The sequence below is a fragment of the Parus major genome, chromosome Z, assembly GCF_001522545.3.
Source record: "Parus major isolate Abel chromosome Z, Parus_major1.1, whole genome shotgun sequence".
In the NCBI taxonomy this organism is placed as follows: domain Eukaryota; kingdom Metazoa; phylum Chordata; class Aves; order Passeriformes; family Paridae; genus Parus; species Parus major.
Genome location: NC_031799.1, coordinates 1,554,742 through 1,617,775, shown reverse-complemented (window position 1 = coordinate 1,617,775; position 63,034 = coordinate 1,554,742). Strand labels below are relative to the sequence as shown.

The 63,034-nt window shown below is 42.3% G+C and overlaps 2 protein-coding genes across 15 annotated transcripts in view; one reads left to right on the top strand and one right to left on the bottom strand.

Annotated features, from left to right (window-relative positions):
• Window positions 1-7,216: 7,216 nt before the first annotated feature.
• PIAS2 (protein inhibitor of activated STAT 2) lies at window positions 7,217-38,070 on the bottom strand. Of its 11 annotated transcripts, none has more exons than XR_002001221.2 (15): window positions 37,863-38,070; window positions 25,639-26,113; window positions 23,297-23,381; window positions 22,633-22,683; window positions 22,448-22,538; window positions 18,996-19,130; window positions 16,981-17,086; window positions 16,342-16,415; window positions 15,340-15,500; window positions 14,610-14,743; window positions 14,050-14,221; window positions 11,711-11,850; window positions 10,231-10,392; window positions 9,860-9,897; window positions 7,217-9,190 (listed from the first exon to the last, which is right to left on the bottom strand). XR_002001221.2 is itself a non-coding variant. In XM_019005251.2 (14 exons), the coding sequence occupies exons 1-14, from the start codon at window positions 38,058-38,060 to the stop codon at window positions 9,005-9,007; spliced, it is 2,049 nt and encodes a 682-aa protein (XP_018860796.2). In that variant the 5' UTR covers window positions 38,061-38,070; the 3' UTR covers window positions 7,217-9,004. The 11 variants fall into 11 exon arrangements, 6 of the variants coding, with proteins under 6 accessions (XP_018860796.2, XP_018860798.2, XP_018860797.2 ...); XR_002001224.2 differs by lacking the exon at window positions 10,231-10,392 and adding an exon at window positions 11,161-11,219 and having other exon boundaries at window positions 9,102-9,164; window positions 37,863-38,069; XR_002001223.2 differs by lacking the exon at window positions 10,231-10,392 and adding an exon at window positions 11,161-11,219 and having other exon boundaries at window positions 9,114-9,190; window positions 37,863-38,069.
• A 3,414-nt stretch (window positions 38,071-41,484) lies between these two features.
• KATNAL2 (katanin catalytic subunit A1 like 2) overlaps window positions 41,485-63,034 on the top strand; it is a 29,043-nt gene continuing 7,493 nt past the window's right edge. Inside the window, exons 1-13 of one of the 4 annotated variants that reach the window (XM_015652909.2) lie at window positions 41,485-41,649; window positions 48,006-48,076; window positions 48,473-48,639; window positions 50,671-50,707; window positions 51,110-51,233; window positions 52,186-52,281; window positions 52,837-52,935; window positions 53,717-53,794; window positions 56,921-57,019; window positions 57,611-57,674; window positions 58,919-59,037; window positions 61,122-61,213; window positions 62,778-62,888. In XM_015652909.2, coding sequence (XP_015508395.1) covers window positions 41,599-41,649; window positions 48,006-48,076; window positions 48,473-48,639; window positions 50,671-50,707; window positions 51,110-51,233; window positions 52,186-52,281; window positions 52,837-52,935; window positions 53,717-53,794; window positions 56,921-57,019; window positions 57,611-57,674; window positions 58,919-59,037; window positions 61,122-61,213; window positions 62,778-62,888 — 1,208 coding nt within the window. In that variant the 5' untranslated portion in view covers window positions 41,485-41,598. Of the gene's footprint in view, window positions 41,650-48,005; window positions 48,077-48,472; window positions 48,640-50,667; window positions 50,708-51,109; window positions 51,234-52,185; window positions 52,282-52,836; window positions 52,936-53,716; window positions 53,795-56,920; window positions 57,020-57,610; window positions 57,675-58,918; window positions 59,038-61,121; window positions 61,214-62,777; window positions 62,889-63,034 lie in introns of all 4 variants that reach the window. The other 3 variants (XM_015652908.2, XM_015652911.2, XM_033511378.1) reach the window with 3 other exon arrangements.

Here is a 63,034-nt window from a genome sequence, read left to right as displayed (position 1 = left end):
TCTCCTGGAGCCCCTTTAGGCCCTGCCAGGGGCTCTCAGCTCTCCCTGGAGCCTTCTCTTGTGCAGGGGAGCAGCCCCAGCTCTCCCAGCCTGGCTCCAGAGCAGAGGGGCTCCAGCCCTGGCAGCAGCTGCGTGGCCTCCTCTGGACTCGTTCCAACAGGTCCAGGTCTTATTTTGGGTGCCAGAGAGGTGCACACAGGACTCCAGGTGGGAATACAGAGTCCAGCCTTTCTCCAGCTCTGCATCACTGATCTAAAAAACATTAGAACAGAGCTATTGTGGTTTCCTGGAAGCGAATGTGTAAACACATTTAGGTGCCTATCTGTTGCATCTCTGGTTTTGTCACAGTTAGGTTTACAGCTGGGTTTGATGATCTTAAGGGTCTTTTTGTCCCCCAGGGTGCCCAGAGCAGCTGGGGCTGTCCCTGGATCCCTGCAGTGTCCAAGGCCAGGCTGGACAGGGCTTGGAGAAATCTGGGACAGTGGAAGGTGTCCCTGCCCATGGCAGGGGTGGCACTGGATGGACTTGAAGGTTCTTTCCAACCCAAACCATCCTCATTTTGTGACTCTAGGAGGCTTTTCATTCCAAAGTTATGAAAAGGTTAAATGGAAATGGCAAAATGTAGGTGAGTAGGTAAATTGTTCTTTGCAAATTACCTTTCCTCAGGGGAAGTTACTATTTGGAGATAACTTCTCTCCTTTCTTTCTGTCACTAAACCTTTGGGATAACAAGCAATGGGTATCCTAAATAACCAGAAAAAAACCCAGAAAAAATTGGTTTTTTAAAATAAACTCTTTTTGAACTGTTTTAACATTAACTTCTGTCCTTTGAATAACTGGATCTTCTTAGTAAATTAAATTTTTCCACAAAAGGCCTGGAAAATACATACCAACCTAAAAGTATTTGTTTATCACTACGCCCAGCATCTCACATACCAATTTGTCTTAACTATCTTGAAAGAAATCAGAAGATTTAAAGCCTGCTTTAAAAACTAATTCCAGAACACAGTGCTGGGTGGTGGGCAGGAAATGTGCCAGCCCAACTGCTTAAAAAATGTCTTGGCCATCAGGGCTGAAGGATGTGAGTGTAAGGACAAAAGAGCAAAATGGAGAATTTTTTCCACCTCTATGACTTGTGAGACCTATCCTGGCAAAATAGGATAGAGCAGTTTTGCAGCTGTAGTGATTCTAAGCCAAATTTATGGGTTTTTTAGATACAGTATTTACCAGACTGCCTGTCAGCCTGTTGTCCTGTACATCTTCAGTTCAGAACACCTCCAGTCCAGATAATTTACTCCCTTTTTCCTGGCAGCCAGCTTCTCCAGCCTTGGTGCCAGCAGAGGGTGCCAGAAGGATGTGGCAGCTCCTGCACACTCAGACTTTTCCTTTTCAGGCTGGATTTCCATCATTTTAAGTAAAGATTTTCCTTTGCAGGAAGCCTGCGAGGGAGAACTGGTCACCAGCAGAAGCAGGGTAGAAAATTTAGTGCAAATTTGAAGCTTTGAAAGGAGGACACCGTGCCAGCCCAAGGAGCTTCCATGACAGGACACTCTCTTTCCACTGCTTAGGTTGCCTTTAAAATAATGTGATTTTTCTTATGCTGCCCCTGAAACTTCACAGTGTGGAACAGAGACCTTCCTCTGGTACTGTGGTTTGTTTGTGTGCCCCATTTCACTCCTCACTTTTTAAAAATGCATTTTAGGAGTATCCTGTGACATCAAGAGGTTTCACGGGGTGCATTCGGAACTCCTCACATGGAAAAACTGCAAGAAATGCCATGTTTTATTCTGGAGATGTCTCCTTTCAAAGCATCAGTGTGGTACCTGCTTAAGTAATCAGTGATGAAGTAAGAGAGGGTCAGCTTTTAAAGTCTAAACTGGCAATCTAACTTCTTAAAATAATAATTTACATACTTGTGTGGCTGGGTTTGAGTGTTTAGGAGGTTTTTTTCCCCATGTTTAATTTTTAGCCCTCTGTATCTGTCCTACTGCACTGCTGCCTTTCCCACGCTGGAGGGCCCGAGCTGGCTGGATGTGTTCAGGCCTTTGTTCGTGTTCCCCTTCTGGAACCTTCTCTACAGTAATTGCTTCGATAATAATAGAGCCACACTGCACAGGTTCATGATAAAGGACAGGCTGTCACTGCACATATTGTTTTGTGTCCTGTTCCTTTCCTAACACAGGTGCAAGCACTCCATTTCTCACCTTGGCTGCTTCTGAATGCTGAATTAACACTTCTGAGTGCTTGTAATAGCCCAAGGAGCTCAAGTTGACCAGGTCAGTTCCTGTGACATGAGAAACACCTTTTTCTCCATATCCCTTTCTGTCTGTCTGAATTGAATTTTGCCTTTTTATTGCCAATTAACTTGGTCACGTGAGATCTTTCTGCAAGTGGCAGCTGGCTTCACTTTTATCTGCTTTAAAGAATTAATCAGGTAGTTTCCTAGCTACCATTAGGGTGTTATAGGTTTTTGTCTGTGCAGAAGCTCACAATAAGCCAGTTCTATTTTCTCCTGTAGCTGGCTCATCCCTTTTTATTTATTTTTTTTTTCCTTCCCACTAGGTTTTACTGCCAATTTGAGATCCAACACTGGCAGCCAGGTTTTTCCAGTGCATCTTTGGTCCTTGGCAGATTCTGCCTGGAGATCCTTGGTAAGTTGTGCCTGAAACAAGTAAAGGTAAAGGCTTCAAGGAGTCTGTTCCACCTTTGAATATCTTCCTAGGAAAGCTGTAATTACTTCAGTTTCATGGTATGTGATGCACTGCCCAGTTTTGTCCTGACAGTTTCTTCTTAAAAACAGGAAAGAAATGGAAATTTTTTTAGAGCGCCACATTGAATGCACATAGTGTTAAAGTGTGGTGATGACATGATCACCTAATTAAAAAAAAATTAAAATTACATCCTAATTTGACTTTTGTGGTTTTTGTTGCCTGTATGCTTTCTGTGACCATTCCTGCCTGTGTCAAAACCCACTTTAAAAAAATCCACCTAGGGCCAATGGTATTCTTTACAGTTTGCCTAGACCACAATTATTTTTAACCTGGAAAGTGCCTCCCTTCACTGTTGGTCTGGCAGGAATTCTTGCTGAAATGTCAAGCTTTGTCCTTTCAGAGAGAAGACACGTTCTTTGATTTCCTAAAAGGAATCCTCTGTGCTCTGGGAGTTGGATGGCAAAAGGCTGGCAGTTCAGAACCACAGGAACAATTGGACTGGGAAAGATCTCTGAGGTCATTGAGTCCAAACCTGTGACCCCAGCGCCACCTTGTCACCCAGGCCATGGCACTGAGGGCCACATCCAGTCACTGAAAACCTCCATGGATGGTGACACCACCACCACCTCCCTGGGCAGCCCATCCCAAGGCCAAATCACCCTCTCTGAAGAAATTCCACCTGATGTCCAACCCAAGCCTCCCCTGGCCCAGCCTGAGGCCGTTCCCTCTCCTCCTGTCCCTGTTCCCTGGCAGCACAGCCCGACCCCCCCCAGCTGTCCCCTCCTGGCTGTCCCCTCCCTGTTGTGCAGAGCCACAAGGGCCCCCTGAGCCTCCTTTTCTCCAGGCTGAGCCCCTTTCCCAGCTCCCTCAGCCTCCCCTCAGTTGTGTTCCACACCTCTCACCAGCCTTGCTGCCCTTCTCTGGACACACTCCAGCCCCTCCATGTCCTTCCTAAATTGGGGGACCCAGAACTGGACACAGCACTTGAGGTGTGGCCTCACCATTGCCGAGCACGAGGAAAGGATCCCTGCCCTGCTCCTGCTGGCCACACCATTCCTGATCCAGGCCAGGTGCCATTGGCCTCCTTGGCCACCTGGGCACACTGCTGGCTCATGTCCAGCCTGCTGTCCATCAGTGCCCCAGCTCCCTTTCTGCCTGGCTGCTGTCCAGCCACTCTGTCCCCAGCCTGTAACACTGCAGGGTTGTTGTGGCCAAAGTGCAGGACCTGGCACCGGGACTTGTTAAACCTCACCTTGTTGGGTTTGGGCCCTGGATCCAGCCTGTCCACATCTCTCTGCAGAGCCCTCCCACCCTCCAGGACATCCACACTCAAACCCAGTTCAGTGTCACCTGAAAATTTGCTGATGGTGCACTCAATCCCCTCACCCAGATCATCAATGAAGATATTAAACAGGAGTGGGCCCAGCACTGATCTCTGGGGACACCACCAGGGACTGGACACACTGGATGTGGCACCATCCCCACCACTCTCTGGGCCCAGGCCTCCAGCCAGTTCTGAACCCAGAGAGGACTGAAGCTGTCCAGGCCCTGGGCTGCAGCTTTTCCAGATGTCATGGGAGATGGTATCCAAGGCCTTGCTGAAGTCCAGCTAGACACATCCAGAGCCTTTCCCGCACCCACCAGGAGGGTCTGCTCCAGGTTGGTCAGGCAGGACCTGCCCCTCCTAAAGCCATGCTGGCTGGGTCTGACCCCTGGGCCATCCTGGAGGTGCTGTGTGATGGCACTCAAGGGGATCTGTTCCAAAACCTCACCAGGCACCGAGCTCAGGCTGACAGGCCTGCAGTTCCCCAGAGCCTCCTGCCAGCCCTTCTTGGGGATGGGCTCACACTGGCACCTCCCCAGTGAGCCAGGACTGATGAGAAACGATGGGGAATGGCTGGATGAGCTCCCTGCTCAGCTCCCTCATCCTCCTAGGATGGATCTCATCAGATCCCATACACCTGGGAGCATCTCAGTGGCTCAGCAGTCACCAGCAGCTTCATCCTGGATTACAGCAGAGGAATTCTGCTCCCTGACCCCATCTACCAGCCCAGAAAGCCACTTGCCCTGAGGACAATGTCTTGTTGAAAACTGAGGCAAAGGAGGTGTTAAACACCTCAGCCTTTTCCTCATCTTTGGTTACTGTATTTCTCCATCATCCAATAAAGAATGGAGGTTGTCCTTGCCCCTCTCTTTGCCATTAATGTATTTATAAAAACATTTTTTATTATTCCTTCATAGAAGTGTCCAGATTGAGTTCTAACTGGGCTTTTACCTCTCCATTTTTCAGGATGACCCAGCAACATCCTTGAACACTTCTTGTCTTCCCCTTTCCAAAGGTGATACACCCTGCTTTTTTTTCCCTAAGCTCCTTGTCTCCTACAAGAGGCTTTACCGACAATTCTCCTACAAATTAGTCTCCTACAACAAACTTTACCTAGGCCTACAAGTTCTAGGTAAGCTTTCCAGCACCCACCACCTAGATTTAAAAGAGATACAGAAAATCCCTGCTAGCACTAGAATCACAGACTCTCAGAATTATTTTGATTGGAAAAGACCTCCAAATCCAAGATCATCAAATCCAGTTTGTGACCAATCCTCACCTCGGCACCAGCCCAGAGCACTGAAGTGCCACATCCAGTCACTCCTTGGACACCTCCAGGAACAGAAACTCCACCACCTCCCTGGGTAGCCCCTTCCAGTGTTCAACAGCGTTTCTGTGAAGAATTTTTCCATACTTTTCAGTCTAAACTTCCTCTGGCACAACTTGAGGCCATTTGTCCTTGTGTAGTTAGCAGTTTAGGAATGGAATTCACTAATCTCTCCCCCCACACCATCCCCACCACTGTGGTGGCTGGAGAGGAGGACTGGAGGCACAAAAGGCAAAGATCGGGGGTTGAGATAAGAACATTTTACTGGGAACAGCAATGAGATAACAAAAGGAACAGTAAAAGCAACAGGACTAATAAAAGTGTAAAAAAGAGAGAGATTCACATGCAAAGTGGTTACCATGGAGCACAACCAACTGCAAATGCTCCACCTCTTTGCGAGGCTCCCTTCCTCCCACCACTGTCCCACCACTGGCAATGTGAGGTGGTACAGAACAACCCCCAGGTCCTGGCCATGCCCATCCCAGCTACTGTGAGAAGGAAACCTGTCCTGGCTGGAACCAGGACATCCTGTCCCTGTTCCCTGGCAGCACAGCTCGACCCCCCCGGCTGTCCCCTCCTGGCAGGGAGTTGTGCAGAGCCACAAGGGCCCCCTGAGCCTCCTTTTCTCCAGGCTGAGCCCCTTTCCCAGCTCCCTCAGCCGCTCCTGGGGCTCCAGCCCCTTCCCCTTCCCTTCTCAGTCCTAGCCCAGGGCACTGGCACGGCCCTGGGGCTGTGTCACCGTTTTCCTATTCAGGAAATGCCTGTTCCTGCTGCTGCACAGCTGCACAATCTCCTGGAGCAGGTGTGGTGGCATTGGGCAGCAAAGTCCTGCTTCCCTGGCTCTCCAAGAGCTTTATCTGATGGCAAGTACAATAATCAGAACCCAGCTCAGGCTGAGAGCCTTGAATCAAGCACAGTCTTTCTGTCACAAGAAATTTCAGCAGCTAGCTCACTTCCAGAAACTGCAGGAAAAAAGAGCAAATGAATGGGTGATGGGAAAAAGGCCAGTTTGTGCAGCAAGGCTTTCATAGCATGCTGTTATCTGTGCAGGGGGGTGGACTTTGTGTGTTAAACTCATCAGCTTTGCTGCCCTTCTGCAGCTGGCTCGAAGGTATATTTGATGCAGTCCACTGAGAGCAGCAACCATAAACTCCCACAGTGGAAAGAAAGAGGCAAGAAGTTATCTAACCTCTTATCCAAGCTTCTTTTTGTTAAAGTTAGTTTGGACAGACATTCTGATGTATTTTAGGATTTGTTGAAAGGAAAATAAACCAAAGCCACATCTAGCCACACTGGCTGAGCAGGATGGGAGTGGTGCAAGCCCCACCTCAGCTGTCCCCTTCCCCACCCATCCCATAACTTGCTCTCTTATGGAAGCAAGAGGGTGGAAGGGGGCAGTGCACTGCTCTGACCCCTTGGTACACCCTCATCCTCAGCAGAGTTAAAGGATTCAGGGGTTGCACAAGCCTTGCACTTACTGGCACTGCAGGAAAAGCACTTACACCGCAGCCTGTGACAATCCAGGCTCAAATGTCTTCAGCTTGCACTGCTGCTGTCATGGCTCTGGAAGGTTTGAAGTTAAATGCAGGCTCTGCCCACAACAGCTGAAGAACAGAATCCTACCTTAGCCCCAATTACTGCCTGGAACATGGGACACTGTAATTTACAAAATTACAGCTGTATTTTACAAAATTGCAGCTGTATTTTATTACACTGAGTGGATTAGAGCACATCCTACGGACACTTGTCCTTACTTCACTTTTCTGATGTACATGTGAGGTGTTCACATCCCCTCAGCCCAGTTCAGCCACACTCAAGTTTGACGTTAAGAGCACAAACAGCATCTTCAGCAGAGACCAGTTTTAAATGCTTTATTCAGAATTACTCTTGGAACCTCTTTCCACACTCTACTTATAAGTCGACGTGCAATGGTGATGCAGAAAGCACTGATCTGCCGCAGGGCATCAGGAAAAACTTCATGAAAAGCATGGTTTTATTGGAAATAAATCATGCTAACAACTGATACTTAACAGGTACAAAATATTAAACAGATAAGAAAAAAGAAAAGAAAGATTGGGTGCACTATTAAGACCAACATGTGAACTCGAGACTGCAGTGAAAAATCATACAAAAAAGGCAATAGAGAACAGTAATGCAGCATTAAAGATAGGGGTACAGGGCAGACAAAAGTTACAAAACATCCTGTTTCAATATTTCTCATCCATGTACTTGGTTCAAATACTGTAACAGTACTGGAAGGCAAAAAGCACCAGACATCCAACTAAAGAGGTAAGAAAAAAGGAAGATGAAATTAGCAAAAAAAGTAAGATCTGGTCATTAGGGAAGGAATAATCTCAAATACAGTTACTTAACAGAAACACAACACTTGAAAAAGCTGTTATTTCAGCATACATAGACAATACCATTATTCCAGCTCCATGGAAATGACTTGGTTTTCCTAGTCTGTAACCTCTTCCACATACAGTACTGCTGAGGTTATCCCCAGGTGTGTGGGCAGACACTGCATACACACAAACAAAGCAGCACAGTCATTAGAGGAGTAAAACAGGGAGAAGTTGTTCCCTTTGAAGTAGAAAAGCAACAATCGGGAGGCCAGGAAATGCGGGGCAAAGCATCATTAAGCCCTAAACACACAATTCAAAATTATGTGGGGACACTGCGAAGCTATGGCTTCTATCTCCTAAAAAGCCAAGCCTCCCTCACAGTCCACGTGGAATACAGCAGCTGCTGAAGAGAAAGAAACTGTAATAAGGAAATCCTAGAAAATACTCCTGCACTGGAGAAAAGTCATTCCTATTTCAACTTCTTATAGCTGCCACAGAAAGCAGCTGTACACTTAACTGTATACTGGGAGTTTTTGGTGGTGGCAAGGTGTCCCAATTAAAACATGGTAGCACAGAGACTGTGTGATGAAGGGTTTGCATAGATAGTCTGTCCCCTTCCTAGCTCAAAAAACACAAAAAAGAAGAGGTCACAGCTTAGGCTCTTGTTGCATTTGCAAAAAACATGAAACCAGGAAAAAAAGAACCCCATCAACTCCATTTATAGAGGCTTCCTGTATGTCCCCAGGTAAGGGGGAGGTGGGGAACAAGACATAGAACATATCATGGCTATTTCAAAACTTCATTCTCTTAATGAAGCTTATTACAGGCCCCAGTGAAAATATTAAAAATTCACTAATTCTTACACTTCTGCACCTTTGTCCTAATTGCTGTCCTAGAGTGAGTAAGTGCTTTTCTTTATTTAAAAAAAACCTCATTTGTTTTTACATTATTGCTGTTTTTTACAACAGAATTAGAAACCACTTATGGAATCCACAAAACAGAAAGTCAGTATCCCCAGAACAAATCTAAAACATAAACATGTATTGTCAAAAGGGCCTCTTCTATACCAGCTATTCAACAAGCAGGGGAAAGAGAAAAAAAAAAAAGCCCAACCAAAAATCATCCTATCGCTTCTCTTCCTAGCATCAACAAAATTCACCCCACTCTCCCAGGAGGCAAATCCTTTCAATAAATATCAGCGTGAGCTCCGAGGTGCTGTAATTCCGGGGAGGGGGGGAAGGAGGAGGAGCAGCAGCAGCTGTGTGCAATGCCTGCGGGGTCCCGTGCTGCCCCGAGGGTCAGTCCAGGGAGATGATGTCGGGCGCGCTGCCGCCGCCGCTGCTGGTGATGACGCCGGCCTCGGCCCGGCCCGAGGAGCTAACGTGCGTGCTGCTCTCGTGGTGGCTGGTGGAGGTGATGATGCTGCCAGGCGTGCTGCTTGTTAAGGTTGAGGTGAGACTATCCAAAAACATAGGAGGACAGTACTGCTTGAAACAAACAATGAAGAGTGAAGAGACTCACTGCACGAGGGAAATGTATGCTCTGAAGATACATCTTCCCCACACAACAAGCACCAGACACGTTCCTAGCGGGACCTCGGTGAGGCGGGCGCATCGAGAACCAGAGTTCTGCAGATCAGTGACCAACTGGGGATGGCAGCCACAAACCTCCTCCCTCACCTTCCCCTTTTTGTTCTCCAGAATGGTTTGGGTTAGAAGGGGCCTTAAAGCTCATCTCATCCCACTCCTTGCCATGGGCAGGGTTACCTTCCACTATCCCAGGTTACTGCATTTGCCATCCAAACTGGACAAATCCAGGGATGGGGAAGCCAAAGCTGCTCTGTGCAGCATGTGCCAGGGATTCAAATACATTCTGAGTATATTCAAGTTAGTGCTGAGCACATATTTACTTTAAAAAGGCAAACTATTATAAAGAATGAGTTTCCAGGCCTGGATTCATCACAGAAAGGCTAAACTGAATCCCCTTTAATGCATCTTCATTACCAGCACCTGCTAGCTTTTCCCAGTCTGTGTTTAGGTCTAAGCAAGTGAACTGCAAATGCAGTTTGGATGGTGGCACCCTGATAATTATTGGAGCACAACATCACAAAAATCAGACTTGAAAATTAAACCCACAACAGATCAGAAACATACCTGTGAATCAACTGGGATTAGCGAAAGAAAATCCAGACCTAGGAAGAAGAAAAGGATGATAAATAGACACATCTCTCTTTTATTTACACACAACAAATTTAAGGATTTTTTTTGTTGTGGTTGTAGAACAGATTTTGCAATTCATACAGAGTTTCTAAATGAAATATACCACTGTGACACCACTCTCAACGACTACTTCAGGCAGCAGCAAAACGAGTTATCTAGTACAAGTGGCTCTTTTTAAGAATGAGGATGACATAATGATGTATTATTCACTGAAATATTGCAGGGTGGTTCAATGTGGTTGCTTAGATGGAGGTTGCCATTTGGAGCTGTTGGTTCATTAATGCAAGTTTCACTGCATATTGTACCTGACTCGGCCAAACTGGGACATGAAGAGTGTCATCACATTAAAGATGCTGGAATGAAGTAAAGTCACAACATGCACAAGTCCAAAAACAAGCAGCAGGTCTCTTCCTCCACCCACGGGCAGCCAATAAGGAAACATTTCTAATATCATCCCCGTTTTGTGTCTAGACAAATAAAAGGAATGAAGAAGAGGAAACTACAAGTAGTTCAATGTATATCCTCCAAGAGCAGTGACAACTAGTGTCCATCTTAAAACACCATTAGTGTGTAAGCATTTAGGGCAAGATGTTTAGAATTATGAAACCAATGAGAAATTACCACTTTTTTTTTTCTAAATATTGGCCTTGTGTTTGCTATGCCAACAGAAAGAAATGATATACTCCCTCCCTCTCCCCTCACCTCCAAATCTCTTCTCGCCCATGACATCTCTCCTCCTCTTCTCCATTAGAGAAAAATTTTGAAGGAGATTTTAAAGGTCAGCTGCATTTACAGAACTGACAGCTTCTTTTGTCGGTGCAAGTTCTAGAACTTCAGTTTGTAACAGCTGGACAACAGTTCTAGACTTCTGTTCTCTCAGCTTAATTCTCCTATGCAATTTGGGAAGACAACTGATTTCTTAACAAGGGAGAAGTGGAGGGAGGGAGCAGTAAGGGAGCCAAAATGGACAGAGAAACAAGGGGAATGATATCCATCTCATTGCCAAACTGGTGCTGAAAGAAGAGGAAAAAACCCAGAGATGTTGCAGGGAAGGAATGGAGACAGGCAATGGAGCAGGGAAAGGGGAAGTACAGGAGGCCAAAGTGACACCTGTCACCACAAGTCACCACTTCCTGGGCTCTGGGTTTGTTACAGCCGGCCAAGAGAACCCCCAGAGTCCCTATACACAGTGTTCTTTTCAAGGAGCCAGGATAGAAAACAATCAGTATCCCCACCTTTTGTCTGATATTTAGCAGCAGTGTTGAAGAATACATCATAGGCATTTAGGGTATGTCTAGGTAAAGAAAGTCAATAGAGGTCAGCTCACAGATTGTAGCTCACCTTAACCTTTTTCATACAGTCTAGACAGAGCACCACTACAATCAGCTAGCAGAGTAACTACACTGAGGGCTGGGATCAGTCAGCACCCTCACACCTCTAGTAACTAAAACAAGCAACTACTCTCCCTCACTTCTACAACACGTAACTACCAGATGTTTACACAGTCTGGCTGAGCATGGCAAGAGCAGCTTCTGGCTGCCGTGCTCACGTGCCAGTTTGTACCCCAAAAGCAGTGTTTGTCACATCACTGTTGCGAAAAGCAATCTGAAAATGGGCAGACAGCCTGCACTAGGCTTGCCTAGACATCACATCAGTGCCATACTGCATATAGACTTGTTCCATTAAAAAAAAACAAAAAGAGTTAACCAATTCTTCCAATTTCTACCCACCCCATAAATTAATACTGCTGTCAGAACACATACACAAAAAACAACCAGCACCTACCTGGCAAGTCTGATGAAATACTGGATATTGGTGGATGATGGAATGGTACTGGGTAGTCTGTTAATGAAGGAGGAATAGCAGCAGCATCGACCGTCGTCACGCTGGGCACTCTGGCAGTAGATGGCTGATACATGAGAACCCTGTTTCAAACAGCATGGGAGATTACAAACAACCTGGCTGTTAGTTGCACAAGGGAAACCATGCACTGCTGTGCACTCTCATTCACGAGTCACCGTGCGACAACACAACTGTAGCATGGCTACTCACTACACAGTACTCCACTCTAATTTCCTTTTTCATAACAGTCTTCATAATAACATGACCGTATCTTGGCTCTCAACAGCAGCTGTGACATAAGAGCAAGTTGGCATTAAAACAAAGTACAGTGCTGGAGTCATTGGCAAAGTCAAAGACAGAAACGGGTGTCTGTGAACACCCACAGAGGGATGTGCAGGTGACCAGAGCCAGAAGGCGAGCACTCTGTTTAATTTCTCCACAGAACTGCTGCTCAGTGCCCACTTGTTACACCAAGGGCAAAACTGACCATTATCCTGCCCCACAGGATGACACAGATTACACAGGTGGGAATTAAATATAAGCCTGCCATTCCTCACAGCCTCCAGTTCAGCCCTCAAGGAGCATGCTACAACCCTTCTGCTTCCCCTCATGCTGCCTAACATCTTGGTTGCACTGTTACGAACACCACCACAGCCCTGGCACCAGCCATGTGCATAAAATAGTTCATGAACTCCAAGTCAGGTGGAAACACATAGAATTCTGCTCCCAGAACATCACTCCCTCAGCCCCAGCGTTATCCACTCGTCTTCCTTCCTACACTCCTACCTGTTAACCTACTTCTGATGTCAGGAGCTTGGATTCCAGAACCTCCCTTCTCAGGCAGCTCTTGTACTTCAGCCTACATTGTTGCTGCCTCTAGAAGACACCCCAGCTTTTCCAAAACTAGCACTCAGACAACGCTGTTTAAAAGAGATAAGCAATACCCCAAAAGCCTGTCTTTGATCTGGATTTGAAGAACAAAAATATGCCATATCCATACCCAAAAAACAAGGAAAACACATGGGTCATAGAGAGAAAAGAAGTCAGTCCTCCTACAATTACAGTTGCAGGTAGCCATCTCAAACATAGGAGCATAGAAGGAAGTCCTGGTGCCTTCTGAAACTTCATTAAGAGATGCATTTGTAGCTACACTTTCTTGTAAAAGTGAGGAAGAGTCTCTTGCAGGAGGACTCTTCCATAATCCTCACAAAAAAGCAACAGCATTGCAGTATCACTGCTGAAAATGGTTGAAGATGACCAACTACTTGCTCACCAAGGATCACACAGACATTCCTGTGGACTAGAGACTCACCACACCTGCTCATTACTTCTGAAACAGAAGGGGAACCTTCAAAACAGAAGGGGATTTGGTTTATTATTATTATTGTTTTAGTACAAGTCATAAGCCACTACACAGAGAGACACAAACACACACCTCATGCAGGCAGCAACACTAACTGATGAGCCATTACTGAAAGCTGATCTTGGAGCAGTGAGTGCTGTGAGCCTGACCAGTGGCCTCACTCCCTGCAGATCTGGGGCGCCCCAAGGGCCAAGAGCAGGAACATCACGGGAGCTGCAAGCAGCACCCAAGCTGGGGTACACACATCAGGACAGACAGAAGGTGGCACAGCAGCAGAGAAGCTGGTCAAGCCTGGTGCTGAAGTCAGGCCTGACTACAAAGATGAGGGAGTCACCAGAGGACTTGCGAGTCGCTGGTTGTGCTAATCAAGGTGCAGGACTGACTGATGACCACAGCCAACAACAGCATCTAAGACATTGCAGAATTTAACAGAAAGATGGAGGAAAAGCTCATTTTGATTCAAAACAGCAAAGTGGATCCCTTCCAAGACTGACAGGATGGATGAAACACACAACACAGCCTTGTTCCCTGGGCACCAGAGCAGATTAGATAGAGGATACAGCAGACATCAAGAGAAAAGCCTTTAAGACGACACTAACTTAGCAAGAATGCATAAAGTTCCTCCACTTGGCACAATCTACTTTCTCAGGAGAACACTGCCCACTAGCTTAGTCAGCTTCCTTTTCTTTGGAAAAATGTCCCTGCTAACACAGCAACAGTCAGTGCAAGTCTTTTGTGAGGTGTAAATCTATTTAATAGTGTTTTACCTCTACAAAGTTACTGTGTCAATACAACCTTCTACAGGAGAGGTCTACACATTCTCCTCTGCAAGCATAGAGCTGGATTCCAAGTTCATTTCTCTACACATCAGTTTAGCTGAGACACTACAGAATAACAACTAACTTTAAAATTGACAAACCCTTTGGTTGGGCTTCCGTGTATTTCAGACATAAATATGCACTTCCTTTTGGCTGGAGGATCTTCTTCTTCATCAGAAGAACTTTCTACTGTCAAGTCGATAACATCAACCTTCTTCTTGTTTACCTCACTTGCCACTGTCACGGAACATGGTTTGCTAACAACACTGGAACCTGAAGAAGAAAATAAAACATTGTTCTCCAAAAGCTGGTGACATCAGCAGTTTCTATTTGCAAGAGAACCAGGAACTCAGATCCTGTACAATAGATCACCCTCCTGGCCATTACAAAGAATGTTATGCCCCAGTACCTGCTTTATGATTCTTCCTTGTCACATTGAGAGTATTAAAGAACAAACTTTTGTTTTCACTTATTTTAAGGATGTAAAACAAAAGCAACCTTTCATTTTTTTAATTATTATAAAGAGCAAAGACGAAGACCAAAAATGCACTCTTAGACACAACCCTTTCTTTCCCAGTTCAAATTACAAGAAGGTTAGAAGTAGTAAGCCCTCCACAAAACAAACTTTGCTGGTTTGCAACCAGTACCCAGATGTACATACTTTCTATTTTGGTGCACTGTGGACTTGACACTTTCACAGCTTCCTTCTTTGGCCTCATGGGGCACCAGGAGCCATCTTCCTGGAATTTGATCTCATCCACATCAGAACATTCATTAAGGATTTCCATAAAGAGGCTGAAAAATAAAGTTTCAATTTTGATTCTAAGTGACATTTTTATTCTAAGTGAAAAGGAGACACAGAGAAAAAGGTAATTATGTCCACTTCTACCCACTGTGTCTCCTCTCCCCCTAGTTCCTCTTCACCTGAAAGAATGTAATCACAGCCTTTGCAGATACCAAAAAGTAAGATTATCCCAACCCAGCCATAGTTCAGCTCCAACACTACTGCAATGCACAGATTTCCATACTGAAGCAGAAACCATTATCCTTGGAACCAAGTTAGACAATTGTTACGAGTTAGAAATTACATTTTGAAGTTAACACCTTTCAGGGACAGAGATGTACAAAAGGAAGATCTATCCTTAGATGTTGCACTTATATTTCTCCAGAGGGAAATACACTGAGACTCAAGAGTTTGATGGTGCAGTTAGGAGATAACTTACATAATTCATTATGGGAAGAGAAACTAATGGAGTCTAATGATTCCTCCAGTCTGAAGTATTTTGACAAAAAACAGTATGAAATGGCTAAACCTCAAGTCACAAAAGTAGCTATTGAATACATAATAAAAGTCTTAAGTAATTGTGTAATCTGCAAAGCCAGTCTCTCACCCGTCCAGTATTAGGCTCTCGTACGCTGCCTTTTTGTCACAGACAGGGCAGATCCAGGTAGGCTTCTTCTCATTCATTTGAAGATAAAGAGCAGCATCGAAACATTGCAGGTGTGTGCAAGTCACAGCCCGGCATGGGATTGTCAGTCTCATTTTTCCCAGCTGCAAAAGATGCATTTAAAGGGTGTCAGAACACAAGACCGAGAAACAGGCCTGAATGGTTAACAATGAATCCAGAGGCATTTGGTGAAACAACTCTTCCTGCTCATTACAGAAGTGCCTGGGGCTAAGGCTGCTGCAAGTAAATCCACCTCATCACACAGTGCTCCTAAATGAAAAATTAAGCCCTGCTCCAAGGCTTCACCACACTGAGAACAGTCAGAAACACTTCTAATGGACCTGTAACAATGTTATTTACAGCATTTCATTTTTATTAAACAATCTACTGAAGTACCCGCTTCTATAATTTTCTTTTAACCCAATATTTCAGGTGTTTTCCTGAGCTCCAGGTACCTGTTACATTTAGAATGACCAATTTCTACCTAGGAAGAGAACCCCCACAGCAGCACTAAGTGAGTTATAAAGTGATCACCTTTTTTTTTTCGTTTGCTACTGTATCTACAATACAGGCAAAGCCACCAAGATGAGGAGATAAGAGGTTTTAATTATCACTCCATCCTTTAATTATTCTGTCAGCCTTTCTGATTAGGCTCAGCACCTCAGTATAAGAGATTAATCCTTCTGAAGGCCTCAATGCACATAAGCAGAAGCTTGACTCAGTGCATCACAGCTGAGGCATTCACAGTCCTAACTCACAGCTGGGTTACTGCTGCTATGATCAGGTGCTTGCAGATGCACCCCTCTCCCCACTATTTTATCTTGGCTTGTTAATAAAATGTAAAACCAGAGAGGTTTCTAAAGCAAGGCCTTTGAAAAGCAGCCCGATTCTGCACTACAGATGAAAATATGAATCTGTTATCTGGAAATTTCCAGCCATACTTACAGGACACATCAGAGAGACTCGCAGACTGGTTGTGGCAATCTCGCTATCAGGATCTGCAGTTAGTTTTTCTTTAACTATTAAAATAAATAAAGAAGTTATACATAGAGGTCATTATTTCAAATGCTAACCTTAATTCAGCAATTCATGCACTTTCCTTTCAGCTGTCTCTAAACAAATTAATCTAGGAAACTAGCTCATAAACAACAGTTTCACTACTTACAAGCAACTGGCAAACTGCATCACATTATCAGATGTTGTGATGTTTGACTGCAAATGCAGTAACACCCACACAGAGCAAACTCTATCCAGCATGTCAAGAGACCAAATAAACCATTATGAGTGAGTGAGGTACAAGTGAAGAGAACTCAGGACACCCAGCAGCATCTCACAGCCCAGCACACTAAGAGGTGCTTGTGGCATTCCCACAACTACATTTCCAATGGGATGTCTGAGTATGGTTCCTAAAAACCCTCACTGAAAAAGAGTGTGATGCCTCACCAACAACCAAGAGAACCTGTGAAACCCTGGGAATGGACTTCATTCTCAAAATACAGCAGATTTCTTCTGTATTACCAGTTCTAGATTTAAAGAGCCACTAACCACCCCTAAAAAGTATAGAGAGGCAAGTTAATTACTTACTTAGTGCTCTGGAATGATCAGGGTTTCTGATACCTTTCATTTTTAACCTCTGCAAAAGCATAGCTGAGGTGAGCTGGCGAACCAGATACACAGACATGGAGTAATTCTACAAAAAGAAGGATTAATAATTAAATATTGATTTCATACAGTACTCCCAACTATGACAAAAGATGACTATACTAGTTGTAGCATACAGTAAAAACAAAATTGTGACTTTTTGCTTAATCATTATTAAGAGCATTGACAGACAACTTATTTCTGTGGAAGTCCAACACTGTCAGAATTGTCTGGCCAATCAGGTCTAATTATCCTCCTCCACTTATGACTGAATTAAAAGGTAATTCCACAACCAAGAGAGAGACTGAGCTCTTCTCCTAGAAAGATCATATGTGACATTTCATACATGTAGTCTTTTAAGAATTTCTCACATTTTGTCTCCTTAATCTTCCCCTTTTTTCCAGTGTCAGTGGGGAGCTCAAAGAATCACCTGACAAAAGATTAATGGTCTTTATGGTACAAACAACAGCTTCAGACAGCACAGAGCTGCCCCAGTTTCTTTGTACCTTTTCTTTAGCTTGTTCTGTCCTTCTAAGCCCAGCCTTGTTACACCATGTCCTTTCTGCTGAGCCTGGCCCCGTTCCCCAGCATTTTCTACTCCTCCTTAACTCACACCACTTGTCAGCTTCTTTTGTTCAGTGTTCACTCCCTCTTCTAGGTCACTAATGAAAAGTCTGCAAGCCCCAGTGCTGCAGGATAATAATGGTTTCATCCATGTTACAAGAACAACCTGTGACCTCTTATTTCCACTGCCTGCCAGCCACCATCCTATGGCTCCTGCACTGCCTGGGTACTGCACAGAAACTTCAAACAACTCCTACAGCCCTGCTCCCCCTTTACCACCTATAGGAAAACCAGCTTTTACCTAGAGCAGCAGAAAAAGCATTCTAATTGCACATTAAACCACTAAGAAACCCAGATTTTTGGTTTTTTTCTCTGAAGAATGGCCACCTGTTGCCTCACAGAGAGGATTCTACAGGCTCAAGTCTGCCCAGCACTGAGGGGTTTATGTCCCCTTGGCTCAGCAGCCCTCCAGTATCAGCCCAGTCCACACCAAGAAGCCCTTATGTGACACCCTGTGCTGTTCTCCAGGGTCTCACTTTGAGGATGAAAAGCTGTGGATTCTGGCACCAGCACTAAGCCACAGAACTCGCTTCACCTCTCAGGGCAAGGGGAGGATGTCCAAGCATTCCGAGTCATCTGCTTCCATCAGAGTATATTTTGGCAATACAGGGAGGAAAGCTAACAGGCATCAGCAGGAGAGGCCAAGACCACACACAGGACTGGAACCATTTTAAGATTCTGTGCTTTGACTGGGAAGCAATGGCTCAGATCTTAGTCTCCATCCCTGTTCTAGAAAAATCATCCTTTGATGTCAGCACTGCCCTTCATTTATTTTCTGAACATTTATTTTCAATCCCACTTCTTTTTAAAATTTTAATGTAAAAGCTTATACTGGAGTCTCTTTGAAATATATGATATTTTCAGTCCAAATAATTTGATTTTGAATAAAGGCTGGTAGAGAAAACTACTTTGATAACTGCATCCAGAATTTACACAACCAGTCACAGATAAGGAATAAATAGTTCTTAACTTGACAACAGCTGAAAAAGCTCTATATCAGTTATTTAAACCTAGGATGAAGTTAAAAATTCCTTGCACTCTTCTTTCCTTAATAAATCTACAGGGGGATTTACTATTCACATCACAAAAAGACTTTGTTATTTTTGACATGCATTTCAGGCAAACTCTAAAAGCAGACTTTTCCATTTTTATGTGAATCTCACATGTGTTACAGCAAACTACCACAGTTCTAGAGCAAACTTTCTTTCCTGGCACTGATAAGTTCAGCCATCTAACATGAAACACTTGCCAATGACATTAGGCAGCAGGGGAGCAGGAATGCTCCAACAGGTTATTTAGATCACTTCCCACATCCTACAGAACATGTAAGTTACCTTTCCAATTTCAGAAGCCCAGGAGATGGAAATCTGGTTTGGCACTGCTGATGACAGCCTAACCAGAGATGTAATATTCAGGGGACGCCCAGGTCGCTTCTGTTCAATTCCATTTTTTGGTGGTGGAGCATATCCCTATGGAAAAAAAGGACAATAGATGTGTTACCCAATCTCCCCACTGTACTCTGAAACTGCTGACACATACTTGTTAGTTTTAAACAGATCTATGAGAAGCAGGCAAACTCAGAAGCCAGAGAGCAAATTCAGCATTTATTCTGAGAAACGTCAGTCTTTTACAGTAGACCACCCTAAGTCAGACACAGTTATAAGGCATTTTTTGTTTTAAAAGGGTTTACAGAAGTGCTGGAAACCTGAAAGAGAACATAGTTTGGGTCCAGGTAAGTTCACTGGAAGAGTAAAAGGTCATGTGGATGCTTTGTCCTCTTCCCCCCAGACCCTACTAGAACAGAGTGAAACATCACAAGGTCAAAACCTTAGTGACAAACATAGCAAGCAATGAAGACTTAACTGAGTGTTTCACACGGTGAAAACACTTCACTGATTAAGAAACAATTACACCTTGTTCCAAGAGCTCCACATCTCCTCAGTGACTAATCTGCCTTGTATCAACTACACCTGGCCCCATTAGCAACAGGTGTCACCTGTCCTCTGCCAAGGTCCCTGAAGAAGGACTGCACATGGAGTACCAGCTGTGTATTTAGGAGATCACAGAATTAGAATGGTTTGGGTTGGAAGTGACCTTAAAGATCATCCAGTTCCAATGCTCTCGTCATGCAATAAGCCTGCAGCTTACTTCCTCTTGCCCTGCATCTGTTACGGTGAAAACAAGCCAGTCTGCCACAGCTACCCTGAGAATCCCTGCTCTGAGCTCACAGCCTGCCTGCAGTCACTCATCTCAAACTCATCTTGCACCTGAAGGATGCCAGCAAGATGCAGCTCAGCCCCTTGAACAGACCTTATTGATGCATTTCCAGAGAGCTTTGCTTCAAACAAAAACTCACCCAGAAAGGATATGTTGAGAAAAAAAAAACTTATCTCTTTAACCAGAGAAATACACACATGTTCACAACCTAGTGCTTGGGAAAGGAGTTACTTTGTAAGATGCTCAGTCTGGAAATAAAATAATTTTATATATATATATATATATATATAAACAGCCTCTTCCACTCACTAGCCCAGTATGCCACGAGGGCTTTAACCCAGAACACAGAGGCAGTGGACATATGGGAACTGGTGACAACTTCACACTTAAATGAATGATTTCAGAAAAGAGTGAATGCAAGTTCCCTTGAATTTCCCAATTTTTATTTTTTTTTCAGACAGAGATTCTGCAGTGCACATGCTTCATTTCAGTGAAGCTTTTAGTGTTTTCTTCCACAGAGCTTTTTCTTGAGAACAGATTCGCTCTCATACTCCTACAACAATTTGGAACCTTCCCTTCCTGTCCCTCTAGGAGCATTCTGCTTGCCTCCCAACCACCATGGGCAAGCAGTGTTTAGGCTGGCTGCCAACTGTAGTGGCAAGAAACTGGCAATATTATTTGGGCCTTGAAGTCTTGCAAAGTTCTTCAAAGAACCACACTACTCAAGGCATGTATCATCTGCTATAGCAAAGAAATTCGTCAAGAGAAAGTCTAATTGCTCATTTGTCTGGCTTTTTCCAGTGGCACAGATGCAGAATACAAGGAAACATGGTGCAAACATGAGCACAACCCAGTGCAGTACTGGCAGACAGACAGCATTTGTCTGAAGGTTCTGGTTATGATTGCAGGCAAGGAGATGACCCAGAATAATTTACAGACCTTTGCAGAGGCATGAACTATCCTACCAGGCAAAGACAGAAGTTCACTTATGAACTGTGCAAGCAGGCAACAGAAGCTGGCATCACTGATTAATCACCTAACATTACTGCAATGGATAATCACGGTCTTTGAGGCAAAGAAGTTACCTTATGCCTCCTGCAACAGAAAGGAAGTGCCAGATGATGCAGAGAGAGACCAAACCAACAAAAAAAAAGTCTGCAGAAGCACTCAGACTGAGACTCTATTTGTCATTCAGCTCATAGTGAATGAGGAGGGGAAGGCAAGTTGCCAAGACCATAGTGATTTACTCACTTTCTCACCTAAAGTTCAACTGAACAGATTAAAAAAAATCACCTTATCATGTTCAAGAAGAACCTAGAGGATTTAGGTCTAAAGGTAAGTAATAATCCAAGATTAGTTGTAGTTTCTGCTACAACTGTGACACGTTAGGCACAAAATGGAGAGCACAGCAGGGTGCAATCTATTTAACAAGACTGAGAATGAGCTGACACTGATGTCCATAAGATGACATCAGACCAAATTATTTTTTGCTGGCTGCTGAATGACAATCTGCAGAAGAGAAAACACTCGAAGTTATTACACAGAATGTAACCAGCATTTGCAGAAAACACGAGAAAAAAACCCTTTCATAAAATGAAGACTCAAGTAGGAGGAAAAGAATCTAAGAAGTCTCATTTAAGCTGAGTAGGAGCAAAAAAAAAAAAACAAAAGCAGTCACAGCTGCATATGGGAAGAGGGAGGGTACAGCACAATACATTTGACACACCAAGGTGGTTAAAAACATTCTGAAAAAGAGGTTTCACACCTTCTCTCTCCACACAGCATCTTTCCAAATCCACTACTGAAAAAAACCTCTGTTCTATGACTTTTTCTACCCTTTATAGCCTCAAGAAGTATTTCTGAATGGGTTATGCAAGAGCTTCTCTCTGTTCTACTGAAAGAAAAAAGAGAGAAAGCCATTCCAGAGATATTTTGAGGATGAGAGAGCTTTTCCCCTTTCTGTGGAAAGCCTCCAGATGACCCTGTGACTTTGTACTAATTTTTGCAACGTCAGACACCCCTGAAGAGTGACTGCCAGCAGCGTCCTGTTACAGTATCAGCACATGCTAGGAACCCTAAAACCTGTCTGTTCTTCAGCCCCACAATAAATTGAGCTTTCCAGACAGATGCAGAGAGGGCAGTGCACAAGTGGCACACAAGAGGCTGATGCCATTCCCTCAGGACAAGAAGGAACTCGAGCCTATCACAAATACAGGCAGCCCACACAGTGAGGACTACCACTCTCAAACTCAGTCTGAGCACCTGTGAGGAGCATTCTCCATGCAGACACTGGATTGTTTTTGAATTATTTAGTTATGTTAACAGCAAAACACAAGGTTTGCTATAGGGGGCTTAATCACATTAAGTCCATGCAATGGTTGTAATATGATTAACAGCAGTAATGGTTATCTCACACAGCAAATGTACAAACTCCATGCCTAACATTAGAGAAATCTGAGTGATAACAAACAGCTTGACTGTTTTTGCAAGCTAACACTACAGAAAAAAAAACAGCTGAACATGCTCCACAAGTCACCAAGAAGCCACAAATACATACATACATACTTACTGGCAATGGAAACAGCTTCCCATTTACTTTAATGCACAAACTATTAGGATAATTATCCTCTTGAGGGCAGCTTGTCTCAGCTAGGCATAGCCTGTATCCACAGAAAGAGAAAGCATCATTTTTAAGTGTCCCCACAAACATCCATCAGGCAATTATGTTTTCAGAGAACACTACACAAAACATACCTTAGCTGAACTTGGACTGTGTAATCTCTCCTGCCTCCAGGCAAGAAGTCCCTGTGACAAAGAGAAAGAAAAAGAGAAGTACACACTTAGCAGGACTCATATTGCAGCCATACAGAGAAACAACAGACACACCTTCCCCAGCATCACTAAACTCTGCCCTTATTTTTGTTTTATTGAGCTACGAAGACCTTAAAATTGACGTTTCTGTTTAACTACTGCCAAGTTACACACAACTTCAGGATCAGCATCCTCCCTCAAAAGTTCACAGCAACAATATAAAAGGATGCTGCCAGGGATGAAAAAGCACCTATGAATTCTCATAGTTTACATCAGCCCTGGGAAAAAAACAGAAAAGCAGGCTTCCATTCCTGCAGCCAGGGGAAACGTAGGAAAGGAAGCTTCCAACCTCTCTAAACAGTGACAATTATCTGGAATTGAGTAATTGTTAATTCTTTAACAGGGTATAATTTTCACAAAATGCACACAAATTCTGTGCACAGGTTGCTCCTGAAGGAAACAGAAGAGATATAAACTCAAGAGTAACTTTAGTAAGGATTATCACTCTGCAGCTGCAGAGTGATGCATATGGTGAACCAAAACCTCACACTTTCTCCTGAAATTTTGTAGAAGTTTACCTACACTGTACCACACTCTTACTTCTTACCTGGAAATACAGATTTCTCTGACCTGCTGAGGTGTTAAAGCAAAGATAAAAAACTTCTCCTGGAACCTCTGAATACTGCTCTGTACTAGAAGAAGAAAAAAAAGACACAAAAGAAGTTGAACCATGGTGATTAAAGCCATTGATTAAAACAGGATCTGCAGCTGAGCTTTTCCTGGAACAAGGCATAAGTCACTGAATATACTTGAATGGTGGTTGAACTGCATGTAACTGTTAACAGAAAAATAATGGAACAGATCTTTCATTAAACTACATTCAGATGATTTAATATCACGTTACACTTCAGTACTAAAGCAGCTTGGCACACCGTGTTATGATCCTTTCTCCCAAAGGAGGAAGGTTCAAACAAATACACAACAAAGTATTTCACTGGATACCTGACAAAAGGAATATGACAGAGATGCAAATAAATACTGTAAGGTACTACAGGAAGAACATGTGCACCAGAAGTTATTAATGGACAGCTGGAAAATTCACAGCTACAAGTAACTAAATCTTTGGGGAGGAAGGGAGGAAGCACAACCTCTCCAGCCAGAGAAGCCAGCTAGACTTCATGTCTGGAGTTACCCTTTAGTAGCATCTGACAAAAAAATTAATAAATAAAATGTTCACATCAGAATCCAACTTTTCTGTCAGTGATGGGAATTGGCAATATTTTAGTATTTAAAGTCCAAAGCAAACACATGTCACTTTCCTATTTCCTTAAAAACTGAAGAGAAGTTTAAAATTTTGACCTGAAATAAAGGTAGTTTATAGACTTGTCCAATTTAAAATAAGCAGCAGGGAAAACAAATGCAAAAACAGCACAACTGAACCAGGTAAATCTGGAAGAGCTGGACTACCGTGTGCACTGTGACATTCAGGAGAAATTGTTTCTGTATCCAAAAAAAACCACACAAAAAGGAGGCAAACATGAAATGGAACCAAGATGGAGCAAGCACACACCAAGTTCCTCAAGGAATTCCAAATAGCCACAGTGTGCACGTATGCACACAACACAGAGCACATTTGATACTTTAAGTAATACTTGAGCACATGTGAAAAAGACACTGAAGTATTTTGTTATTTAATTTGGTGTGGGTTAAAACTAAACCACACCCTCACACTTGTGCTCTCAAGGAATACCACACTCATCCCTTCTCCAGCATGAAGCAGTGAGGTAGACTATACTCCTAGCTCTGTGACTTAGCTGTTATTTAAATACCTAACTTTCAAATGCACAAAATATGTGAGTGTCACTATGCACAAGGAGAAATGACAGCAGGCACTGTAATTACTGTTTGTTGGTAAAGTTTTCTGCTTTAGGTACTGGAGGATGGCAGATGATCAGCACATCACTCACTGAGGTATGAGTCACAGCCCAAAAGACTTTCTGATCAGTTAAGAAATTAAATTATGAGGACGCAAACTATTTTATAAACATATTACTAAATAGTTAGGGAACATTTTTTGCTATGTAAAGTTAAGCCAGACTGAATTTCAAGACAGAAGCTGTACTTACAAATAATTAAAAATTTTCATGACTGAGGTACTTGAGGAAGATAAGCCTAATTTCAGGTTGTTTGGAAGACAATGCCCACTCCATATTATAACATAAAGTATTGCAACAATTTTCAGGCTGAGAAACTTCAGTACTCTGAGCACAACAAAGAACACTGAAGCACAAAGTATCTATTTCAGTGCCACATCTCAGAGCCTGCAGAACTGTTGGGAGTGAGATAAGGGTAAAGTAGCAAACCAATGAACTACTTCTCTGTACCCTGTTGCGACTTGTAAATTACTGAGCCCGAAATCCTTTTTCTATTACTCCTGACAAAACTCTTCCTCATTTGCACTAGGCAGAAACCTCAGGTCTGAATCTTTCAGCCAAAAAGTGGAGGTTCAGACTAGGTATTAGGAAGCATTTTGTTACCAAGAGGGTGGTCAAACACCAGAACAGGGCTCTAGGAAAAGCAGTGAATGCTGCAAGCTGTCAGTGTTTGAGAAGAATTTGGATAATGCCCTTAACTACTATTCTCTAACTTTTGGTCAGGCAGTTGGATGATCACTGTAGGTTCCTTCCAACTGAATCGTCCTGCTCTTCTTTTTAGTATTCAAAAGACAGAAGTCTTTAATCATATTACTTTGTGTAACAGAAAATTCTATTTTCTGAAGTGTGCTTTTGCACTTTTGGGGAAAATGGTACCGAAAAGGAGAAGGTAATGATGTGAAAGGAGTTTCCACTCGTCCCAACTGGAAAAAGCCACTGAAGTCTGGGCTCAGTTTTGTTAGAAGCAAAGCTCGTTTAATGCATTAAGGAAGCTGCAGAGGTATTAAACACTTACCTAGACTCGTGGGTTTAATGAGCACGTCGAGCACATCATAAAAAGGTAAGCTTTTCAGCTGAACATCAGGATGAACAGGCGGAATCGGAGGGGACGGCTGCTGCATCTCAAAGTGGGGCTTAGTATCTTGGAGGAGCACAGAACTGACAGGCGAGGATGGAGACTGAGGTGTGACTGAAGTCGAAGGGAGTGGGTGAATGCCCGCGACAGCCAAGTCAGGCTCAACTGGAGAGGAACTGCTGTCCAAGTTGAACGCCGCAGGTTTTATAGCCGATAAATCCGACAGTCCCTCAATCGTCCTTGGGTACCGACGCCTATAGAGTTCTCGGATTTTTATCTGAACCGCTGGGCTGCAGCCGCTCTTCAGTAAGTGCAGTGCCCTCATCAGGAGGTCATGTTTGCGCCCACTTTTATTACGTCCAGCAAATCCCAGCAGCACTTGCAGTTCAGAAACACGAAAACTTGATACCATATTCTAGAAAGGACAGAGGGTAAAGCACAGGTGAGCCAATAGCACCCCAAAGAGGCCTTTTCAAAGAGCATGGTGTGGCATCTTTCATCATCTAATCTGACAGCTTGTTACTTTGTTATGGGTACTGCCCACACCTTCACAGAACACAAGAGTACAGTTAGTTTAAAATGAAGAAACAAAGCGTCCAGGATACAGGTTGAGTTTGCCCATGTTAATGAAAGATTTGTTTCCACACTCAAACAATAGTAACAACAAAATCTTAAATTCACAGCAGAAGTACAAGCTGTACCAAAAAGAATCTGTCTCACTTTGTGGAACAAAACACCAAACCTAAAAAATCAAGTGAATCAGTATTATCACCTGTCTTCCAACACACTTTAAGCATTCCCTTATTTTATTTCTTAATTTCTGAATAGTTTGTTGTGAAACTCCCTTTATTTTGGACACTGTTAAAGGCATCCATGAATAGAGATAGGCACATCAGGTTTCTTTGCTTAAAGATATGCACAGCAAGGCAGGTAGTTCTTAAAATGCTACATTATCTTATGTATACAAACATGGTATACAGTATGATATACAAATGACATAATTGATTCTTCAAATGTCACAAACAATTCCCTTTTCTTTTCAGATCACATTCTGGTATCAAGCATCACAAAGATATCTTCAAAACAAGAAATACTATTTATTTGGTTATAGGGTTAGTTTTGGAAGACTGAGGTCTGCAAAGTTAAAAAACTTAGAATCCTTCTGTTTGTGAAAACATAAATACAAAAGTAAAAAAGCCCACTATTCAGAAGGAAACAATCTTGTGCCTGCTACTAACAATTAATTTTGCAAAGATGCATCACCTCACATTTTTGCAAGCAATTTATACCTCCATTTCAGAGATATAAAGTTGTCCAGAATACTTCTAACCAACCTTCTTCCTGTGTCTGGGAGACTTTTTCACTGTAGCAAGGAGGTAATGTTTTTAAAGCTGGAAGAACACCTGCCTTCAACCTGTGCTGCTACACCATGACAACTCCAGACTCAAGGATTGCAGATGAAGGTAATAACAGAAGGTAAGAAATAGCAGACATCTGGGATCAGTTCAGAAGTGCATTTGGACTTTTATTAAAGCTTTGGGCACTGATTTCAGAAGGGACACAACTCAAAATACCATGTTTTGACTCTACCTTCCAAGTCCTACTACGCAGTTACTACAGAGAGTTAATACTTGTGTTCTGCCACAGATTTGATCTCAGCTGAAGTTTTAACACAACTTTTGCCCAAATATTGAGTCAGTCATGAAAAAGGTCAAAACCTTCCCTGTGCCCCAGCTTGTTCCCTATTCTCTAATATTGTGAAAATTGTTTTGGCAGTCGACCAGTGAAATGTGTCAGATGAAAACTGAACTTAAAATCACAGGATCTAGATTAGAAAAGACCTCCAAGACAATGAAGTTCAATCATTGCTCTAGTTCATATCCCCAGGTGCCACTTCCACATGGCTTTTAAATCCCCTCCAAGAATGGGGACTCCACCACTGCCCTGGGCAACTTGTGCTGTGCTGGACAACACCCTTGGTCAAGAAATTTTTCCAAGTGTCAAATCAAGACCTCCCCTGGAACAATTAGAGGTAATTTCATCTTGTCTCCATCCCTTGTTACCTGAGAGCAGAGCCCAAACCCCCCCAGCTCCCTCAGCCGCTCCTGGGGCTCCAGCCCCTTCCCCAGCTCCGTTCCCTGCCCTGGACACGCTCCAGCCCCTCGGTGTCTCTCCTGTGCTGAGGGGCCCAGAGCTGTCCCAGCACTGGAGGTGCCTCAGCAGCGCCGGCACAGGGGACGGGCCCTGCCCTGGGGCTGTGTCACACCTTGTCCACCTGGGCACACACTGACCCGAGTCCAAGTCAATGGCTATTTCTTGTGCCATTAAAACACAGCAGGAGTAAGTAGCCAGGACCTGTCTTCTCAAGGGCACATTATTTGTGTACATCAAAGTGACCATCTAAAACACTATGGCAGAAATGTCACCTGGCACAGCCCTTTCCACATCATTGATAAGAAAGGTTTATCGCATTTCAGCCTCTGATTTTCAACATTTCCAGACAGCCCATTTGGATGCAGTGACTTCTATCAAGAAGCTGTTCTGACCAGAGCTAACACAGCAGTCTTCACACAAGTATTCCCCCAACACACTGTCTATAAATGCAACATAGACACAGCAGCCAGCAAAATGTCATGGAGAGGCACTGAGTGGCTCACCCAAACTTCTAAAGAGGCCAACAGCAGATGTCACCTTAACTTCATCCCAGCAACTTCCCTCAACAGCAAAACAATACAAGATGGAGAATATTAAGTTACCACCTGGCATTCCCCTTCTACTTTTCCTTGCTCTCAGTCAAACAGAGTGACGAAAATAAAGTGTTCCAACATCCATAAAAAATGGTTTGAAGTACTGCAACAGCCTTGTAGTTATGACATAAAAGAGAAACTGTGTTAAAAGATAATACTAGTATTCATGAATTTACAGAAAACTTCATGTTGCATTCTTCTGTAGATAGCTGCATAAGCTTGATAGCAATGCCAGTTCCTTTATTTCAGATGCAGGCAGTAAGCATGATGCTTGATTCCATAATCACAATGCAAATGAGTAAAATAATCCTTTACACTGAGATTAGGGAAACAGCATGTATTGCAAAATACTGTCTATTACTCTGCCTGCTGCCTTCTGTGCATTCCTGCAAGTTAATCAAGGTGAAATGTGCAGTCAGTCACGCCTCAACACAGCTAACATTTCACACAAAAAAATTTCACAAACCAGCACTTTGTTACAAAATGGATTTCATTTTACTAAGAGACATAGCCTGGCTTCAACACCATAGTCATCAAAATTTTAAATTAACACCCACATTAAAAATGCTTGCAAGTATTAAAAATATACATAGTTTTGTCCATCAACGTAAAAATATTACATAGGCTTTAGAAAGAAAACTTGCAAAAAGTGATATTTACAGAAGTATCTAAACAATAGCTTTTACAACATTTTCCCTCTAAACCTGATTCTACTTTCCTTTCAAGGCAACAGCAACCGTGTATATGAAAACACACCTGCCATGGCCTAAAGGGGCTCCAGGAGAGCTGCCCAGGGACTGGGGACAAGGCCTGCAGGGACAGCACCCAGGCAATGGCTTCCCAGTGCCAGAGGGCAGGCCCAGCTGGGATATTGGGAAGGAATTGCTGGCTGGGAGGGTGGGCAGGCCCTGGCACAGGGTGCCCAGAGCAGCTGGGGCTGCCCCTGGATCCCTGGAAGTGTCCAAGGATGGGGCTTGGAGCAGCCTGGGCTAGTGGAAGGTGTCCCTGCCCGTGGGGGTGAAGCTTCAAGGTCCCATCCAAACCAAAGCTATGATTCTGTACCCATCCTCCTCCTCGGTTTACAAATATAGAGTGGACATTCATTATCATCAACAAACTTTATGGAGATGTATGCCTAAGAACATTTATAATCATGGTGCAAGGCAGACACTGCTTACAATAAACCCTTATCAGGTTATTTTCTTTTGGTTTTCAAGCATATCGCAGAAGACTGCAGCCTTGTTATTAATATGCTTTTCACATCACTCAATCAAGATTAGACATTCAAGTTGTGTCATGTAGATGCTGTTTTCTCTTAAGAGAAGTTCTTTACAGCTGCACAGCCCAATAAAATAAGCTTTTTTAACACAAAAACAAAGCCATTTTAGTTTTAACATTACTCCATGATCACACAGTAGTTTGACAGAACTCTAAGGAAGGAAAACAGACTGGATAATTCAAGCACTTCTATATTCCAGAAATATTTTTCTCCCTGAAATTCATACTTGAAGGTTATAAGAAGTTTTATAGCTTTTTTTTGTTTCTTACAGTTAAACTCTAGAAACCATGATTCATCAGCAGGAACACTGTTCTAAAGCATTAAGCCGTAGGTGTATCTGGAATGGCATTAATTTCCCAGGGAGGCTGATGTTAAGGAGCCCAGGAAATGCTGACATGCCACTGAAATTAAGGGGCAGGAGAGTTTCAAAGCAAAGTAAGGGATCAAACATCTCCCCATACAAGAGCTCTGTGATTCTCTACACTCCCCTGCAATATTAACAGTCACTCTACATACCTCTCCTTATATATATATATCTCTATATATTTCTATCTCAATGCAAGGTAACAGAAAATGTCTGTTTAATTCTTGATGTATGACTACAATAAGCAGCAACAGCTGTGGCTTTCAGAACAAGTACTGCTCAGGCAGCCAGCTGGACGCTTGCACTGCAGATGCAATCCAGCCTACTCAGATGTACTGGTCAGCTTGCCCCTAAGAGATCTGCTTCAGCCCCATTGGCTTCCACACAATCTCCAAAGTATCTGAATGCTCTGTACACAAGGGACACACCAAGGACAGGTTCCACAAATCCTCACTCCTCACTTGAATCCCTTTCATGGACGTTCGACAAAGCAGTACATTTGTGACATCTTTTGCAGTAGATTTGCGTCCGTGCTGACTTACAGCAGGCTATAAATGGGTAATGATGGTAAGGAATAACAACCTGTGTCTTGGGATGGTTGAAGACCTCTCTGCTGAGGGAAAATGTTTTCTCAAAGTGATATAACCGTAGATAAAGAAATGTAAGCCACTGGGAAAAATGAAGATGCCATTATTGAAATCTGTGTCAGTAGTACAGGACAGCTAAAACAGCTCTAAAGAAAACCACAGTCAATGCAAATCATAATCACCAGATCCTCAGTATTATGGAGATTTTCCTCTACACACACTCTAGCCTGGCTGCTAAATTAGGAATTAGCTCCAAAGTTACATTCACTTAACAACAGCAAAAATCCTAAGTTAAACAAACACAAATATTTAAGACATTCAAAACAAAGATTGGCCCTTTCATTTTAGCCTCTTTTTTAGAGTACCCTAAACCACATTATCTCCTTCCTCTCTCAATCACTGCGTCTCAGCACAATCAGTTAATTGTTAATGATTTTACATACAAAAAACTTTTAAGCTGTTTCGATAAACCCCCATGATGTAGAACAGTGACTGTGAACCTATGGAGAACAAAGGAATTTCATGCAGATACAAGGTAACAGCGCATTATAATACATCATTAGGAGTATTTTATCAGCATTTATGCTATTTAATGTATTCAATTTAACTGTAGCCTAAGGATCAATACAGCACCAACAGCAACTTCTCAATATCTATTCTGTCCACCATCTTAAGTTTAACCCAGACGTGGAATTTGATTTCTACCTCAAAAACATAAACTGGTCAGCATATACAATAAAATTACATTAACACAGATTAAAAAAAAACAGTGCTTGGCAATGAGTTTGAGGAGGACACATGAAAACAGCTCTCAGCATTTTCTTGTTAGCAATTTAGCAGTAAGCACTGCTTCGCCTGGTAAATGCGAGGCCATCACCTACACTGTCTTTCCAGACTGGAAAAATAAAGCAAGAGAAGTGAAAAGATACCAGTCTGGAATGAACAAGAGATCCAATATACAGAAAGAATGAGACTTCAACTTCTGTATTTTAATAAGGTATCCAAGCAACATTTTTCTTCCTGTTTGAATTGTGTGACTTCAGAACTGGGTGTGCAAGAGCAAAAAAGTAAAAGTGGGACCCACTTCCAGCATTTATAAACGTAATTTTCCAGTAAATTTTGTGCATTCTCTCCTGCCAGAAAGGATATATTAGCACACTTCCATCTCTTCTCAAACAAATGAGCTCTTTTTCACAATGGCCATGAAACTGAACACAAATGCCACAGATCAATTTTAGCAAAGGCAGAGCCATTTGCCTATAAAGAGCCTTCTTTTTAGCCCCATAAAGTTGACACTAACAAATTACTTCAAAATGTGGTTAAGCATGAACTATGAGACTGACGCTGTCACCAGAACTGGAGATCTGTTTCTGAGACTGCATGCACTCCATATTATTTGTTTCCACTTTAGAGTCAGGACGCCAGTAGAAACACAGGGGACCAAAGAACACTAAAAAACAATATGTAACTGATCCTCTTATCTACAGCATTTTGTTGAGATTCAAGCAAAGCTTCAAGCCAAATCTTGGTGAGTTCAGAATCTGTTGGGAGCTGGAATCATTTTCTCACAGATGGCTCTCAGAAGGAGCTGCAGTCCCCCACTTCTGGGCCAATTCTGTTCAAAAATGTGTTTACTCGTCATCTCTGGCCTCCACACCAGACTGATGATTCTGTTCCACATCCGCCTGTGCCTGAGTAATTCCTTCAACATTTACTGGGCTGCTCTGGAGAGAGGATTATGGATAAAGGTATGAGCCAGGTTTAAAAACACATCTGTGAACAGCAGCTCTAGAAATGGTATCTCAAAACTAACTACAACGCACAACTAGACAAAATAGAGTTGTGCTCTCCACATCTCAGTCACTCCCTAATACTCTAGTATTTATCCATCCTATAACAAATACAGTATTTTACAGAAATCAATAAACATTATTAGCTAATAAAAGCTTAATTACATGGTCTGGAAGGGTAAGACTTGGACCAGACATCGTCACCAGTATCTTGAAAACTAGCAAATATGGTTACAGCTATATCTAAATCCTTTAACAAAAGACTTCCAGAAGACCTGATGTTCCAGAAGGCAGGTTTCTTAAGAGTCTGGTTTCTTTCACAACAGCCTCTCAGTTATAAACCTTAGGTCCCAGCTTCACAGGATTTTTACTGTGAAGATCCAGAGGATGCCAGGGATAGTCCTAACAAATATTAAAATGTTGCTTTGCCCTGAAAAGAAAATTAAAAAAAAAAAAAAAAAAATGCAGCTTCTGCTTGCCTGCTTGCTTCCCTCAAGAAACAGGATTTAAGAGAGAACTCTGGCCTCCTGCCTTTAGTCAGCCCTTAACAAACTACTAAAATAAATTCCACTCTCAAAATGGCCCAAGTGGCCTTTTATAAAGCAGGTAGAGATCACATACTACAGGAAACTGCTATCAACAAGAGAGCAGCAAACAGCACTGCCATAAAAACATTCAGTAGGTTAATCTATAAAGCAGCCATTTCAGATCACACCTAAAGGTCAATTCAAAAAATCTACTGCAGGTGGGGGAATCTCTCTCATCTTTGGTCAAAAGAAAGATTTGGTTGTCTGAAAAAAAAATTTAAGCCTCTAAATCAAGTGCCTGGTATTCAAGCAGGCACATTCAAATGCATCCTCAAATGCAGTAAGAAATAAGGAGAAATTCAGCCATGGCCTTGCAGACATGAGGCAGACAATTACATTCCAAAAATTACCTAGACCTTTCCCACAACAGGCCATGAATTATTATCAGACAGATACTGAACATTTAGAGAAACTCCAGGCTAACAGATTCATCTTACAGGCACTCATTTACAAATAAGATAAATGGGAATATCAAAAGATATGTCTTCAGACTTTTTTTTTTTTTTTAAACTAGTGGCACCTCTTGAGTGATGAAAGGGGAGCCTTGCAGCTGGCCTGAAACACAGTTCCCTTTTCCCTCCATACTTCCTGCATTACACTTATCTATGCACCTCAGTTTATTGTCAATTTTAAAGGTATTCAGGAACCTAACGCCCTGAGGGAGATAATCAATACTTATGGATATCTAGATAGGCGATTACAGTGCTTTGGGAGAGACAGATAGCTCCACCCCAAGACTGGTGAGGAAGAAATAAAAGAAAAAGAGTCATCACTGGCACAAAGTTTACACTGGGGCTTTAGCCAAACCCTTTGAGACACCTTGGAATGAGGGTTGAGAAGGGGTAAGGACCCTGAGCAAGAAAATGTGTAAATATAAACACATTTAAGGGGGGAAAAAATACCCCAACAACACAAGGCTCACTTACAAAAAAATAAGCCAACAATTCCTAACCTTAAACTGAGACAGAGCCCTGTTGTCCTCAGACAAAGAAACTCAGTTCTTTCCACTATATTTTTATAAGTGAGCTGCTCAGCTGCACTACCAGTGTTAGTGCTGGAAGAAGCCTCAGCATGGGAAATTCTCTGGCGATTGCAGCACATTTCCCACTGCAGGTCACACCAGCACCAGCTCTTCCTGCCCACTAAAGCCCAACTCAGAGTGGTTCCTATTTAACCGGCTTTTATCCCTCCTATAACAAAGTCCAGGTGGGGTGGGGGGAAGCGGCCTGCACGCGGAATGCCCACGAAGAATTCCACTTCTGCAGGTGTGGATGCTGCTGAAGGACAACCTCCGCCTTCCACACAAAGACAGCAGCGGATGGTTCAGGAAATGGAAGGGAGGAAAAGCACCAACTATGCAGTCAGCTCTTTGTGTACACTCCTTAACAAAATGAAAGGACACGCACGCACACACCCACTTCGACAAGTCTGCTACAGAGTCTTCCACCACAATATGAAAGATAATGAACCTAAGGTAAAACCAGTCGGAAAAGCAGCGCTGGGTTTCACGCTGGGTAGGCACAGCTTTCCCGGCTGGAAAGCGCTCCATGGATTTCCACAGATTCCACAACTATCAGCATTTTTAACAGCCCGGTGGTTATTCACCGCCCTCTCTTCAGCTGCACGGAGCGCGGGGCCCAGCAGGAGCCGTCCGAGCTCTGTGGCCGCTCGGCAGCGCCGAAATGGCTTTTAAAATGTCGGGAGGAGCGGGAAGAACCTCCCCGGCGGCAGCAGCAGCAGCAAAGCCCGCGCGGCGGGGTCGGGGATCGGGGCACTAACAGGGAGGGTCTCCCCAGGCAGACCCCGCCGACCCCCGGGAAGTCGGAGCGGGCCCCGCTCCTTCTCTCCCTCCCTCCCTCTCACCCCGGGGATGCCGCAGGGCCCCCCAGCACCGACATCTTGCCCCCGCCGCCACCTCTCTTCCCTCCTTCCTCCTCACCCGCAGCTCCTCGAAATCCGCCATTTTCTACCCGCCGCCGCCGGGCGCCGCCGCCACCATCATCGTGCACCCGGAGCGCGCTCCCGGCACGTGACGGGGAGGGCGGTCCGGCGGGAAGGGCGGCAGGGAGGGGCGGGGGGACCTGAGGGGAAGCTGGGCTAGGGTGGTACGGACACACCGGGAACCCTCAGGGGAAGCTGTTAGAATGGTAGAGACACCGCGGGAACCCTGAGGGAAACCGGCCAGGGATGGCACAGGCACACCAGCAACCTGAGGGGAAACTGGGCTAGGGTGGTACGGACACACCAGGAACCCTGAGGGGAAACCGGCCATGGACGGCACAGACACACCGGCAACTCTGAGAGGAAACCGGCCGGCGGTGGTACAGACTGGGAATTGTAAGGGAAAGGCAATCCAGCTGTGTACACACACCCGTAGGTACCAGCCCCAATTACCCAGTGCTCCTGCAGCAGCTCTGGGGTGCAAAGAATTCAAGTGGCCCTGGAAATGATCCTGGGAGACCACAGAATCACAAAATAAAAATGACCTCTGGAGATCAACCAGACCAAACCCCTGACAAGGCAGAATCACACAGAGAAGGTCACACAGGAACTCCAGGTGGGTTTGGAATGTGTCACAGATGGAGACCCCTCGACCTCCCTGGACCCCCTCTACCAGAGCTGTGCCATCTTCAACATAAAGAAGTTCTTCCTCATGCTGAGGTGAAACTTTTTGTATTTTAGTTGTGGCCATTTATCCTTATTTGGTTGCTGGACACCACCGAAAAGATTTCAGTACCATTCTCTGGACACCCCTTCGAGATGTTTGTCTGCATTGAGATTCCCCTCTCGGTCTCCTGTAGACTAAACATGCCCAGATGTTGCAATCGCTCATCACAAGAGAAACTCCAGACACCTCATCATCCTTGTGCCCTCCAATGGACATTCCACTTGTACTGAGGAGCCCAGAATTGGACACACCTGCCATAATTCCTCCCCTCCAGGATGAACGCACCACTTGAATTGTTCTATTAAAAACCAACCAACCAAAAGTAAAAAAGAAAAACCAAGCAAACCAGCAAATCACAGAATAAAAGAAATAAAACATATTCCAGTTTGCAGTTGAAGTGGATTAAATAGAAAGCTTATGATTTTACAGCCCAGATTATCCACCCAATCAAGAGCACTCATAATTTGTATTATAATGATGATGCAGCACGTTTTATTAATAAAAAATGAAGAGAAAATGTCACCAGCAGTAAGCTTCAAAAACTGGATAATGGGTTTCCTGCTGCAAGAGAAATGTTGAGACATTTACAGAAAAATAAACATCGAGGGGCAGCCGAGAATACTGTTTTCAAAATCAGCCAGAGATCATTACCTAGTCACAATAATTACCTACTCACAATATTCAGTTTAATCGGCAACTTGGCTGTAAAACCAAACAACCGATTTATTGCAATAAAAAATAGCAAAGATTCAGCCAACAAACAGGCGAGCAGCCAACACAACCCAAACAAGAAGATGAAGAGACACTGGAAAAGAGGCCTGAAATGCAAAACATATTTGCTCATATTAACCAAAAGGCAGCTACTTTTGCACGATCAAGACATCCAGAGCAGCAACTGCAATGGTAACTTATAGTAAGGCCAAGGGACAGGCCACATTGGCAGCAGGCTCTGTGAGTAGGAATGCTGGCAGGCAGTTTTAGGAACAAATAGCTGAGCTTTTCTAGAGGATACTGATCCCTGCCATGCACACTAGCTGTGGGCACTTAATGCTGCTACAAGAGCTGGACACCAAGAAACTCAATAATTAACATCATTAGCTGTAATTTTGCAGCAGCTTTCTGAGACAGCTTTTCCTTTTTATTTACTAATTACTCCAGGATAAACCCATTAATGTGCCAAAGTTTTCCACTGCAGGCACAGATACCTAGTCCTCTGCACTAATGGCTTTTGTGCTTGGCGTTATGACACCCCTTTCCCTAAAGATTTAAACATAAGGAGTTCATTTATTTCAAACTCCTTCTGTTAGTCAAAACCAGGAATCGACAGGCTAATAAAACATGCCATCTGCCACACCACTGCCTGAGTTCAGCTCCTAAGTCCAACAAATGCTTATTTTTCCCTCCAATTCAATACCAGACTAAAGGGGCAAGCTGCAGGTTAGACTCTCTTAGATCATTAAAGCATGACCAGACCAAAGCCTTCTTTTGTTCTTTTAACAAACCCTCAAGTATTCCTTCCTTCAAACACACCAGGAAGGACATCAGTGTTCAAGCTCACATCAGAGCCAGGCAGTTCTTTTCTAGTGTACACTCACATCTCACTTCATAACCACATCTTTCAACCTTTCCATTTATCTTATCCCCAGTATCTGCAGGGATAAGAGTAAACACTATTTCTATATACCTCACATGCATAAGATACGAGTTTACATAGTAGCTGCCCGTAATATTTTATGGAAATGTTCTTTTATAATAGGTTGTTTTCCTCAATCTTTCCCTTTCTACTACATATCTCTGGGGACCTAGCCTAAAAAAAAATTTAAAAAGAAAAATTAAAAAAAAAAAAATATAAATAAAAACGAGGACTTTTGGTCCTCCTCAATTTTTCTTAGAGCACAGGCCATTTTCTCTCCCATTCCATTATCTCCACACAAAAATTTCTTTGAAATATCCCTCTTCTGTTTTTCCAGTAACTAGAATTAATCTCCCCTTTTGCTCTAGTTCTTCAAAATCCTGATGTTTTATCACAACTTCTCACACACATAACAACTCCAGGCTTATACTCCACAGCTACCAACTCATCTTTGCTAAATTTCAACATTTCCAATGTTTCTCTTTCCATCAAACTTCTAAGAAACCTACCTCAAATGTCAGACTTTCTTCCGAGATCCAAAACTTCTGCCTCTTCTTTGACCTCCATCTTCGATACCCCTTTCTTCCTCTCCTCTTTCTTCTCTCTAAACCTGCTGCTGCGTTGCCTGAAACATTTCCCAGGCTCTTCCCTTGAGCGTTTTCCGCATTTTCAGTTTTGGTGTTAAAACTCGGCCCAACACCAGCCATTGGAGGAGACCTTCCCCAAGGCAGCCAGAAAAATCACATAATTAGTCACCGGTGTTTTTGTCTTCCCTAGCAGGCTCTAATTAGGGTAAGGAACGAGCCTATAGGTGCTAAGCAACCTGTCGCCTAAATGGAGGCTTGTAAGGGGAAAAAAAAACCAAACATCTGGTTTCAACCTTTTCTAGTAATCTTTCTAGTGCTATGCACAGTGTGTCCATACAAGCACTGCCTGTTCCCACAGCTGTGTTAACTACGGAAAGACATCCGAACATCCAAATAAACCCTCCCAGGCTTCCACAAACGCTGCAGTTAAAAAAAAAAAAATCAAACAAACTCAAACAAACAAAAGAAGCCCAAAACAACAAACAAAACCACTCTACAGCTGCTCGCAGGATTGCAACAATTGCTCTTATCAGCATCATACCTCATCAAACCCCTCCTGTGCTGCTTAACCAGCTGTTAATACACTACAGACTGTGAACTGCAGGCAGGGATGGGGCTGGGGTGACTGGATGGAAAGTAGATTTGTTTTGTATGTGCTGTGTTTAAAGAAAAGAATTTTAAGAGGTCAGCCTTAAGCTTCTCCATCATCTCTTGTACCCCACAGTCATATATTTTTTAAGATAACATTATAAGTGAATGGCAAAAATACTTAAGTGGTAGTCAGTGCCTACAGCCCCCTTGTGTGAGGTCTAGAGCTGTCAAAGCACAGAGGCTGAAAGACACCCTTAATCATGCTGCTGGAAAAAAAAAATGTGGGCTCTACCCATATGACAAAATACTCTAAGTTGGATACTCAGGTTGGACAGGGCTTGGAGTAGCCTGGTCTTGTGGAAGGTGTCCCTGTCCGAGGCAGGGCATTGGAACTAGAAGGTCTTTAAGGTCCCTCCAACCCAAATTCCCCTGTGGTTCTCTGATTCTGCTTATTGGAAAGAAATAATTTATGTGTCTGCATTGTATCTGCATTTTCTATGCAGCTGTTTGATAAAACAGAGTTTGGGTGGGACATAATCTTCTGACAAGGTGATACTGTTTGGTTTTGCATTTTTTTTTTTCTTTTATATGTTCCCTATATTATCACACATATACTTGTAACTCTCTAGTCTGCTGTTTCAGTAGCTAGTCTTCCCAGTACTTTTCCATGGCCTTTCCCTAAACAGAAAGACAAAACAATTCTAAAGCTCCAAGGCCCCAGAGGGTACAAGGCCCCTATCCTATCTTGTTTTCCCCGGGAACCATGGCCAAGGACAACTCTTGGAGATACATTCTCATGGAAAAAGTACAGCCAGTGCTGAGGGGGGCTCCAGAGAAGGGGCTTGACCTGGAGGGGAATCACATCACCTCTTGTCCTCCTAACTGGTGCTTCTTATCAATTATGCTAATTTCCTAAAATCTATAAAAATGTATTGATCTCTGGGGGGGGTGGGCTTTTGTAGATATCTTTCTATAACTGCTCCTGAAGGCAGTTATAAAAGATCCTCTTTTATATTACCTCCATACTAAAATTATCACAATTTTCATTTCCAGGTTGGGAAAAAAGCAACAAAGGCACATGATGAATATAGTAATATATAACTACATTGACAATAGATATATTAAAGTTTAGAAAAATCCAAATTAGAAATCTAACATATATATATATATATATATCTTCTAATCAGTTTTGATAATGAAATATTAATTTTGCCTGCCCATCCTAACACACTGCAATGATACACCTATATTTTGGTAATAAGATCAACAGCAAAATATTTAAATTTTGTTATAGAGTTGCTTATTTGACCATTCTTATTTTTATTAAATTCTGTCTATTGACATAGGCCTAGATTTTATGGTCTTGAACACAGCCTCCCTGACTGTGGGTGAGCATTTGCCTCTATGGACAGTTTTTGTGAAAATTACCCTCAATTTTTGTTCAAAGGACTTGAAGAGTCTCTTTATCCATCAAAACTATAGGAAACCACACATTAAGGTAGCATTACTCCTTTAACAGTAATGATGGAAAACTCTCCAGTCAAGCATAGCCCAGAACCCAGGCTGCTTTCCCAAGTGACGAACTTGGGATTCTGACTTCAATTACAGGAATTTCTCTTTCAGAGCCATAAAAAAAGAGGCCCACGATAATGGAAAAACAGATGCTGTTACCCACTGTATTATCACATTAAGGCCACAAAATTAAGCGCACGGTTTAGTAAAGTTAGTTAGAGAAATATTAATCTGATCTGCTTTGAAAAAACTCCATGTTTTATGGGAGAAATGTAATAAAAAAATATGTGTATTAAATTGCATCCTTGACACAATGAATATATATTACATTTGCAGCAGAACTACCTGAGCTGTGAACACACACTGATGCCCGTGTTGGCACATACCAGATTGGGAAAGTTCTGGAAAAGGGCTGGGGAAACATTCCAGAGTGAGAACAGAGTGGCACCAAAAGGACAAAGCCATATTGGAGTATTGGTGGTTACACTGAGGAGTATTTTTGGAAGAAGGTCTGGGTGTCTGGAAAAAACATGTCTTTGAGGATGAGAGAATGAGAGAATGAGATGCTAAGCAAGTGTAGTACAGAATCCCAAAATGTTTTGGGTTGGAAGGGACCTTAAAACTCATCCAGTTCCATCCCCCTGCTGTGGTCAGGGACACCTTCCATTAGACCAAGTTGTGTTGCATGAGCATTACCCCATCCAAGAACTGAGCAGCTGTTGGATTTGGGAGCAGAGATAATAAAAGCCCTTTCTACAAAGCCATCATGTGCCCATCAATTCCTCTTCCCACTGTGTGAGAAAAGCACAGGACTCCTCATAAAAGAGGAGTTTTAGTAGAGGTCCTGAGCTTTAGGTTTTGTCTTGCTTGATCATAGGTTCTCCTCCAGCTGGACTGAAGCTGGACCACGTCCAACAGGCACAATTCACCTCTCTGGTAACTCACACCTTGAACCCCAGGAGGCTGCAACCAGGCAGCTGAGTGGTGCTCCAAGAGAGAGCTTCTCACAGCCCTGTGTCACAGTGGTGGTCTCCATTTTAATGCCCACTGGCACATCCTTGATGTGAAGGGCAAACTGCACTCTGCTGCTTCTCAGGCACGTCTCAGCTGTGTGGGCGAGCTGGGCTGCGCTCATTTGGGCTGTTTAGGCTTGATTTGGCTTACTCGGGGTGGGGTTTGGTTAGATTGGCATGGTTTGGGTTGAATTGGCATGGTTGAGGTTGCTTTGGGTCATTTTGGATTGTTTAGGGACAGGACCGCTCCATCCCCTCAGCCCGAGCCCCTCGCCCAACCGGCCCCCACCCCGCGCCACCCAGGCGACCTCGGCGCCCATTGGCCAGCGCCACCTTCCGCCCACGCTTTTCTACTCGTGATTGGACAGAACTTCAGTCAATCTTTCACCTTCCAACGTTCCGATTGGCTGCGCTGGGGAGGCGGGGCGCGCCTGTCCCCCTCGGGGGTCGGCGGTGTGCGGGTCCGGGCTCTCGGTGGGTTATTCCCGGCTGCGTTCCCGGTAACATTCTCGGTAATATTCCCGGTGGCGTCCCTTGCCGTCATGGAGCTCTCCTCCCAGGCTCTGAGAACCACCCACCAGGCGAGGGAAGCGGTGAGAACCGCCGGAACGGGCGGCTGCGCGTCGCGGTTGCGCGTCGGGTTGCCATATCAACCGGGGAGGGCGCTCTGCGCATGCGCGGCGGTTGGTGCTGTTATGGCGGTTGGGACGGGGGCTGGGTATGATGGGGAAGGGCGGGCGTGCATCGCCCACAGCTTCTCTCTAAATGGTTCTGGAGCAGTAGGCACGGCCAAAGGGGACAATCCGTATTGCTTTCTCCACTCGCTCTTGTTTCAAAAAGTTGAGCCTGTACTGCCCTACCCCTGAGAGTGTGCCAGGTTGGGTTGGACGGGGCTTGGATCAACCTGGGGTAGTGAGAGCTGTCCCTGCCCATGGCAGGATTTGGAAATGGATGGTCTTAAGGTCATTTCCAACCCAAACCATCCTGTGATTCAGTGATTTTATGGTTCTTGCTCTAGAAAGCCCAGAAACAGCAAGATTTTGCTGAATTTCATAACCTGTTCTTTTGCTTCCATCTGCTGGCTAAATTGCACCAGAGGGAGAGAGGCTGCAGGGATACTAAAAGCCTTTCTCATGAGGCTGTTGGGTGCTTTGCATGCATGCACCAGTCTCTCTTCCCTCTTGAGAGTGAAAAGTTCAGGATTCTTCACAAAAGAGGTGTTTTGGGAGGAGTCATGAGACTGAGCTTTAGGAGTTGTATCAACCTCCTGTAGAATCATAGAATTTTCTGGCCTGGAAGGTACCCATGAGGATCATTGTGTTTACTCCTGGCCTTGCACAGCCCCAAAACTCCTCATGTTCTTGAGAGCATTGTCAAAACACTCCTGGAGCTCTGGCAGCCTTGGACCACTCCCTGGGGAGCCTGTTAAGTGCCCAACACCCTCTGGAAGAAGGAGGAAGAACCTTTTCCTGATACCCAGCCTAAAACTCTGCTGACCCGGTTCCATGAAATTTCCTTGGGTCGTGTCACTGGTCACCAGAAAGAGGAGATTGGGGCCTGACCCTCTGTTTCCGCTCCTCAGGAAGTGTTAATAGGATAAATATATTTACCTAGGAATGGGATCCTCTATCATAGTCTCTTTCTGAGCCTTAAAGTGAATTCAGATCTCAGCTGCCAAGAATGGAGCCTGAAGGTGTGGTATTGAAACAGCATCAACATGCAGGAGGAGAGGACAAAAGGGGACCTGACCTTTAACCTCACCAGTGGGGATTTGCATCGTCTTTGTCCCAAGGATGTTGCTGGATATTAAATGCAGAAACATTTGTGGGACTGGGAATTAGAGCTCAAGAGCTCTTCCCTATCAGCTGTGCCATAGGATTTGGCTTGATGTGCTTTTATTAAACTGGTTTCTTTCATAGCCTTTTGGCAGGATGGATTTGAGGAATAGTCTATATTTCGGGTATAGAGATGAGGTAGTCATTTATGTTCTGCAGAGGAGTAAAAGTTTGGAGCCTCTTTTTTAATTAGTGACTTGAAGAACCACCTGAAGCTGCCAAGAGGACTTTTTGCTTCTTGTTCCCAGTCATAAGTTCTATGGTGAGCTTGCTGTATGTCTTTAATTATGAAAGCTCATTGTAATCCTCGAAAAACTTTGGCAACTCTATTGTTTGCAGCAGCCTTGTATAATTTGGAAGAGAGAAGAGGGCAAAACGCCCTTTCTTTGTCCTGGGAAATTCTATTAAATGGCAGCCAAGTTATACATTGTTTAAAACTCACCAGTTCCATTCTCTGCTTGTGTTTCTCAAAAAGTGTGGTCAGCAACCCAGACAAGAACTGAACATTCAGCCTTCTGAAAGGCCTGTCAGGATATCCAGAGGGCTATGGGGAATGGGAAGCTGTGGGAATACAGGGTTGTGGAGGGAGGAGGAAGACTAGGCAAGCCCATCAAGCCTCTCTGTCCTGGCACATGGTGCCAGCTTGATTTTGAGGAGCTCCACCTTTGTCAGCATCCTGGGATCCCAAAGACAAAGAGGGAAGGAGCTCTGCGTGTGTATTGCAATTAGTGCTTTCCCTGTGTGATTGCACAGCCACCTGGCTGCCTCTTGTCTGAATTCCTAATCAGAGATCTTTCTGAACACATCCTGACTGCCCCAGTTGGACACCCGTAGAGTGCATACACTAAAGCGGAATAGTTCTTATTCCCAAGCTCCCTAGATGATGACTTACCCTTGTAGCTCTCTATTTTTCATCCAAACAAACATATTCATGCAGAATATATAGGGTCAAATGATAACAAAATGTTACTGAGTTAAATTAATCTTTTTGTAGGTCCATTAATTTTAGGAAATTACACAAGAGGCTTGGTTGATTTAGTATGTAAATGCATTTTAGCAAAAGGTGTGGAAATGACTAAACAAACAATTTCACCTAAAGGTGCACAACTCTATTAGAGTTTAATTTAAAATGACTCAAAAAAAGGAATGTGTGCCACTCTTTTGTTAAGCTAGAAATAAATAAAATAACTCTATAAGTGTTGAAGCTAATTAGTTAAGTGCTCAACTATTTAGTTTTTAAAACAAGATCACATTTAAGTGCCTTAAGGTTTTATTAATTTCATGGACCCCAAAATCCCCTATAGTAATTGAAAATTTAATTACATACGTTTTTCTGTTCTTTTAAGAGTGGAAGCTTATTAAACTTTAAACATTTAAGCATCTATTGAAATACCAGTGGCTATAAACAACATGCAATTCTAAATACTAATTAAACAGGAAGGCTAGATCACTATAAAGCTAAACTGAATTTTAAGTAACTTTGCACTGGTAAGTAGTCCTGGTTTTTTCATGCTGTGTAAGATTTGCCATTTCCTCACTAAGAAGTTCTGTGCAGTGTTAGTATCTGTCTGGACTGTGGCAGGCAGGGTTTTTTTGTGACATGAGTGCAGTGGGTCAGTCCTTAGAGGACAAACTGGAGCTCAGGACAGCACACCACAGCAGGCAGAGAGCTCTTTTAAGGAGACAGATAAAGCTGCTGGTGGCACTGGCACAGACAGAGCTCATCTGCCTCGTGGAAAGAGTGTGTGCTAAAATAATGGTGAAATAATAATATGCTAAAATAATGGCTAAAGTAATGGTTAAATGCAGGAAAGAGATGGGTGGGACTGATCAGGCAATAATGATCAGTGTGCCACTGGTACACTTGGTAACAGTTGCATCTTGAAAGCTTCTTGATTTTTCCTTTGTTTTATAGAATATTCACAGAACTGGGCTACCAGAGATATCTCAGGTTTGTCTTTCAGGTCCAACCTAATTCAACTCACTGTGAGTCAATCATAATAACTAATAATAACTAATAACTGATTACCAGCTTGCTTAATTTTCTTCGGACATATGTCTGACTTCTCAAAATCAGCCATTGCTGTTTGCATTTTTCTTAGAAAATGTTAAAGAGAGAATTAACCTCTCTGTCTAAAGTCTCTTCTCATTTTTACCTGGGGTTCTTTTGGGATGTAAAGGTTCATTTTTCCTTCTGTTTGGTCAGCACAACCAGAAGAACATTGCTATGTCAAGGTTGAAGTAGGCAGCTCACATGTAGACACAATGTTATCCTACCCCAAAAGCAACTCTGTACTTAAATTATTTGAGATGCTGCCAATCACTGTATCACTATTTCTACTAGAACTTAAAATGCTTTAGGGACTTCAGAAGTAACAAAAGGGGATGAACAGCCGCAGATGACATGCCAGAACACAAATTCTTTTCAAGGAAAGTTCCAAGCATGGATCGTGAACCCTGTCAGTCCATCAGGCAGAGGCAATTCCTCTCTTGTCAGAATATCCATGTTTATTACATGAAACACTTGATGTGTTTGTCTGCTGTGGCAGCCACTCTGCATACTGTGTTTTAAATATTCAGAGGTAGCTGTAACCTTGCCCTTTGATATGTTAGCAAACACAACAGTTAATCTTTGTCAGCCTAAAACCTCAGGAGCAGTTGCATTTCAAAGGATGTACAGGTGGGATTCTCAGCAAGTGATGAATCCAGCTTCCTTTTTGCTCATCCAGATGTTTTTTGGAAGATTCATGTCATCTGGGAGAAATGGTAAAAAGGGCAATAATTCAAAATCTGCTTTCCAAGCACCAGACTACCAAAAGATTCATCTCAGAGTGTGTCTGTTCTCTCTTTCCTCATGGCAGTTCTCAGAATTGGTTCATTTCTTGTTGCAGCACCTCCCAGGAACCAGTCTGCTTCATTCAAGAGTTACCAATCTATAAAACATTTACACAGCACTCCTTTTTCTCCAAAACGGTCCAGAAAAATTATCTTTGTACCACCACTGAAGTGATATTGTAACTTCCTTTTGGAAACACTTTCCCAAGAGGGTATCAAGGGTAGTAAAGGTAGAAAGGGGAAATGTTGATATTTTTTTTCCCCCTTTCCCCAGCCAGTTTTAGCCTTCATTCTAGAAAAACAGAATGAAGATTCTATGAATCTTTTTTGCAGCATGTGAAATGCCAATACACTTTGACTCTGCTGGAAGCGTTAAGCGGAAACCCCAGCTCTTCCTTAGTCGTGACACTAGATGTCCCCACGACTGAAGCAAACATCCCAGAAAATACTTGCTGGACTGGGATACTTTTCCCCTGTTCTACCTAGTACTTTTTACAGGCTGGTAGATTTTATTTTGAAATAAAAAAGTAGCTGATGATGGTGCTATGTCAAGTGTTGAAATTAGGAGTGGAATGCCATGTGATACCCAGCACTCTGTACAGAGCAGAGGGAGATCTAACCTAGCAAAGGAACGGTGCATAAAGAGGTAAATTGGTTTTGCACCACCCAAAAAACGCCTTTGATTTTTGGAATAAATAATTCTCTGCTATCAGAAGTTTGTTATGATTGCTCTATCTTCCAAGAGACAGGAAAGAATACAGTAATGATCTTTATGTATGTATATTTCTTTAGCACGTCTTGTGGGGTTTAAAAGCATCAGCCTTGGTTGATAGTATTCCTTGGCATCTTTGTGTGCCAGGCACAGGCGGAGAGCAGCCCAGGTCCTTGATACAGATGGTAGGGCTCTGTTTGCAGTATGAAGAGGACAGAAATCTGTGTTTGTCACCCACAGGCAGCACACTTGAGCTGGGCTTTTTCTTGGGGGTGGATGCGGGCGCTGCTTGTTTGGTGGGATAGAAGGGAGGGAAACTGGGGGTGGAAGCAGGAGCCTGTGTAGCTTTACTGTGCAGTGTGATCTGTGCTGGGCAAGCAATAGAAATTGCTGCTCTTTCTCCATCTGTTAAGTGCCACTCCTTCATGTTCACACTGGATCCTCACAAATAATCACAGAATCAAAGGAAAGACAGGATACCTCAAGTTGGAGGGGACCCATGAGGATCATCGAGTCCAAATCCCAACACGTCCCAACCTGAAAGAGAAGTGAAGTCATTAATTTGCCTAAATGTGTGTTTGGCCATACCTACTTTCCCTGTCAAGTTTCAAGTGCCAGTGAGACAGACCAAAGGCAATGTGCTGATTTCTAGAGATTTTGTTGTATCAACTTCTGTTATGACCTGAAAATCTCAGAAGTTTTCTGCAGACATTGAGCATATATGGCATGTTTCACCAGAGTAAGTTTTTATTCCGTCATCTTTCATGGTTCTTCTTCCACTGCCCCTTATCCTCTACTTGATATTGTATCTGATAATCTGTCAGATGGAGCTTCACTGAGTGAAGACAAGGATGTTTTATGCTGCCTTATTTTTATTGCTGAACCATTTGTGAATGACTTTGGGTTCTCCAATCTGTCCAAGACATCCATGGGACTGACTCCATATTGACATTTCTTCACGCTGAGTCCTGATTTTGGTCAGTCCTGTGTTAAAATTGTGCAAGTTTCGTGTTATCACAATCCACTAATTCTTCCAGTGTCTGTGTTTAATTTGCTGTGTTTATACATCAAAGCCTATGAAGTGGGAGGTGTTACAGCTGATCTTTGTAGTCGAGTCATGCAGATCCCAGACCTGTTCACCAGCCCCCCTTCTCCAGGCAGAGAGCAGGTTTCTGGTTGCAAGGGAAGGACACAGCCAGGATGGAACACAAGGTTTCCTTGCACTGTCCCTGAAGCACTGATGTCTGCAAGAGTCCTGCCCTGAAGTTCACAGCAGTCTGAACATGTTGGGGCCCATAACCATAGTAAGGGAAGTAAGTTATTTGTTCAACCCTAAAGTAATTTCCTCTTCTCTAGGAAGAGGTTTCTACCCATCCAGTAGCCCTAATAATGTGCAAGAAAAATTAGATTGAAAGCCACTTTCCTTGTGTTTATTAACAGTGAGTTGTTTTACAGTTCTTACATGCTGTTGTGTTAATTTGTTTGTTTCCAGAGGCTACATTTAGATGCTGTTTACAGCAATAAAGAGAATATTACATTTGATCTAGAGTTCTATCTTAATTCACAGGAGGAGATGCGAACAGAAGCTCGTCGGAAAAATCTCCTCATTCTAATTTTGCATTATTTAATCAAGGAAGGGTATGTGTTTTAAATAATAGTGCTCTACCCTTGTGGGATTGTGTGTATCTGACTTAGTACTGCCTCACCTTTCTGTCCTCTATTGGCTGAATGGACAGTGTGGCCTTTGGGTTGAAGTGAGAAGTGACAAACTACTATGAGGTGTCCTCACAGTTTGCTTTGCTAACTTGTTTCAGTTTCTGAAAAAAAAAATTTCTATAAAATTTAAAAATACTTTAGATCAACCAGCAAGGCATATTAAAATTGAGTTTTTGCTTCTATAAAAATAGGGTTTTGGACAGGTTAAAGTTACCCTATGCTTACTACTGCCATTGTTTGCTTTTTCTCTCAGAAATCAGAGAAAGATAATGACTCTCAGTTTTTTTATCTTTGTTTGTTTTGTTTTTAAATTGCCAGATATGTTGATGCCGCAAATGCTTTGGAGCAAGAGACAAAATTAGGTTTACGTGGCTTTGAAGTTTGTGACAACATTGATCTTGAGACAATTTTGATGGAATATGAAAGCTACTATTTTGTAAAGTTTCAAAAGTATCCTAAAATTACCAAAAAGGTCCTGGAGACTGGTATGTGGCTCTGTTCCAAAAAGAAATCTTTTGTTTCCAAAGTCTAAAATCTGTATTTCCCTGCTATGCTCACAGCTCTTGTCATGTATGTCAGCATTTAATATTCCAACCCTTATAGTTGCAGATCTGTAGTTCTAGCACACAAGGGACCAGAATTGAGAGATGTGGCTTTGGCCCCTTCTGCTTTTCCATCTTTCTTTATATAAAGGAACTAGAAAGTGGCATTTTTCTGTATATTGAAAGCTGCTTTGGTATTGGAAAAGGTCAGCTAAGTACAAAGCACTATGGCAAAGATATATTTATCCATTTGCTTCTCATGGGGAGAGAATAGTAAATAAGTGATACAGAAAAGCCAAATCAGAGCATTCTGTTATGACCCTGAGAAGCAGAATGGTTTTGTACTTGAGCACAAAATGTAACTTGGAGATGCCATAAGAACAAACATATGAGAATAGGTGATGAAGAGCTTGAAGGATATAGGTTTTCATTAGACATTAGGAAAAAATTCTTCACTGAAAGGGTTGTCAAACCCTGGCACGGACTGCTCAAGGTGAAGCAACATCCCTGAAAGTGTTCAAAACACATGGATGTGGCACTCAGGGATGTGCATCAGTGGTGGCCACTGCAGGGGTGGGGGAGTGATTGGACTGGATGGTCTTTAACATGTTTTCCAGCTTAAATAGTTTAGTGATTATTTGCTGTGTACATCTAGAAAGAACATTGGATGTATTGGATGTAATGTCAATGTAAAGAGAAAGAACAGCCCTGCAGGACAAGACAAAAAAAGACTTGTTATGAGTTGAGAATGAAAATGTCTTACAATAATGTATTACAAAAAATGTATTTTTTCACATCATAGTAAAACTGAGCACTAGTCAAAGCTGTATCCGTGATATAAGTAAAAAAGAATTCCCAAAAACCCACTCTTGGTTTTCATTATGCATTCTTTGGTCAGTAAAATGGGCATGGAGTAGTCTGCTGTTACCTAAGCTCAGATTTGTGACCATGCTGGCAGGGAGGCATCATCCTTCTTCCCTAAAGGATAAGCAGGCTCTTTTCCTGCACTGCACACTGTTTGTACCATGCCCTAAATTGTGCCCATGGCCACACTTGGATGTCTAAACAAAATCTTTGGTATGGTGCTCCTTCCTCCTGAATTCTTTGCAGCACTCTTGGCAAGTCCTACAAGTAACAAGTTGGTCATTTCCATGCTGAATTCCAGCTGGAAGTGTTGCAGATACACCCACGAGATTACAGGTTGTTCCATGGGCTCTGCTGTCCCTAAACACACCATGTTCCCAAGCTCCTCAGGGAGAGTTTCTTGGGAAAGATTATTTTATGCAAGTGTGTGAGAATCTTGAGCATTGTACAGAGAAGACTGAAAGGAGATTTGTTTTGGAACAACCAGGGTCATGCTGGTAGCATATAAACCTTTGGTTTTATGAGTTCACATCTGGGCTTTGCGAGTTTGACATTTTGTGGGAAAAAAAGCTCTCCTTTGACAGACATTGTTTCAAATTATATAAATGCAAAAGATAACATAGTTTGATAACCACTATTGCAATGTGACATTTATTCTGTCTTGTTATGTTGAACTTGATTCCTCTTCAGAGGAGTAAGGCAAATTATATATTATTGGCATATTTCCCAATTCAGCAATAAAAAAAATATTAGCATTAAATAAGCATTCTGTGTGATATATTAAATTATTATACTTAATCTAATTTCTGGTAGTGTCCACTTTACTGTGAACATGACACTGGTTTTAAAATATAAACAGAGAAAACAAAGATTGAATGAGCTAAAATGTAAAAAGATTGAAGCAAAACCACTCTCACCAACATCAGTTTGTTTTCAACACATTTTTGCAAGCTTGCAGTGCTTATACTCACACTGTGCATGTTTATGCATTATTGTTTCCAAGGTCATTATTGTGTGCTTAAAATACTTTTAAAGGGAAAAAAAAGTTCAAATTGCCCTCTTTTATATCCTTAATTATTTTCCATTTTAATATTAATTTTGCCACAGCAGAAAATAAACAGCTGAGAAGTGGAGGAAGAACAAGAAGGTGAGAGATATGTGTGGGGTGTTTTTCTGGGCAGAAAATTTTCCTAGTAAAAGCAAATATGCACAACAAAGATAATGTTGTGATACCAGAGGAGTACCAAAACCTAAAGCCAAGCTCCTGACTGTGTGGTGCATTTTTCTGTATGTGTTAGAGAAAATTTCCCAAATGGAGAGGCAGATAATTTACAGAGCTTCTGCAGTGTGGATAAAGTGGGATGGGGTGTTTGAAAAATTAAGCATTGAACTCTGCTATGATTGAAATGAACACCAAAACTTCAGTGGGAGCAAGGTTAGCCTAAAACTGCATTATTTGAAAACTTTGGGGTTTAATATTTTGGTATTTTGAAGTTAAAAAAAAAAAAAAAAAGTAATGGAAGTCTTGCATTATTTTTCTTAATTCTAGGACAGCAACTTCTTCTCAGAATGTACCAAGGGTCAAAAAACAGACAGTGCAACAACCAGTGTCAAAAACTTCCTCTGGGAGTACAGCAAAACCTAAATCCTCCACCAAGGAGAGCACCAGACAGGTTTAAACATGGTTTATCTTGGCAGCAGTAATGTGATTTTGTTTGGGGAATCTGTAAGCAGCAAGAGGATGGGAGTTACACAATTAATAATTGTGCAACTAGTGGATTTTACTAATTATGTCACTTAAGGATTATAGGTACAAGACTTAGAGAGAATTTCTGGCACTGAGTTTGAGGGCAGTCAAAAGCAAAAATTAGAGGAAAAGGAGGCATATCATCCAACGTATACTGAAAGAAATCAGAGTTTTTCCATTAATAACAATATATTCATCCTCTAGTGGCAGAAAGCAAAACAAACAAAGAAGTAAATCTGGTATAAATTGTAAGCATCTTCACAGTGCATAAGTTCTTTGAGACTGAGGGAGTAATTTGGCTCTCTAATGTTCAGGTTGAGAGTCTCATTTTGGTGAGATTGCTGTGAAATCTACTTTATTATCATCCCTTTTCAGGGGGTGGAGCAGGAACAGCTGGTTGGTGGGCAAGCACTGTGTCTATTATAGCTTTTCTTTAAGGGCCTGGCTATATTTCTGCATCAAGAGGAACTCTTCACTGGCCTATTGCTACTCTTAAAAATACCCCAAAACATTGCCTTTTGGATTTTACACCAATAACTGCTGTGAAGTGAATACATTATCCTAAAACAGCTCCTCATTTCTGAGCTGACATGCTGTGCCTGTCATTTCCACTGTTCATAAGAGTTGCTTCTTACATAAAATGCAGTTTTCTGTTTGGTACATGGAATAATTTCACTGCTGAGCTCCAGAGCCATGGCTTTCACTGCTGTCACCAGTCAAGTGAAGTCTAATTAAGTGTACAGTGGTGTTTAAATGATCAATATTTCTCTTGGTACTTCATCTTGGCCTATGTGAAGAGATGGAATGATACCTATAATGTATTATCTTCAATCCATTTATTTGGCAACACATCTTTTTTAAAAGGCATTTTTCTTTAGAATAGTGATGGTGCAGATACTCTGGATCAATCCAATTTTGGCTTAACCATCTCAGGAATCAGGAAAACTGCAGGAGACAGCTCTCACCCAAGAAAGGTTGGTGGAAACCTGGTATGTGGTTTATCAGAGAAAAATGTATGTGGAAAAAAATAAAATAAAATAGAGGTTTTCAAAAGTATCAAATAGTTTGGCTTTTTTGTCTGTTTTCAAAAATATCAAATGGTAGGGTTTTTTGTCTATTTTTACATAAAATGTTTCTTTATAGTCAGCTGAAGAGTCAATTTTATACTGTCGTATAAAAAATTTTATAATTCTTTATATAGGAGGCACTTTTTGCATTAAATAGTATTTCAAACATATTCAGAGGGGAATATTTATTTTTTTAAAACCCAGTGGTAAATAACTATGACTGAAGACAAATTTTGAATTTCTGAATGAGGTAATGAAAATCTTTGCAGTTAAATGATTGAATTGACTGAGATGTGTGTTTTATCCCCATTGCTAGCACGGTTTTTGGGGTCAATTTTTTGCCATAATTAGGACTGTATATGCAGTAAGGCTGTAATTGCTAGCAAAATTTGCTCCAGTGTATTTTTAAGAGTAGTGCTACCACCGTGGTAAAGCCTACAGCAACATTTTTTTCTCCTTTAGGGCCAAATAATTGACTTCCACAAGATGATTCAGGATGCTGTCAGAGTGCCACCAGATGGAATTCCCTTGAACAGCCTTAACAGTGATCCAGATCCATCAGTAAGTGTTCCTGTTCATATTTTCATCCTGTCAATATGAACGTGAGTTTTGCACAACCAGGAACAAAATAAAATACTGCAACAATGTTGTTTTTGTTCCCAAGTGCTAAAAACAGCCTTGGTTTTTTGAGAGGTGTATTCCTCCTTGTAGGACACTCATCCCTGATAGTGGTCCAATTTGATGACAGTTGTTTATTCTGAACATGAAACCAGGCAACAAATAAAAATGAGACCTTTTGAAAAAAAAATAAATAAATTGCAGACACCTGCAGAACTTCTGGTGGTGAAATCCTGGTTGCTTTCAGCTCAGTATGTCTCCAGCATTTGCCTCAGTTGAGACAAAAACAGAATTTCAATGCTTGAGATAAATTTTCTGTAAACACTCCAGACACAAGCAAGAACTTCTCAGATAGTGCCTCCAGCTTTTGTGGTGCTTGTCTGCCTGGCAACTTGCTTCACTGGAAGAATTATCCAAAAAGAGAGTATGACAGAACAATGACCTACAGTTACGTTTTTCATTCCTCTTAATCTATGTAGGGCATATTTAAAACTCTAAGTGCAGTAAGAGAGCTCATTTTAATGTTGATTTGGGTTAGATTGTGTCAGAGGAAAAGACTACTTTCTGCAAACATGGTTTACTTCAAGATTTTTATTATTTCACATTTTTCTGCAGCTTCAAAAGTTGATATTATGACAATGTATCAGTTTTTTTAAAAGTAGTTAATTTGTCTAAAAATACTTCTGTATTCAGTCTGAAAAGAACTCATGTTTTTCTCTTTTAGGAACGATTGTTGAAACCTCTTAGTGCTTTTATTGGCATGACTGGTGAGATGAGGGAGCTTGCAATGGTTGTAAGCAAAGTAAGAGCATATCTCCATGTTGGTTGCAGAAAGATGTTGGTTATCTTTGTCATCTGGGAATGCTGTTTGTTTCTTTTTACTGTCACTGATAGAACTTAATCTTGAATGTGCAAGTTATTTTTCTCTCCATGTAGCTCTCCAAAAAGTCATTTCTTTATGTGTAATGATGTTTCTTTCTGATGCACTTCTGTGCGAAGAAATAATTAAGACCTTTCTAATAATTAATAATTAAGTTCCTTTCTAATGGGGAACAGGTAATTTAATCATGGCTTTCCTCTTTGCTATGAAAAAAAGTACAGTACTTCACTGGAAAGAGGGATTTAAATATATTAGCTAAAACCAACTATTATCTAATGTTTTATCTAACTGTGATCAGATGGTGGGAGAAACCTTGATTCCACCCTTTGGGTGAAGTTTCTGTTTCTGGCACAGAGCTGTAGTGAGTGTGCATGGTGTGCCAGTATCACAGCAGTATCTGAATGCTGAATGAGTCTAGTAGATAGCATCTACCAAAATTATTATTAAACCCTAGTTTCCTACACGGTTTAGAGTCAGAGAATCATTTAGGTTGGAAAAGCCATCTAAGGTCTTCAGGTCAAACCATTCCCTCAGCGCTGCCTAGGCCACCACTGCCCCATGTCCCCAAATGTCACATCAACACGGCTCTTAAACTCCAGGGATGAGGATTCCACCACTGCCCTAGGCAGCCTGTGCCAAGGCTTGATAAGCCTTTCCATGAAGGAATTGCTCCTGGCACACACCCTGAGCCTCCCCTGGCCCAGCCTGAGGCCGTTCCCTCTCCTCCTGTCCCTGTTCCCTGGCAGCACAGCCCGACCCCCCGGCTGTCCCCTCCTGGCAGGGAGTTGTGCAGAGCCACAAGGGCCCCCTGAGCCTCCTTTTCTCCAGGCTGAGCCCCTTTCCCAGCTCCCTCAGCCGCTCCTGGGGCTCCAGCCCCTTCCCCAGCTCCGTTCCCTGCCCTGGACACGCTCCAGCCCCTCGGTGTCTCTCCTGTGCTGAGGGGCCCAGAGCTGTCCCAGCACTGGAGGTGCCTCAGCAGCGCCGGCACAGGGGACGGGCCCTGCCCTGGGGCTGTGTCACACCTGGCTGGCACAGCCCAGGGGCCACTGGCCTAGTTCTTGTCCTGTGCCTTGCTTTGTGCAGCCTGCAGGGTCTGCACTCCCTGTGTGTCCTCACACAGTGCTGCTGAGAGATGCTGCAACTGCAGGCTCTGCAAGCACTGCCACAGCAGCATCAATAACACAACATATCCCAGGGCAGACTTAAGGATTCTTCCAGGATGGGCAGCTTGATCCCTGGAGGGAACCAAAGCACTGTCAGCAGCATTTCATTTCACTCCTGGGTTGAGGTGTAGCCGAACAAAGAAACCCTGGTCTCCTGGGAATCCGTGGCTAGAGCACACAAATGCTAAGCATCCACCACTTTTGGAAGAGTTGCACATCCAAAAGGATTCATAGCACCACAGTCTTTGGTGCTGTTGTGACTTTCTGGATATAAACATCATCAGTGGTATCAATTTGGGTAAACCTACTTATAATCATCTTCTAAAAATCCTGGAAGACTTCTGCTGACTGATTTTTATATCTGTGTATGGCCAAAATTCTTGGTCCACAAGTTTTGTATTTGATGTTTAGTAGGAATTAAGAAATGTCTTAGGAAATTTCTAACCTTAAAGTAAGAAAATTCTCATTTGTTTCAAAATTCCTGTCTGGTCTTTTATTTATGCTAGATCTTTAAAATAATGTTGTTCTTGCTGCTACATTAACACAAAAAACAATAAAAAAATTGCTTTGCCTTTGTTATGGTGTGTTTTTTGAATTGTACTCCATTATGGTATGTTGCCAGTTGCTATGGTAATCAACACTGTATAAATCAATAAAAATAAATAGCATGTTATATCTATTTCATAACACAATCTAATTTAATTTGGAAACAGTTATGGAAGTCTCTACTTAATAGCAGAAATCTGATTCATCTTAATTCACTGCTAATAGACAGGGAAAGTGTAATCTACTCTATATAAATAATTTTTTCTAATTTTATTAAATCAACTTTTCCCCTTGGATATAACCACATAATTTTTCTTCAGTCTGTGTGGACTATTTTTGTTGGAGAGCAGAATTTATCTGGAGTATTTGTACTGGGGATATGGTATTTTTTGCAGAACAATTAGCCCCTGGAACACAAAGCCACAAAATATTATGAAGGCGAATGGAAAGATTTGTAGAAGATTTGGAAAGTTTGACAAATTAAATGAAATTAATTTAGTGACTGCTTCAGGGCATAGACTAATTACCGTCTATCTTTTGATAGATGCTTAGGGGGAAAATTTCTTCCTGTTGCAGAGTTTCTCACAGCTTTTCTTGCAGTATATAAAATCTTGCATAGCATGGAGTAAATAGAAATTTTTCCCTGTTCCTTACAACATGAGTAATAACTTAAGTAACAGGTATTAACATTATAATAGGTAATAACATAAGCAATAGGTGCAGCCATAAAGTTACTGAGCATCAAGTTTAAAAAAAATCCAAAGTATTTTCACATGGCACATGAGTGAGCTGTGGATCTTGTGACTACAAAATAAACATGTTTAAAAGAGGGAAGAAAAATTCACTGAAAAATGAATATCAAGAGCTCAAAGATTCAGATGTAATTTGAATTATGAAGTCCATTGAGGGTTGTAAACTTGAACCAATGCTTCCTTGAACTTGAACTATGATTGCTTTTACTTATTAATTAAACACCCAATACTTGCATAATAGAGACAAAATATTGGGGTTGGTGAACCTCCATATCACAATAGCTGTTGATATGTTGGTTGGTTCCTAAATCAAACTAACAGAAAACAGATCTGAGGAAGATTTGCTCAGCATCCACATTTGGTAGGAATACATTAGGGAAACTGGGGCCTGGAGGGGAAGTGGAGGGGAAGTGATTGCTCTGTATGCTTCCCTCCTGGGAGGTCCCTGGTCCCTAGGGTTAAATAATGCAGCCTGTATCACTTAACAGTAGTGTTATTTTATCACTGAGTCAATCCTTTTACTTTGCCAGAGGTCATTATTGGACTGCAGAAGGAGTTTTGCTAACAAGATGTGATGTGTGTTGCAGGACATTTATCTCCATAAGCCGAACGTGAAGTGGGATGATATTATAGGGCTGGATGCAGCTAAAAGGCTGGTCAAGGAAGCAGTTGTTTACCCCATAAAGGTAAGGTGCTAAATAGTTTTGAGAAAACCAGTGTTGGGCTTGTTAGCTTGTTTCCTTGTAATTATAGTGGTGTTTTAGAGTTCTCAATGCTTCTGTGCTTTTGTAGGCCATTTGAGTTAGAACTGTTGGTGCTCCTGCTTCATGCCAGAACTATTCCTGTTCCGTCTGAAAAGGCAGATGGATTCTTCTATAGGAAAAAATAGCTTTCAGTATTAAAATTGTTAAGTTTTAATTGTTGATTAAAAAGAGTTTTGTCCAATTCTTTGGCACCTTTGGTATTGTAAAAAGTGCTGGGTTTGACCTATATTAATTCCGTGAAAAATGACTTACAGAAGAGAATGTTACATCAATTGCACTTGGAAAAAAAAAAAAAAAAAAGCCCACTGAAAACAGAATTCAAATAATAAATACAGTATTTTTCTCAGTACTCAGATCATATGTGTCACGTTTTGGTGTGGTTTTATGCCTCTCTTGAAATTTCTCATGTTTCTTGAATGTGCTAGGAGCAGTGAAGGTGGGGACTACAATGCCTTGCAGTTTTGTTTTAGATGATACATTTTTAATCCCTGAATTTCTTTTCTGCTTCTACAGTATCCAGAGTTGTTTACTGGCATTCTGTCCCCTTGGAAAGGATTATTGCTATATGGACCACCAGGTATGGGGAGCTTTTTACCACATCTTTGTGTTTGTCACTGCTTCTTGTTTTATCCTGTGGACAAATTACTGATGTTAGTTAGATCAGATTGTTAAAAAAGAACAGAAGTAAAAGTACATAAATTAAAAGGAGAGAATGTTGGATGGTTGTGTCCATCTCTGACACTCAAACCTGGCCTTTCTTATGAGCCTTGGCTATTTTTATACCCGGATCTTCCAGAGACAGTACTCATAATTACAGAGACACTAACAATTCAGGGGAATGAAAACTCAGATCTCTGTTTTTACTCAGCTTGGACCATTTTAATCAAGTTTGGCATGGTGCTAAGGTATGTCAATAAATCTGTCATGGACTTTCCTCTGTAGTGATAAAGGTCCTTCCTTTCTTCTGCTTTTAGGGGCTGTGTTTGGGACTGGGGTGGAAGCTTTGCCTTCTTCCAGCTGGGTGTTTTCCTTGTCGGTGCAGCTTCCCTGCTCCTTCTGCCCCACTCTGACACGAGGATGTGGCTGGAAGGGAGCAGAGGGCACAAGAAACACCTGAATCAGGTTGCAAAGCCTGTCTCTGCAATGAAGTCCATTTGGTCCTGTGAATGTTTAGATGTTCCTGCCACAGAAGGCACCCTTTCAAAATGCACTACTTCAGGATTTGGAGAATGCATTTTCATTTCTGTATTACCTGAGTTTCTCCAAACAATCCTGAAAGTGTCACAAAATATTCTGAGGGCTGGAGCCCCTCTGCTCTGGAGCCAGGCTGGGAGAGCTGGGGCTGCTCCCCTGCACAAGAGAAGGCTCCAGGGAGAGCTGAGAGCCCCTGGCAGGGCCTAAAGGGGCTCCAGGAGAGCTGCCCAGGGACTGGGGACAAGGCCTGCAGGGACAGCACCCAGGCAATGGCTTCCCAGTGCCAGAGGGCAGGCCCAGCTGGGATATTGGGAAGGAATTGCTGGCTGGGAGGGTGGGCAGGCCCTGGCACAGGGTGCCCAGAGCAGCTGGGGCTGCCCCTGGATCCCTGCAGTGTCCAAGGCCAGGCTGGACAGGGCTTGCAGCAGCCTGGGACACTGGAAGATTTCTCTGGTCATTGCAGGGTGTAGGTCTCAATGGCATTTAAAAAACTCCCTTTCAACACAAACCATTCTATGAGGTTTTTTACTGGTTTTATCTGACTGGTAGTAGAATGAGGGGAACTCATTCAAACATTTGCATTTTATTCCTTTGGAGAGTGAATTTCTGAAACACTGTTGTTTGCAGGCACTGGAAAAACTTTGCTTGCTAAGGCTGTTGCCACAGAATGCAATACAACCTTTTTCAACATATCAGCATCCACCATTGTCAGCAAATGGAGGGGTGATTCAGAAAAACTGGTCCGGGTAAGAATTACTCTCTCATTTATTATACTTCAACAAACTTCACATTCCTCCTTGAAGAGCTGGGGTTCAGCACAGAACTGAAAACAAGTGTTCCTGTGATACTCATAATCTTTCCTGATTTAGACAAAACATGTCATTGATCATATCTAGTTCTGAAAGAAGTAATAATATCACTTCTGCAGAAATCTTATAATGGATTCTTGCTGTGGGACTTCAGTTCTGAAATGTAAGATGGAGCAGGTGTTCTGAGGGCAGCAAAGATCTTTGACTGCCTGATTAGGAGTCAGACAATCAGAGTTCCAAACTAGTGTGTGCATAGTGACCTCTTCAAAGCACCTCACATCCATTTTGCAGGGATTGGCTCCTAGACACCATGCAAAATGTGATTTAGATTCCAAATTCCTAGTTGTTCTTCATGGCACAAAGTGGGAAAATAACTCCCTTACACAAACATCTTCCATTCAAATGCAGATGTAATGTTGTTTCAAGGAAGGTGGTTTTCTGGCAAATGGGTAAATGCATTTTTGTGTATAAACTAGTGAGGAGTGTGCATGGCTCAGCTGTGGTACAAAAAAGTTTAGGGGTTCAGGTGTAGCATCCTTGCCTATCTGAGCCTCTCTATAACATCCAGCAGCTCAGTGGAAAGCCACAAGCTCTTAACCTGCCTTACCCTCATCTCTTGGGCTGCACTTCAGGTAAATGAAACATGTTTCATGGAAACAAAAACAAAAAACCACAGCAAGCTGTTCTCTGAAAATGGCATTGTTACTTTCTCTTGAAATGTAGGCAGTGGCTGCAGCACATTTACTTGTCCTGCCTCCTTTGTCCTTTAAAATGGCATATTTTTCTTCTGATATTCCCTTTCTCTATTACAGATCCTCTTGACATCTATCTCAGTAGCTTCCTGGAATTTTCTTTTCTGGCAGGAATATATGGGGACAGTCTGGTTTTTGCCACCATCATCCAGCAGGCTTTTGTGAACATGCTGCAGCACACTGCTGGAGCACAATGCTGGAGCATTGATATTGAATTTGTGGCATTTTACCCTTAATTAAATTTATGGCAGCATCAAAAAATGAAGTAAGATTGTGAACTGGGAGAGCTCTAAGAAAAGTTTTATGTGAATTTATGTCCTTAAATCACATGAGGCTGGTGAAGGGGAAGTATATATGGGGTTTGTGGTCATTTGGAGGCATATCCTCTCATCCTGTTTTGCTCAGTTCCACACCATATTTTTGTGATTTTATATATTATATTTCTAGTGAAATTGTATGCTGGTCATGGTCCACTTGTTACTGTGGGCAAATAACTTAAACCCTGTGTTTCATGCTCAAAGTGATGAAAATAATATGTAGCTTTTAAAATTTGATTTTTTTTAAGCATTCAGATTTGAAAGTGCTGGACTAATATATATTGTTACTGATACTTATCTAAAAACTCAAAAAACACTTTACTCAAGAAAAACTGACAGTGTTTTCTTACTCCTAACACAGGCCTCCCCATGTTTACGGAAAATTAGATGAACCTTCATTCTCCAAAGAGCAGATCCACATTTTTTGTTTCCGCTTAAAAGCCCATTTTTTTAATCATGGTTGTTCATGCAATTTATGTTTGTTTTGATCACGAAAAAAGAAGAGTGCTTGGTTATTATCAAAAGAATCAGTGCATTTTCTTTCATTATGCATCAGCTGACCTGCAATTTTTTCCCCTCAAATCCTTATTTAAAAAAAAAGTACAAATGGAGCAACAACAAAAGGCACATGTTTAATCTCAGTAACAATTTAGGAGTTCCCAGAATCCTCTGATGGATCATTTTCTTCTATCCCATTATTCTCAGGGTACTCTGATAGGATTTAGACAGAAAGATTTACACATAAAGGCAGGATTACAAGGCTGAGTTCTTTATATCTCCTTTACAAACCTCTCAGATTTTGTGAGGATTCAGGGACCCTCAGCCTACCCAGAGCTTTTTCCCAGCAGATACCCCTTGGGATGTGGGTGCTGTTAATTTATCTTCCATGTCAATTCACTTTAGTGCCTTCTTGTGTCAGCACCTCTTTCACATTTACTCTTCTCTCTGACAGGTGTTGTTTGAGCTCGCCCGCTACCACGCTCCTTCCACAATTTTTTTGGATGAGCTGGAGTCAGTTATGAGTCAAAGAGGCACTGCTCCTGGGTAACTGGTGGGACCACTCTGGGGATTAAAAGAGAGAGGTGCAGTGGTTGTGTCAGTGACAGCAGAGAAGCAAGACAGGTTTTGTGAGGATTAGCAAGCAGCTACAAGGACAGCGAGAGAGGGAGGGAGGTGCAGGGCTTTATAACCAGTTGTGCTGTCCTTTAAAGGGATTTGAAATGGAAATAAAGAGCAGCAGTGAGGGAAACAACAGGTGAATTATTAGAGGTAAGTAAGAAGCAGCTTATTTTGTGACACTTTGAAGATAGGCATAGCAGAGTAATAGGGAGTGTACACAGTGGAATGGCATTTTCATCAGTGACAGATTTTGGTGGCATTGTCAGCACTTCCCGTTGCAGGAGTGGGAGTATGTTGTTACTTGAATCCAAGATGTAGACAGTTTATAGTTAAAAACACATTAAAAAGGTTAGGGGCGGGAAAAAAGCCAGAGAAATACAAAAATATTGTTGTGACTGTTAGGAACCCATTACAGGGGATTTTATGTACAGTGAATTACATGGTCACTTTATTTATAAGATATTGTATGTCTATATTGTAGGCTTACTATTTGTAAATATTGTATGCCCTATTGTAAAGATGCTACTTGTAGTCATCCTCACTTAATAGATGCAAATTATGAGCCAAATTTGTCCTTCATATGTACATTTAAAAGCTCTCATTAACATCACTAGATTATATATTATATTTATTATATTTATATATAGGTTATATATTCTAATAAGGACTTTTATCCTAGATGTTGTACTTATTTTTAAATGTACTTATTAAATACTGACTTGGCATTGATGTTTAAATGCCTTTGCAGAAATAAGTAATTAAATATAAACTTCAGCCCTTACCATCTAAGGTCCTGATGTTTTTCCTGGGCTTGATCCAGGATTTTCCAAGACCTTCACATCTGGAACCAAGAGTTCCAGCTGGTTTTCTGCAAAACAGATTACCTGTATCAGGGCCAGAATTCTTAGCACTTTGCTTAAGTTCTCCTTTTTTGAAGAAGGATCCTTTCTGTGTGGTCTCTGCCCCATTTCTAAATTCCTATCAGTATGGTGTATTTTTCTGTTTTCTTTTGATAGAACATTTTGCAAAATGTTGAATTCAGTAGTAGGTTTATCTTCTTGTGGCCACTTCACATTCACTCACAGAAAAAATGCTACCCTGAAGAGGTAGGTGTCCCAGTTATTTAATGACAACTATCACACTGTAAGAATTCCATGCTATAGATAATCAATCAGTCAATCAATCAATTGGAGCCGTAGCTATTTTGCAGTAAATGTTGGTCTTGCAGGAAGAGTAACATGAAGAAAAAATTAAATATTTTCTTTGGATTCAGTAACAGTGAATTCTCCTCACTTTAATGCACTGAAAAGAGTCCATTTAAGTAATCATTAGAAAGCTTGATTTTAATGCTTAGATGTTAGCTAATGGAGCTTAATCATGCTTTGAACTGGGGTAAAACTGTGACAAGGGCTCAGTTGCTGTGAATGACACTGTATAAATAAAGATGATTAATGCACTGAAAAAACAATATTTCTCTGAATCTTGGTAGTGGTGAACATGAAGGAAGTCGGCGGATGAAAACAGAATTACTGGTGCAGATGGATGGCTTGGCCCGATCTGATGATCTTGTATTTGTTTTAGCAGCTTCCAATCTGCCATGGTAAGAGATCCAGAGAGTACATTTTGAATACATTTTCATGAGCTTCTAAGCACAGATAAAGATTTTATTTAGACTTCTGCAGAAAAAGCCTTGATATTTGGTTAAAGCATTTAAAGATTAATTTGGGGCTTTTACTTTTAAGCTCT

Coding starts and splice junctions, on each gene's coding strand:
- PIAS2 (XM_019005251.2), bottom strand. CDS start 38,060: ATGGCTGGTGTTGGGCCGAGTTTTAACACCAAAACTGAAAATGCGGAA. Junction 22,539..22,632: donor ACAGTCCAAGTTCAGCTAAG/GTATGTTTTGTG, acceptor CTGTGGATACAG/GCTATGCCTAGCTGAGACAA. Junction 9,898..11,710: donor TATTTCATCAGACTTGCCAG/GTAGGTGCTGGT, acceptor TCTTCTTCCTAG/GTCTGGATTTTCTTTCGCTA.